Source organism: Mchenga conophoros, linkage group LG11 (genome assembly GCF_057382185.1).
Source record: "Mchenga conophoros isolate Kocher_MC1m ecotype Shallow Benthic linkage group LG11, M_conophoros_male_GT1.1, whole genome shotgun sequence".
NCBI classification, from domain to species: domain Eukaryota; kingdom Metazoa; phylum Chordata; class Actinopteri; order Cichliformes; family Cichlidae; genus Mchenga; species Mchenga conophoros.
This window is the reverse complement of record NC_140536.1, coordinates 12603346-12674498: the sequence shown is the minus strand read 5'-3', so window position 1 is coordinate 12674498 and position 71153 is coordinate 12603346. Positions and strand designations below refer to the sequence as shown.

The following is a 71153-nucleotide window of genomic DNA, read 5'->3' as shown; positions in this document are numbered from 1 at the left end:
ATGGGCAATTTGGATTTATCAATTAACAATTTGGATTTATCAATTAACTTGGACTGTGGGAGGAAGCCGGAGTACCCGGGGAGAACCCACGCAAACACGAGGAGAACATGCAAACTCCACACAGAAAGACCCTGCTGGCCTGATGGTGGGATTGAACTCAGGACCTTCTTGCTGTGCGGCAACAGTGCTAACCACTGTGCCACCGTGCTGCCACGTGCTAAACATTACCATCCACAATACACAGAAGAGATAAATCATTGAAACTTGAAATCTACCAGTATATATGTTTTATGTGTAACTTGCTGCATTTACCTTCCTGCTGATCTCCTGGTCTAGTCTTTGTAACTGTGAGGCTCTCAGGTCCTGCTGGTGTTTGAGAAAGCGTCTTCTGGTTGTGTCCAGCAGCTCTAACTCCTTCACCTTGAGCTCTCTCTTCATGGCGGCCAACCTGAACAACACAGCACAGTGTCACCAACCCATTCTCTGAACTCCCGTCATTCATTTAAGTCATACTTCATTTTCAAAGGTGCAACGTGTACTTTGCCCTCTGCTGTGTCAGTCTCTCCTCTTCCTGTGACAGAATGTTTCTGCGCTGTTCTTCTGCTTTCTGCAGCAGCTCCTAAAACAGATTCAATTAAAACAGTAAAAACTGATTCCCTTTATTTCCACTTTATTTTAAGTGTTTGTTTGTGTTGAACGCCGCACAGTCTGAGGATTACAGTAATATACTCCTTTCAGAATTCGGAAAAATTAATCTACCTGTTGTGCATAAAAGGCCTCCTCTTCAGCCTGGCGACGTAAAAAATCTGCACGCATTGCTGACACCTCCTGCCTGAACACACACTTACATGTTATGCCTTCTTCCTCCCTCCTTATATTAAGTTTTAATATTTACTATTACAAAAAACTTTTTTTTTTCTTTCTTTCTTTATTATTGTTTTGTTTTAATCTCACCTCTCTCTGAGATACTCCATCTCCTGCAGTCGTATCTTCTCCTTCTCCCTGCTTTGGTATTCCACTATGAATTCTGGGTAATGATTGAACACAGGGTACTGGCCTTTGGTCAGTGGTGTAAAGTCAGAGAGCATGGCCCTGGGATGGATGTCAGCTGGTGTGCTGCTCATGAGTCGGTAGGCCTCCTTTACCATTGCTCCAACATCCATGTTGTTACGATGGTGGAAGAAATACTACAGAAGAGGAGAGACAGAAAAGTTCATTATGTGTCAAAATTTGTGTTCTCCTGGATTAGATTAGATGAGAAAAAATGATGGGAAAAGTACCTCAAAGTCTTGCTTCTGTGAGCAGAGGAGGAGAGGCTCACGGCAACAGATGATGTAAGCCACACAGGCCATCAGCAGAAATGATGGATGGTTGGAGAAAATGTTGTCAAACAGTTTCAGCCACTCATCCCGAGTCAGAACCTCTGAGAAGAAGGTCTCCAGCAGGGGCCACACGAAGAGCTAGAGCAAGCGGGGAGAAGTGTCATAAAAGTGCAGAGAACGTGTGATCCCACTGAGCGCGTGCAATTTTATGGCACATTATCTGACAGCCTCTCTGTGGTTCTGCAGCTTCTGTTACCTGCGAAGTAACGCCACAGTCCACCAGGTGCTGCAGCAGCTCCTTGTCATGATGAGCCAGGACATTCTCTGCCATGTTCAGGATATTCAGTGGAGGGTTGGGGAAATACTCAAACCAGTGCTGGCACCAGTTCACTGCACAACCAAACAACTGAATCAGCAGAGATTCCTGTGAAAGGTTCAGGTTGACTAAAAGAAAAGAGGACTTTTGCATTTGGATCAAATTTATATAGCAATCAGAAGTGTCTGTACACTCTAAGCAGCAGTGTATTTTGACCTCATGCTTGTAGCAGTACCATTCTCAGACTGATCAAGTTTTCAAATGTTTGCCGATGTAATATTGCAAAAACACACAGCGATGATGGAGCTCTGTAAGAAAATACCTATGACAGTGGCCACCACTTCGAAGCAGAGCATCGGATTGTTCTGGAAGAGCTTGACAAAAGGAAAAGCTACCAGAGGAAGGTATTCCACCTCTCCAAAGATGGCTGCCCAGTGAGCTAAAGCAGACAACACCCTGTGAAGAAGACAAAACAAGCAGTCACAATGTTTTTGGGTCCAACTATGCTGTATGCTCATTAAACATACAAATCTGGCGGTGGTGGTTCTTGAGTTAACCCATTAGTGCCCTTTTACACACGGAGGAAAAGTTCCTGTTAAGGTTTCAACATCGAGTCTTCTATAGTTTTCTTGACAGTAAAACTGGGTCAAGATGGACTGAGAGACACCAACACTTGTGTAAGTTTTTGATTTGCCTTTTTGTCCTGTCTCGCACTCTCTTTTCTTTCCCCTCACCCCCAACAGGTTGCGGAGGATGGGAGTTTTTCCTTCCCATTGTCGCCAAGTGTTTGCGTGATTGTTAAGGTTTCTTTCAAATAGGTACTCTATCTTTACCCTCCAAAATAAAGCGCCTCGAGGTGACTGTTGTTGTGACCTGGTTCTAAATAATTAACACTGCATTGAATTGGATTATATGCGTGAGTGTGAGCACCTCTGCAGTCCTCTCAGCAGTTTGTGACTTTTGATGGGGTATTTCTCATGCAGAGTGAGGAAGGCTGAATGTAGGCCTTTGTCTGTCAGACTGCTGTATGCTGCATGATTCTCTGGCAGGCACAGCAAGGACCGCCACACAAACATTCTGCAATGCAAATATAGAAAATTACTTATTATTTTTCTACATGCATGCCTAAATCTTCCTGGTGAAAGTTGTGTTTACCTGTATTTAGCTGGGTATTCTCCAAATGCCTTTAGCAGAGCCACCAGTCTCTTCTTATTTAAACCAGCTGGAAGTTCATTCTGTTCACAAAGAAACTAAATTCAAAACAACCCTTTAGCTTACACAGTCATTACATCCACAAAATAATGTGTGTTCTAGCAGTTTACCTCTTTATCCTCAGCTGTAGTCCCAGCAGGAGGTCTAAGGGTCTTCACTTGTGTGCGTCTGCCTGAACTCTTGGTTGGTCTTTGAACAGCCTCTGACCTTACCTTGACCTTTAGGTTTGAAAAGTCCTGATCAGCTTCACCACCAGAGACTACTGCCACCTGAGAGGGAGGCGGCTGTGGAGAGTGCCAGGGTAAAACAAACAATCAAACACACACACGCGCACACACAAAATTTCCAATCAAGACATGTGGTAACTTTTGGTATGAACCCTATTCATCACATTCTTGCTTGTCACCTTGTTTAATTCCTGCGTGAGACTCTGGACGCTGTAGATATTGACGCTTCCATTATCCATGATCGCCACAATGTGTCGGCCGTTAGGGCTTACTGCCACTGTAGTGATGGATTCATCATGGGAACCCACGTGAAAGAGAAGCTTGCATGTGTGAATGTGGATGAACCGCATCACACCATCCTGGCTCAACACACCCAGTGTCTATAAGACATTAAAGTTATAACCAAAAAGGAAACTGAGAAATTCAGAGGAAATGTACAAATTAACAGCATATAGCCATATTAGTTACATGCCAGTTAATTTTCTCTTCAATGTACAAGATATGAGATTATCTTAAAAAAAAATCTACTTGAGGAATAATTTTTGAGAACGTTATTTTTAACATGAAAACAAGAAAACTGGAAAAAACCTAAACCCTTCTGGTAGTGCTGTTTGTACCTGGCTGGCTCCTCCGTCGAAGCTGTCGGGCAGGAATTCCAGCTGTCTGACAGTTCGAACCTGCGTGGGCATCTGAATCACCCTGAGCAGCTGTTTGGTGTCCAGACACCACAGGTGCAGCAGGTTGGAGCGCCCACCTGCTGCAAGGCTCTTACCGTCACTGCCAACACAGCACAAGTATGCATTAGTTAGAGACTTTTGTAAGGGGCTGTTAATGAGTGGCTGTGAGATGAGAGACCCACCGTGTGACAGCAAAGGCCTTGTAGAAGATTCTGGGTCCACAATCGGGAACAGGGAGCTGGTATTTGCAGAAAAGTGTGTCACTCTCCCACGCAAAGATGGAATCATCACTGAAACAGCTGAGGATGGTGTTGCTGAGAGGCAAGAAAAACACCTGCAATGCAAACAACACCTGACGTGGTCAGTCTACAGTGTGGATGTCCATTCATTTATATCAAATTAGTGCGTCTCGACCTATAGCACCTAGAACAAGCTCCAGCTCACCTGCAACCATTAATTGCCTAAGCAGAAGAAAATGGATGGATAGTTTGCAGAGCATGTCTGCATGCTCACCCTCTGTATGCCTACAGACTGCCTGATGTTGAGCTTTCTCTTCCTTTGGAACGTGTCCAGGTCCCAGAGCTGCGCTGTGTCCGAGGATGTGGTGATTGCATAGCGGCCTGAGCTGTGGACGGAGATGGATGAGACTGCTCCCTCGTGACCTCGCATCCAACTCACCAGCTGCTTAGTGTCTATGTAATTAACCAGAACAAGTTAATTTGTAGTTCAAAAGAAGAACCAAATTACATATTTTGGATTAAAATGACCAGCTGCTACTGGGAGAAATGAAAAAACCCGCAGAGTGCTGGCTGGCTGTGGTTACAATAAAGAAAATCCTTTAAAAAATTTTTGTTAAGAATAAAATTACAATTCAATTTTATTTATATAGCGCCAAATCACAACAACAGTCACCTCAAGGCGCTTTATATTGTACGGTAGACCCTACAATAATTCCGTACAATGAACTACAAATGAAAAACTAAGCAGCACTTTATGTGTGAGGACGTACCTTTGTCGAAGCATTTAATAGTGTAGTCAGCCAAAGCCACGAGGAACTCTGTAGTCCTGCGGAGGCTAAATGCCAAAGAAGTGCACGCCTGTCCTGTTTTCTGCACCAGCCGAAATCTATCAATAAAATAAAATCAAATAAATTTCAAAAGCATCAAAGGTTTTAAGACTCCATTCTGAATATATTTAATATTCTAATTCAAAGGAAGAACATTTATGAATCAAACAATCCTGGTTGATAAAAGTAAATCCTAAACAATACAGAATTCTGTACATTTATATACTAAATAACCAAGTGTCCCTCATAGCCACACACCTGTTTCTACTGATGTCAAAAACATAAATGTTGCCATGGTGATCCCCAGCCAGGAAGGAATCACCAGTGGTGTCGAAGGCCACGTGGAGGAAACGCACCGTCTTGGCCTGCTGAGCAGTGCGGACTACAGTCACTAACACACTGAAAAAGGCAAACAAGGCACCTCATCAGAGACAAAATAGTGTCTGAGTGAATCATCGCTGCTCCCTAGTGGTCACCTAGGAAAAGATCTACTACGATCTCTCTGCACCTGTCTGCATTAACCACCTGAGGTCTTACTTACACAGGTGTGGGATATGAGCTATGTTAACATTACCTTAGGAATAGAACAATTTCTCACTGGCACAGATTCTTTATAAAAGAACTGAAATCGAAATCAAATTTCATCTCTGGGCTCCTTGATGGTGGTGTGAGAGAATGTTAGAAAGAAAATGAGTGAATAGATCATTCTTGCATTATTTAATATTTTCTAAAAACAATAACCTAAAAATGAATGATTAGCAACAAGGATTCGACCTAAATGAAAAGAACAAAATTTGCTTGTTACTAAGTATTATACAAATTTTGCATAAATTTCGTTCACAGCAAAATATGATCAACTAGCACGAGACATTCAAAGCATGTTTTCTGTAAGAGAAAGAATTTAACTACATAATTTAACAACCCCAAGATGACATCTGACGACCTCCCATGAACCCTTAATGACGAGTTATGACACGTTAGTCAAAGATGTGGCGTGACGACCATGTGATGTTTCCAGTTTTTTTCAAGGGCAGCTGCAGAGGCAGAGACCACCCTCTTTAACTTCTGATGCACACTCACTCGTTCTGTTCTACAACCAAATATGACAGGAAGCAACAAAAGACCTCCAAGGTTTTACTCCTAGTAGGGTTTCAAGGAGTAAAGAGTTAAAGGTTTTTGCAACTTGAAAACAGTCACTGTGCGTACTACAAGAAAATATTTTTGTGTTTCTGTGTGTGGAGTGAAACTAGAACTGAAGCAATGTGCAAAGATAAAGCAGTTCAGAAACAGGTATAAAGATAAGGTTTTCGTTAGGTATAAGAAAGAGAGAGATGTTTGAATGTCAATAAATGTCTCTGGTTAATTAGTTAGAATTCCAGGTTTATTCAGATTTTGCAATCAACACACCAAAATTGGAGGTATTTGGATTTTGTATTTCACACAGTGTATGTAAATGCAAGTAAAAGTGAAATTATAAATATGTATATTGTTGTTATTGAGGTTAATATCAATAAAGAGGCAGGATAAACAATAATGGATTTACTGGCAAAGAGTCGGGTTAAATAAGTGTGCACTTCTCCCCACTCTTTTGGATATGTCAACTAAGTCAGCCAAAGTGAAGCAGTGTATTTTGCATGACTTTCTGTGTACTGCTTCCATGTTCAAAAGAAACTGAACTAAACAGCAAACAAATAAATGCCAGGTCTCTCTTGGAAATGAGATTTTTAATCTCAATGAGATTTTTTACCTGGATAAATAAAGGACTAATAATAAATAATTGCCATAGACAATTTCATCCATGTCTCATCCACGGATGTTTGATTGGGGTGAAATTTGGGGTGAGGTCACAGTGCACTAGTCGCAACATTTTTATATTCATGAAGCCAGTCAGAGACTTGTGAAGAAGATTTTCATTTATTTATTCAAAATTTCCTTTAATTTGATTCACATTCAAACATAAATCATTTGTAAATCTGCGATTTGCTAGAACTACAGTTAAAGTTTCATAGTTTTCTAGGATTACTGCTGCCTTAATGAACTAGTAAAACATAACTAATTCTTTGATTGCAATTAGTAAATAAAATAACTCATCACAACAGTAGTAACGAATCAGTATTCGTTATGTAAATACCAACAGACAGCAAAAATACTTAAAGTAAGAGTGCCAAAATACAGCAATCACGGGAATACAGACTGACAACTTAGAGCGCTATGTGTAATAAAGATGCCCCGCATGTAAATGAGTCCGTGCAGCATCAGCTGCTGACAGTCTGAGAAACTAAAGAAGACTTTTGTGAAAATTAAACCTACCTCTTCCCCGGTGTTGGTTTTCGATGCCAGATTTTACCCTCCTCTTTGTTCCCAATGTCCGTCACCTCCATTTTCAAAAAAGTCCACACAGTTCAGGAGGTAAATTTACAAAACACCGCTTGAGTTAACTTAATGTCACTATGATATAGCATGGCTTCCCCGCTAGCAGGTTAGCCGGCTAATCTTTTTACAGGCGGGGTAAACAGCGGCAAATTTAAAAGGGTAACATTGACGAAGTGCGGTAATGAGAGAAACCGTTAATGCCCTCGATTAAGGCTTAGCAATGTAATTCAGATTTAAGTAGTGCCCTAAAGGTTTAGCTGACCCCCTACGAACAGGTTGTATTCACTTGTTATTGTTTTGTTTATTTTATTGGTTGGGTTTAAGAACAGTTATTTTGTCGCCCAAAATTGACGAAATACGGCAGAAGGCGTGGCCAAGGAACATGAACGCGAGGTTTTTTTTTCCACCCCTGTAGATTTCTTTTTCCACAAGACCCAGAAAAAAGTGAATATTAAGTAAATTTTTATTTAAAAATAAAATTGAAAAAATAAATACGTGACGTTTATTTATGTATTAGTGTATATTTGTTTATTTTATATATTTATTCATACATTCATCTACATCCACACAATAAAGCTCCGAGTTTTTCAGTTATTCTTTTTATTATCATAAGTTTTCTTATCTCATATGTCAGACCTCCAAAAGCCATTCTAATACTTAAGTATGTAAGTAAAATATCCAAATCCTTCACCCACTTCTTTAAAGGCAGAGTGAAAGATAAAAGGTAAACTCCAGCAACTGAACCCTGAACTGAACTGATAATTAATTACGATTAACTGATCGCCACCACTTTTTTAAAAAGCATTATTTCGTGCCCAGTTCTCTTCTTGTGGTCTGTTTTTAGATCTCCACAGGGGGCTGCGAGAACGGCGTCGTTCGGCACGCCTCTTTGTGTTGCTGGCTGCCTCTGGATGGTCAAGTGAGCGTGTTTGCAAATTTCACAGGAAGTGCAATAAAATGTAAGGCAAACAAGATATTGTTAGATACTGAAAACACATCCGGTTTAAATGGTTAAATTAAGAGCTTTTTATAAACGAATTTGGTCAATATATGTGCAAGCACACACGGGTTGGCATGTATTTACACTTTATCGTCAACTGTGCACATCCTTAATATTATAAATGACCCCACGAACTGATCATACTGCCTAAGGACCTTTGTAACACTTTTACACAGCGCGAACAGGAATGGTTTCTCTAAAATTCTTCATTTTATGTGTGTATCCAATCACAAGTGCTGTTTTCTGCAACAAGCGTTTAACTTTAAAATGAAAGCATTCCAGTACGCTCAAAAATGCGTAATTTTCCATTATTTGCCTCGGATAAACGTAGTTTGTTAATTGGTAATAATAATTTAAATTATATTTTTGATTTTATTTGTCTCTGGTTCAGTAATAGTCATATAGTAAGTAAATTTTTTTGTTTTGTTTTATCCAGTCTGTGGTAACAGTTGTCGAATTGGGTTTTACTTTGGAAAGCTAAACCGGATGTTTCCTTTCTGATGTCAGTGGCTTCATCGTATTTTGAAGCTAGCTCACCGTGATTAGCCACGTCATGTAAACTTAACAGTGGAGCAGTTGTGATATAAAGACAGGAAGCAGTCGCTGATTTGGGAAGGACTTTAGGGAATTGTTAAAGAAGAAATTTTATTTCAGGTCTCAAAGTTGGCAGTAATCCTATGGAAAGATGTCAGATATCGGGGACTGGTTCAGAAGCATCCCTTTCATCACCCGGTACTGGTTTGCTGCCTCCATTGCTGTTCCCCTTATAGGCAAATTGGGATTGGTTGATATCAGGAATCTCTTGCTATTTCCGGAGATGGTCTTCAGCAGATTTCATGTGAGTGTTTCTTGGTTTTTGGTAACTTGTCTGTCTGTTGGATTAGATAGCGGATAAATGCTGAGTTACTGTCTTTTGGAAACTAGGAGTTAGTTAGCAGGTGGCTAGCACTGCTAACTCAGGAGGCCTGAGTGTGGGGCAACCAATGAGAGGGCGAGACGCAGGAGGGTGGGACTTCCGGATGTTGTCAAAATGCTTGGATATGTAGTGACGCTGAAATGTAAACCAAATATGAAAACAAATACATATTTTTTATAATTTAATTACCAGAGAAGTATAGACATGTTTTATTTTAAAGTATTTGTTGTGGAAATATAAGTTAGTTTTAGTGCGCTCTCGTCCACAAGGTGGAGACATGTATTGCAGGGGATGTTATGAAATTAGGCCCTCAGGCACTGTGAAGGCCTCTAAGTGGGTTCGTGCAAGCTTAGGGCATAGGTGTAAATCAGTAATCAAACACAGCTCAGGGCAAAGGGAATCGGTCAGTGTGATCACTTTAAGTGCTGAAAAGTAGCTACCAAGTAATTCACTTCATATCAGTTCTAGTACTTAACTTAGAAGGACATGTCATGATTTCCACCTTCAGTAATTCGAAATGTATCTCACATCTATAGTTAAGGGATAATCTGAAGAATATTAAATATAAATAATTACAGCATTAATACAGTACTTTGCTATGTACTTTGTTTGCAGTGGTATTACTGTGTTTTCTTAAGTGAAGGAATAAGGTTCTTTTCACTGAACAATCCATGCACCTTCTGGAATTATTGGACTTTCTTGCTGTGGATTATTAATCTTAGGACATGTTGATTAAAACCACAGTTAATTTCATTATGTAGGCAGCCTATTGTATGGCTAATGAAAGAAAGCAAAATAAACTGAAATAAAAGTGTAGTGCAGAGTCAGTATACTATATATAACCCCCTGATCTTTATGAGCCTATAAAATGTCAAGTTATAGTTAAGATGGTCACGCAAGCTGTGTGAAAGCATTGAATATGAGACTCTGTTGATTGAAAAGTTATTAACCTTTTGTCAAGTCCCAAACAACAAAATAAGATTTTTTTTTTTTTTGTTTGACGGCACAAAAACTGGATAATGGTATGATCAGACACTCCTTTAAATTGTAACTGCATCTTGTCTTTTGCCTCCGGATTAATGGGAATTTAACCATTAATTCCCATTAATTTTTTAAATGTGGTATTGATTCAACTTCTTTTACCAATTTTCAAATATTACTGTGAGGAAACACACACTCTGCAGAGGAATACCACACAGGAAGTAATAATTTGCAACCCACATGAGACTTAATGTGTTACAGACTTGGTGGTGAACATCTGGATGTGCAAACAGGCACAGCGACGCTGATGTCTTACTGGTTTTTCTGTTGGGTTAATAACTCTTCTGCTTATTTCAGATCTGGAGACCAGTGACAGCCACTCTTTATTTCCCAATAACCCCTAATACCGGCTTCCTGTACCTGGTCAACCTTTATTTCCTCTACCATTACTCCACTCGGCTAGAGACAGGTAAGCTCACCGGCCTAGGCGGTTTATAAACATACAGTGCTCTTTCTAGCATCTTGTTTTCATTTGTGTCATCATCATCATCTTCGTCCTGATTTTCTTTTTCTTATACCAGGGTCATTTGATGGCAGGCCTGCAGACTATATCTTCATGCTTCTCTTCAACTGGATTTGCATAGTTGTATCCTTTCAAACTGGCAATTCCTGTTTTAAAATCTCACATTTTAATCTACCTAACAGGAAATCATTCTTTCATCATCCAGCTACCTCCCTGTTAGCCTGTTTCCCACTCTACCATTCATTCTGACCCCTCCTGCATTTCTCTTTCATCTTCTCTCTGCCTCTCTCTCGTTCGCTGCAGCAGTGTGCCATGTCAGGGTGGCTCTGTGCCAGCGGCCCAGTGTCAGTCTGCCCCTGCAGAGCAGAGAAACCTAATCTAGGTCACATGCAGCACCAGCAGTACACTCAGGCCCACATCTCAGCTCTCTGTCTTCTTGTGAGAGTTCAGCTCAGATTGGGTGTTTGCTGCTCAGACATTTCTCCTTTTATATGGGAAAAGCAGCAAAACTCTACCTCATCCAAACAACATGTTCAGTCTTTGTCAGTTCAGCTAAATGGTGAGAACGGTTTAAAAAAAAAAGTGGGGGTCTCCCATGCCAAGGTCAGATGCCTTGCTCAAGTGGAAACGGCAGAGGTGACTGGCAGCTTCCAAAAACTGGTGTAGGGGATTTGAACTGGCAACCTCCCGGTCCCCAGCTGTTCTAATTGTACAGCTCCAGCTGTGATTCTATTGTTGTCGTCCTTGACTCAACCTGCAGATAACCGGGCTGCTGATAAACATGCAGGTGAGCATCTTCCTCGTCTGTCTCTCTCTCTGCATGTAGACTGCTGTAGCGTCTATATAAAGCATTTGTTTACAACTGTCCTTTGAAATCTTAGGAGTGTTTCATAACACAAGACACCCACTTTAAAAAGGAAAGGTTTACATTTTGGAGAAAAAAAATAAACACTGCAGAGACGCTGCCACCTGCTCCTCTAAAGCTTACTAATTTATGCGGCATTTCACAAAGCGTATCCAGACCATTTCTTTCTGCTCCTGGCCAAGAAGTTGCATTAGGAAAAAAATAAAATTGCACAGATTAAAGAGCAGCGCATTAACTATTAGGTGTGCTAGTACCGGTAAGTGGATTTGACTGTCTTTGGACAGAGCCAGGCTGTTGTGTTGTTTGATGGTATGTGACAATGAACCTGTGGTGGTCGTGGGATGACAATGTGCAGAAAAATGAATCAGACTTACATAAACTAGATGTTTTGCAAACGTACTGTAAAAATACTCCTGGCATGTTGATTGTGACTTGCTGGTTTTGTTCATCTTTTCAGCTGCTGATGATCCCGCTGATTATGTCTGTGTTGTACATCTGGGCTCAGTTCAACAAAGACACCGTGGTGTCCTTCTGGTTTGGAACGCAGTTTAAGGTACGCCCATCAAATGTTGAATGCTCTATCTTCTTGTCAGGTTCACGTTTCACAGAAATATCAGAAAGGATAAAATACACATACCAATGATGTAACTGTGACGGTTTATGCTAACTCAGCATAAATAATTCCAGGATTTTTATGAACACAATTTTCTGCTGCTTTGTTCTAGGCTCATTATCTACCTTGGGTCATTCTGGCGTTCAACTTTATCATCGGAGGATCGTAAGTAACAAATTTAGATCAAAGCCTTTAAATCTGTATTCCAGTCTGGGGAATAACTTGTACTAACTGTGTAATGGTGTTCCTGTGAGTAATCTTCCTCTCTTTGTTCTTGTGCAGATTTGTGAATGAACTGACAGGAAACCTGGTGGGCCATCTCTACTTCTTCCTCATGTTCAAATACCCCATGGACCTGGGAGGACGCGCCTTCCTCTCCACGCCAGAGTTCTTGTACGTTTGTGTGCACGCGCAGCATTTCAGAAGCGCCGTTTTAGTGTTTAAGTGTTATCACTGCATTTACTGAAGTGCACTCAGCTTTAAAACAACACTATGGAGCTTTTTATTAACACATCGCCTGTCACAATCCAGAGTTTAAACTCTCATTTATCTCAGTACACTTGGAGAATCTGCTGCTTTAGCCTTACTTTGTGAGAAGACTTAGTTATTGTGGCTCTTACAGAAAATGTGCATTCCTGCCTAATGAGTCAGTTTTACAGTTTACTTCTTTGCAACTCCAAGACTGTTTTATCAGTTAATGTCATGTTGTAATTGTCACTGGTGGCCACACTGATAACTAACAGGCAAAGTTATATAGTCTTTTCAAACCAGCAGCACAAGGGGTAACCACAACTGTAATGACATGGGGTTTGAAAGTGTTTGTTGCTCGTCCTTGCAAGGTGCAATCATGAAGTCATCTGTGGTTTTGGCTCTTTAGAAGAGCTGCACTGCTTCTAGCAAGGCTCCCATATTTAGATCACTCTCTGAAGGTCCTAATCGGACCATGTGCAAGTGAGCATGACTCAGAGACGTTGAAGGAGATTCAGTCATGCACACATGGAAATGGCCAGACTGTCACAGAATGATTCAAATGCAGCAGTGGTGTTGGAAACATTGCTGCACTGCCTGAGGAGATGACCACGAAGGGGAGAGTGGTCCTGTTTAAATTGGGTACTGTTTATTTTTAATGATAGGGTTGTATTTCCACAATTATGAAACCCTCTGTTGCTCGGTTAAAATTTCAAACACAAACTGATATCTAAAGTGTCTTTTAAAAGGGTTGATTTTACCTCTGATTTCCCGTCCAATCACTTATTTGAGTCAAATGTTTGAAAATTAATTTCCCAGTGGAGGGGCTGAGGGTCTGCCACAGAATCATGTAACAACAAAGTCAAGGCAGACAACAAATTATCAAAAAACCGATAACACAGATATGTTTGTGTGGTGTAGCTATGGGTGCTTTTGTCACACTTAAAATTTATAATGCTAATTCTTCTCACCAAAACCAAACAGATTTTGTTGCTTGATTGAGTTCAGAGATCACATTTTAACATCTCTCTGCAGGTACCGGTTCTTTCCTAACAGGAGGGGAGGGGTGTCCGGATTTGGAGTCCCTCCGACCAGGAGGCAAGCTCCCCAGGACAATGCAGGGGGACTCGGAGGACGTCACAACTGGGGGCAAGGTTTCCGACTTGGGGGCGAATGAGAGAGAACTGCACTCTCTCAGCTGCCAGAAGAGCTGGGCAGCTGTTCTCAGATTTAAACGCTTGTTTCATTGAATTTGTTCTTGTTGAATCTTGAGACTTTAAATTTAATTCATGGTTAACTTTAGAAGATGCAACAGGATCAAATTTGAGAAGGCACGCATTTCACTGCCCTGCACAGCAGGACCTGGACTCTGGCTGTAGGCTCTGTTCACTAAGTAAAGTCAGCTCTACTTTTACTACTGGAAATGTGTCCATGTTAGGAAGATAGAAAATTAAATTGTTCTCTTTTTTTTGTTTTGGTGATTATTCTTGACTGCCGCGTCTATTTTCTTCTTTCTTTCTCATCTTCTTCTTACCATCCCTCTTCCGCCTTTCTAACCCACCCTGCCATTGGACTGTCAAGATGAGAGATGTTGCAGCTGCACACCAGCACGCTGTGGATTTCAACTCTTGTGTTCCTCCCCCTCCTCCTCTCACTCTCTGTGATGCCATATCAGATTACATTGTAATTACCAATGCACTGGGAGCATGCTCCCAGCAGTCCCCTCAGCAGAACATGGGCAAAGCTATTTAGAGAGCACTGTCTCCAGGTCTGATTCTACATTGGTGTGAAATGTTTGTGAGCCTCTGTGGCACAGACCTGGATCTTTTACTGATTTCATCTGAAAAAAAAAAAATAGGTAAAGATAGGATCCTGCTCTTTTTTTTGTAAATATAGCAATTGTTTATTGAAAGGTTGAGTGAGTCAGTGTGTCATTGTCTTACTTATACAGGAGACAACCATTCAGCCAATCAGGTGCCAACAAGACATATTGGAAATCACCTTAATATAATAAAACACACATTTAGCACTCATTGTCAATATTTATCCATCTGGATATTAACTTGGAAATCATTTGTTCCCTAAATATCAGGAAATAGTCGGGGGAAGCAAAGTAACGTTTACAACAGCCACAAGTAGTAAAGTCAAAACTCTTTGTGCAAAAGTCTTGAATTCCTGATTTCTTTATATTTTGCTAGGAAAGTGGGTGCAGTGATTTATTACAATGTGCAAACATACATGGACATGCTGTATTTAATGCCAAAAAAAAAAAAGAGAGTAGTTGTACAGAACAGACTTCAGGGATGGTTCTCCAGACTTCTTGAAAGGATGTTGAGGTGCGGGCTCTGGCTCTGATGGTGTTCCATTGTGTGTTTTTTTTTAATCCAGGTATGATTTTACTGCATTTGTAAGTGTTTTTGTGATCATTATGCTGAAAATGGAGTGATTGCCAATCAGATGCTTTCCGTATTCTGTTACATGAGGATCAACGTACGTTTCTGTGTCCATCAATTCTGACAATATCTCCAAAACCACTGGCTGATGTGCAGCTGCACCCCGTGACAGAGCCTCCACCGTCCTTTACAGATGGCTGTACACACTCACTGTTTTACCTCTCTCCATCATGGCAATGAACAGTTTGAACCAGCAATTAATTTCAAATTTGGATTCATCTCTCCATAGGAACAGTTGCCAGATTTTCAGTTCATTTTTTGCGTAATTCTGCATGTCTCTACCTCGTTTGTTTCCCTTCCCTATAAATGGCTTTTTGACAGCCATCCTTCCACGGAGAACATTTCTGATGAGGTTTCAGTGAACAATAGATGGATCAACTGAAGCCTGGTGAATACGTGGTGCTAGGACCAGCACCAAAACCTCATCCCAACTCTGTAGCATGGTGGAGAGAGTACATTTTGTGGCTGCTGGCCTGGAACATTTGCGATCGCCAAGTGAAACAATTCAAAATTTTGCCAGGAAATGTTACAGAAGACTATCAGAGCAGCAGTCAATCAACTGAAGGTACAACAGAATGGTTAAAGAGGGGGAAAAAAACCTGATCTTGATTTAAATTCTGTGGTATGACTTGATGAGGGTTCTTCAGTCAAAACGCTCCAGAAATATTGAAGTGAAACAGGTGTGGGTGGGGTGGGGTTCTTCTAAATTCCTTCGCATCTTTGTACACAAGCTACAGCTACAGACATCCTTTTCCCCCAGCCCACACAGTGATAGCCCAGTTCATTTCAATGCAAACCCCCTACAGTCAGGCTGTGTTTGCAATTGTGACTTAGATGAAGATTAGACCACATTTTATGAGCACTGAATGCAGAAATTCTGTTAATGCCAAACCTTCACAAAAGGCTTTAAATTTGGTGTGTGTCATTTACACCGGAAGACCAAGGGAAGGCTTTACAGTTGGTTGTGTTTTTATTGAGTTACAGCAGACTGTAAGTAGAAAATGAAAATACAAGCTGTATTTCATACTAGCAAAAAAGAAAAACAAAACAAAATTACAGTATCCCAGATACATAACTGAAAGTGAAACTAAAGCAGTAGCAGCAGCAACAGACATTCAGCCAGCACACAGCCATACACCTGCTGTTAAACCGAGGGTTAACTGAACTTTCTTTGACTGCACAAATATTTAATATTTATTATTAAATATTTATTTCTTTTAATCATTCTTGAAAATGAGTACGAAAAAAAAAAAGTTGAAGTACATGCAAGTATTTCATGACAGCTTTGGGTGCTGTGACATTCCAAATGTCTGTCTGTACAGAAATCAGCTGAACCCGATCTGGCTTTGATCAGAAGAACCTACGTAATCACCAGCGGTGTGCTCACAGGTCGCAGCTGAGCAAAGTGGATACCTGACACGGCTCAAGTAAAGGAGCTTTGATTATTGTGTGCCATGCATTAAAAGGTTTTTCAAAAATATGCTTTTGGCGTTTTCAGGCAAGTTTTTAAAAACACTGGACCGCTAAGCTGAAATCCTCAGCCCGGCTGTGCTCTGCCCACTTCTGAGGCCGACGGGAAACGTCTGATAAGAGAGCTGAAAAGGCAGCACGGTGCGATCGAACAGACACTCCGCCCTCCGCTCGGTGGAGTTAATCAGGAACGTGAACATTCTGTACTGTTTCAGTGTCTTGGACATGCCCCGGGTTCTGACGCAGGAGCGAGCCGATGAGGAAAGATAACAGAGTTTAGGATGTACGGAGCGTTCATGAATCCACCCTAATGCGGTTAGTCTTGGTCTGTGGCTGTTTGTGTTCATTCTCTGGTCTCTCAGCGGTGAAGCTGTAGCTGTGTTCAGTTTGCCCAAAAGAAAAAAACAAAAAGATACCATCACTCCTTCTACTTCCTTTGCTCTGACACTTCTGAGTGATTTCCATCTTCTCTACTGTAATTCTACAGAGGGCGAGTTAAGGTGCAGAAGACAAGCAAAAAGTTACAAAAAAAGTTCCTAACAGTTTTCATTCAGGCGGTCATGACAATATCTATCACTACCACAGGGAAATATGCAAGTGCCATCAAAGTCTACTCATAATGAGTAGTGATTTTCAAAAAATACGTCTGATCTTCAGCAAATGACAGACTATATCATACAGTTTGATCTCAAAGAACAAAACCAAACCGAACATTCCAGGTTTTTGGGACAACAGTCAGCCTTTTTCTTTAAAAAACAAAAAAAACAAAAAACGTTTTCTCAGGAAAACTGTACAAACTCTAGTAATACAGAAAATATTTACAGGGCTCTTTTTTTTCTTAAAAAACAAAAAACAAAGAGAGCAAGCACTGTAGTAAGAGCAATGCATCAAGTCCAGCTTTGGCACTCCTCTAAATGTCAGGGTCTACGCTTCCATCAAGTGCTTTAATGGTGCAACTCCACAGTCCCCCAGGATGTTGGGATGACATCACAGGCAGACAATGACATCACTGCTTCCATGTTTGGCCATCTCAGGTCGTCGGTGACTCAGCAGTCAGTGATGTACTGTACAGAACCAGAGACAAAGCCTGAATCAATACTTGTGTTACAGTTCTTCCTTTCGTGTTCAAATTAAATGTGTTTCATCTGCTTCCCCAGATTAGAATTCAATATTTTTATGACAGTTTGCTGTTGTGGACATACAGTAGAAACAGAAATCTATTGTCATCTGCTCCCTTTGCTCTGCCTTCTTGTGACTGTAATGATTTGTGTGTGAACATGTAGTCCATCTCCATGCTAATTGATGGTGTCTGCTATCTTTGTGAAGGACCAATCAGAGGTAATTGCACACTAATAACTTCCTGGATAGCCGGAGGCTGCAGCTGTGGCATCTTAAAAAAGGAGCAGTTCACCATTTATTTAAGCCAAGCTTCACTTGGCATGAATAAATCTCTTAGCACGATCCATGTTTCCTATAGGATGGTTGCAGAGGACTGGAACATATCCCAGCATGAGTGAGAGGCAGCGAGACACCATGAAACCTTTGTGGCAGACTTTGAAGGTGCAATGCTTTCACACATCAGTCTTCTGTTTTTACTGCAACAGATTTAAGCTCACACTGCTAACAAATAAAAAGGGCTGTTTCACCCAGTTCAACTCACCATCAACCAGTGACCCTCCCCGGTTGCTCCAAGGTCAGAATGTCCGTGTCAGTTGCCAACCTTTGTCTTTCCGCTCCTCCTTCACCATCCTCCCCCACAGCCAAGGTCACCTTTACCCACCTGGCAAGAAACCAGACTGAAAGTTTGAACACAAACAGACTGCTTCTGGGAACTGGAAATAAAGAAAAGACTTTCTCTTTAAGCTTTGCACTGATGTTTCTAAGAAATGCAGCATAAACCCTTCATGAAAATCAGTAGCTCGGCACCCACAGCTTAGAGTGTCCATATGATGCGGTACTTCTGGACTGCTCTTGGAAAGGTATCTTAAAATAACTCCTCAGATAGGAGTTTAAAATAAATACATAAATAAAAATCAAATATTGGCAGCAAGTTTCTTCTTTTTTTTTTGTTCTGCCTAACATGACTCTGACAATAGAAGATAAAAGACTTTCTTTGCCTCTTCTTCACTCACCTTCCTTTTTCAGTGGCATTTGAGCTGTTCTGGTCCGGCCTGGTCCGGCTCAGGTCGGTCACACCATCTGCCAGTCTGTCTGTCAACCGCTGGACTTTGTCCTGCTCTGGCTGTTTGGACTGTTCTGGAGTAGATACTTTCTCAACAGCCTTGTCCACTGAACACAGAGATGTAGAATTTGGAAAATGAGCAAAAGAAGCACCAAAACAAGCCAAAGAGTTTCAGACTCTACAAAAAAGTAAAGAAAAGAAAAAAAATGACACTACTCTATGTTCTCCTCCAAAACTTACCTTTTACAGCCTTGATTTCCAAGGAAATGCACTTGTTCTTCTCAGAACTCTGACCGTTCTGTTCCTGGCTTGCTTTCTGCTTCTCTGCAACGCCTTGGAAACCTTCCATCCAGTCGAGAGTTTCGCCGTTCTTCAGTGCAGAGCGGTGGTCCTTGAACCAGCGTACAATGTCAGTGCGTCCAAGACTTGTTTGCACCTCCAGCTGACTGTACTCCTCAGGAGATGGCCACTGGGTCCGGCAAAACGTCTGTCATGGCAAGCAACAAAGATATACGTGGAATTCAAAAATTACAAAGCAAAAACAACATGTTTTATTGGGCCTCTGTGCTCTTGCTTCAAGTTAAACAATTAGCAACTAAATAACTTGTCATACAAATATTAACAATTGGCTTATGGATTATTAAAATCTGGAATGCAGTGTTATACATTAAATGACATGTAAAAATTTGTAAAGAGCACCAATAACCAACCAAAACTAACTACAAAAGCCAACTTAAAAATGCTCACCTGAAAGGAACATGTAAATATATTTTATGTACTTTATAACATTATCCAAAATAAAGCGTTCAAAATGACAATGTATTTGTTCCACCCTGGATAACACATGCAGTGCTGGCACACAGGAAATGATGTCAATATCAATCACAGTATGTCCTTTGCCGATTAGTCACATGACCTTTTCCAGCAGAAAAAGGCAGCAGCCTTGACAAGCAGCGGTGAAATCAGCGGGTTACATGTGCAAGGAGCTCTTTTGTAGACGCAGTATTACTTCTTACACTCCTCACCTCCTCTACAGGACATCACCACTTGGATGACAGTCAATCAGCTCAGTATCAGTGGCAATAAAAGTAAAGTTATTCTTATCAAAAGATCAAAAAGCCTCACTTTCCAGAATAAAACCTTTTGTAATCTCTAGTGGATGATTGTCACTCTAATCCCACATGAGTAACGTCTCGTGCTCAGCTTGCTTCCACCTTTGTAACATTTCTAGCCTTCGCCCTTTTCTTTCTTTCTCAACACAGCATACAAGCCTTGGTTCATAGTCCAGTCACCTCATTTGGATTATTCTAACTGCATTCTTTCTGAGGAGTTCTTTTCTGGGACACCAATTGGCTCCAGATGGTAGAGATCTCTGCAACAAGTCTACGGACCATATTACGTCCACCCAGCTCACTCGCTCCCCATTTCTTGGAACTTGTTACGATAGCACCTTCGTCAGCTTGACTCCTTGACAGAGTTCAAATATCAGCTGAAATCCCATTTGGTTCATTTACATATGATCCTGTTTTAGATGTTCTATGTTTAATATTTTTGTTATCCTGACCTTTCAATACTGTTCTTGTTGCTTTGTGTTGAAAGGTGCCCACAAATAAAATTTATTATCATTTATTTTTATTATTGCAACTGCCAGCATTTACAGCAGGCATGTGCAGTGTGTGTTAATGGTTATGCAACATGTTATTAGGTGTTTTCATGTGGAAGATAATATGTGAACAAAGTGCTAAAAATATACGCATGTTATGTGTGAAAATTTTTCTGTTCCAAATTTGCAGAGTACCGTACGTGAAACTCATCTACGGTATTATCTTGCTGTGTGTTACAGAGTCAATCATGTAGATTTTTTCTATATGATAACCGTCCACAATGTTTCACTTCTTTAACATCTCACCAACTAACTTAAAATACCTTTTCCTAAAATTAGGTTTACATTAGTTCATGTTTATACTCTGTTGCATATTCTAACACTCTGCTATGTAATCAGCATAAATGGAAATGTGTCTTTATCAACTCTTACCTCCCTGAGGAGGGCGAGGGAGCGGCTGCTGATGGGAGCTGGGCTCGTGGAGGCTGACAGGATGGGAGGATGTGGAGAAGAGGAGCAGGATGACGTGAGGATGGGAGGCGATGCAGATGAGGGTTGGGTCGGAGGCCGAGGGGAGGAAGCGGCAAGCACAGGGGGGGAGGAAGACGAGGAGGAGGAAAGGACAGGCGGATGCGGAGAGGAGCGGAGAGGCTTCCCGTCCTGCTCTCGATGAGAAGCCCCATTAAGCAGCGCACCCGGCCGCTCTATTCTGTCCTCCGTGTTCTTAGCAGCCATTGTGAGTAAAGTCTTCTCCATGTTGTCCCTCAGTGCCCTGCGCTCCGAAAACCAGCAGTCAACCTCTGTCTTGGACAGCCTGGTCTCCTGGGCCAGCTGATCTGCAGGAGAACAATAGGAGTTCAATAGCTCACAGTTTTATTTATTTAAGTTCTTTTTTTTTTTTTTTAAACCTTGGAATTTGGTCTGTCTCTGGGGGTCTTAAAAAAATGGCCTCATTAAAAATATTCCTGCTATTCCTGCCAACCAGGCACCCACCAGGGACGAGCCCGTAGCTCCTCTGGGGCGGAAGGGAATTAAGTCGCATGCTGTGAACTAGTAAAGACTGAAGAAAATATTACTTTTTTCTTAAAGAAATTTTAACATTTACATCCTAAATTTAGGACCATGATATAGAACATAACTAACTAGTTGGCTAATACCACTTCACTTTTTAACGAGTACATTAAAAGTTCTGTAATTCACAACATTTTTTGACTGACACAGAGCGCTCTGTGCATAATTAACTCCTGATCTCCAAGGCGACTGTCCTATGTCTCTGATCTGCACACATCAAAAAATGTGGAGTCAGATGGTTTAACCACCAAGAAATAAAAGAAAAATTACATTCATTACATGACATCAGTTTCTCAGCAAATTTAGAAAGTTTGCAGATAACTTCTTTGGCTGAAGCCTTCAGTGCTCAAATGTTTCTGTCTACTGCAAGATCTGTGATGTGCGGGGGCTGGCCTGGTGTCTTGCTGTGGTGGGAAGGTTGAAGGTCATTTCCTGGCACTGGCCAGAGCGGGTTCGGTGCTGGATGGGGGATGGATCCACCCCAAGGATGGCATCCAATGGGTTCTGCCAGGTTGGCTTTGGACTAGGTGACCTGCAGCTGGTAGACGTATGGAAAAGCATTTTTCTTTTCAGGCCCTATCTAAGAGCTGCGGCTCTCTACCTTGGGTGGTATGGGTTGTTGTGGGACGTGGATCTATAGGGGCCTCTTTTTCTTTCCCGTGGTCTGCCCCCCTCAGTCACGGTGGAGATCAGGTGGGTACCTTGTGGGGCTGGGTCATATTGTGCCACCGCGGTTATGTCCCAGCACCCTGGTTGTGCTGGCTGGTGTCCTTCCTTTACTGGGCTCTGTGTCTGTTCACTTTCCCTCGGCTCATTTTTCTCACTTTTCCTGGGTGGAAATGGGACATGTTATCTGGCCTTTGCTGCGCTCAACAGGGGCACCAAACCGTGGTGGAGAGCTTCCTGCATGTTTCTAGCTCACCACACCAACATGCCAATATCAACTATGGACTAATTTTCACTGTTGATTTTGACCACTTGGTCAGGTCCTCATCACCACTTTCAGTTGAAATATTTAAACTCTGGTGACCTTGATCTTCATAACATAAATCCCTACTCCACCCATTAATGTTTCTTCTTGTTTCTTCATCTCTGCTTGAAAGTTTTGTTCCTGGGTTTCACTGATTTGTCATGAAAGATGCTAGCTAACTAAAATGTAGGTTAATCTTTCAACAAAGCCTGGTGAAGCTCAAAAAGGCCTAATGAGGTATCAGAAGAACACAAGTTGACAGGACAGATGTCTCCACCTGTAGCTGGTGTTACATATAACATGACAGTTTTATATTCATGAGCAGGACACTTGCCAACACTTTCCTGAAGAAACGCGTTTGTATCATTTTGCTACATCCAGCTTTTCTGTGCAACCACTGGAGTTCATCATTACAAACTAGGGGTGTTGCAAGGCAGTGGGCTTTCTGGGCTTGGGCTTATTGTGATATACGTCACTGATGTTTGTGCAGTACTGCCCGGCAAAATTTAAACGACAAGGCTAATGTAAAACACTCCAACTTGACCAACAGCCTTGTTTTTTATTTTTTAAATACTTTTCCCTATCATGCACACAGCTATTCCCCCCTGTGAGAGAGACTTTGCTGCAGGCTTTACCTAGCTCTGCCTCTGTTGGAGAGCTACTTTTCTGGAAACTCTCCTCCAGCGCCTTCAGCTGCTCCGACGACTTCCCCTTCACCCTCTCTAACAGTGGAAACTGGCTGGGGACCGCTTTCTTTATTGGGGCATCTTTAGGAAGTGGTGTTACCTCTGCTTTGACCAGCACAGGTGGAGGAGGAACACCTTCAAGTACGACAGAAAGAAATATTTACGGACCAAAACATGCTAGGATATTCTTCTAACACAACACATGTGAGTATTATTTCTGGATGATACAGCACAATGCCTAGAAACGATCCTTAAAGGCCAGCTTTAGAGTATAATTTTCTAATTATGGTGATGTAGCCATTGAAATCCACCTTTTAGTACTAAATGTACTTGTTGCACATAGAGAAAAATGTAGTTCTCTTGCCAAAAAGAGGCAGTTTGTAATGACTTGTCCGTTAGCAGATTAGTATCCAGTCTTCAAAGATATCATTTTCAAATTCTGTAGAATATTAGATAATAACAGAAACTCAAACTAATTTAATTTAGGTGAAAATCAGGTCACAGTCACACCAAATGCGAAAAATGAAATCAGACACTGCAAAATAAAGATATAATCTTGTAATTTTTTATTGCTTATAAAGATAATAAAATACACTATTTTAGTAGGCAATGCTTCAAGCTCATGACGGGTCATATGAATTAGGAAAAAGAATTAGTTTCCACTGGATCATCTCCAAACTTTAAAGCAATGTATTAGTCACTGGAGGACATAAGCACTCTGTTTGAGCTCTTTAAAACATCCCCCCTGTACAATATTCTGACTTCACAATGAATGAAAAAGATTAAAATACTACACTAAATTTAAATGTTGACATGAGCACAAATAATCTATGAAAACAATACAGAGGTCAATATTAGGGATTCCCAAAAAACAGACTGACGTCAGTATGTTGTAATAAAAACATCATAAAACACAAGTTTTAGTATAGCACTTGCCCTTCAGTGCTCTTGTTTTTCACATGTTTCCTTATTGCAGCACTAAATACGTCACATACCTTTGAGATTGAGGAGTCTTTGCTCACTGAACCACTTCTTTATCTCTCCTCTGGATAACCCGGTGGTCTCTATCAGCCTGTAAATCTACCACATGACAAGATACATCAAAGTAATAACTACAGTAATTTTCCCCTCAACTGCATGTTTGGAAATGGACATGTACACAGCAGGGATATGGGATATGGAAAGACCAAAGAGGACTACCTCTTCCCCACATCCATGAATCTTCCCAGAAAAGATTCATGGTTGTAGTGAAGGAGGACATGGAGGGTTAGTGTGACTGATCAGGATGCTATGGATAAGTCAGATAGATCCACTGTGGCAACAACTAAAAGGAGCAGCCAAAAGAAGAAGAAAAAAACAAAAAACAAAAGAACCACCTGGGTGTTTGGGGAAAAAACAACAACTAGAAAATACAAGCAGTGATACCTATCACGGTAGCACAAAAAACTTTTCTCACTCGCTTATTCTTACCTCATCTTCCTCAGGGAAAGGGCACTGTGTGTAGCTGGACCTCAGCACAGACAGCTGCTCTGATGTTTTATTGGGGTCAACGGTGAAACTCAGCACTTTAGATGATGCCAGCTTGGATGTGGCCATCGGGGCAAAGATGGTCTGAATGATGGAGGGCCGTTTACTCTCTGTAGCAACCGAAGGAGAGGCTAAGGGTCGTTTGAGCGACTGCGCCACCTGCAGTAATCATGAAAGAACATTTTCCATGCTCAAAGCTAAGGCAAGTTAAAACAGTTTGGTAAAAGGCAAACTTTACCCCTCCCCTGCTTCTGCTGCCTTAAAGACTGCCATTTTCCACCTAGAGTTTTGTACCTGGTTAGCCACTGTGAGTGCCAGTGGTGCACAAGTAACAGTAGAGCCATTGGCTACAGGAGTCAGCACAAGGCTGGTCTGTCCCAGGAGCTGACAGGGCAGGGACTGCAGGACAGAGGCTGCTGGCTGCATGGGTTTGGAGGGCGTGCTTGAGGTGGACTGGTTGGTAGATGATTGGGAGTTGAGCTGAGGAGTAACCACGGTGAAAGTCTGAGGCACGGAGGATATTGTACCATTGAACATTTTCTTCCTCGCTTCTTCCACCTGTCATTGAAAAACAGACATGTTATACATGTCCCACAACCTGATTGGTACATTTAGTGACTGTAAATTAAATACAGTTATTATTTATATTACTATGTTTTGTTTTTATGTTTATTGTGAAAAACCGGGACAAAAATAAACACAATTCTCCTACCTCCTCAGGTGACCAGCTGATACCCTGTTTGAGCCGCTGTGTGGTGAACCAGACTTTGATCTGCTCCTCTGGATGTTTTGATGCTGCGGTGAGCCACGAGAGCTCAGCCTGTGTTGGGTAGGGGAACTTGTTGAAGGACGAGATCAGCGTCAGGTTGTCGTCCAATGTGGGGTTGTATTTGGTTGTGTTGAGGGGCACTGCAATCTTCGGCACCTAAAAAAAAGAAAGAAAAAAAAAAGTGCAATGCAACAATGAGATGCCCTCCTAAGAGTAAGCACTTGGTGACAATGGGAAGGAAAAAAAACTCTATTTTAACAGGAAGAAACCTGCAGAAAACTTAATTCGCCATGTAAGCTATTCTGCTTTTATAGACTGCAGATGAAGATCGTGTTTTTTTGCATGCAATGATAAACTGCACAAAATAAACACTTATCCAAATATCACAAAACTAACTGGGTTATTGAGTGCATGGTTGTAACAAAGCATTAACAGCAAAATCTTCCAACTTTTGTATGGTTCTAGCGATATCGCTCTAACTACTATCTACTAAATATGGAGCTAAGCCCAAGAATTAGAGTTAGCATAGTTAGCATAAATTCTTCAGGAGAAAAAGCTAGCCAGGCTACTAAGCTAACTAATAATTATGTTACATCTTGTATAATTTAAAACAATGACTTTATTTTTAAAAAATTGCTTCAAAATAAAGGTTTTAAATGTGAACAGAATGAAGTTAGTTGTTTCCACTCATGTCCAGGTAAGCTAAGCTAATTCCTGCTTACTGTTCCTCCACTTTTTCCTACCTGGGTATAGTTTAGAGGCCGCTGCAGGGAAGGCATGATGTGAGAAAGGCCGTCTGCTTTAAGGAGAGTCGACTCCGGGATGATGACCGTACCATTCACATTGACAGCTGTGATTGGTTTCTTGGTGAGATCCGCAGTTATTTTTCCCAACTGGGAGTCTGTCCGTTTGTTATCCGATGTCATTATTTTTGGTTTACCGATTTTGACTGTGGTGGGTTTGCTCAGTGGCACAGTGCCGAGTTCGTCCCCTTTGCCGGAAATGGCACCAGAAGTGTTGTAAATGACAGCGTTGTTGCTGCACCCCTCTATCGTCTGTTCTAAGATTGTCTGGTTGTTCATTTTTATACGTTTAAATTTAAAGTTGCTCTCCCCTGGGTGGCACCTCTCGTTGTGTTCCGTCAGGGTGTCAAACTTTTTTGTGTTGAAGTTACAGACAGCACACAGGTACAGGGGGTTAAGGATGACATTTGGGTGGTTTGTGTCTACGTGTTCTTTGAAAGTATTCAAATTCTGGGTAGAAAAGGGGCAGTATTTGCACTCATATCCCCCCTGCTGTCTGCGCTGAGGCTTAGAAACGTCTGGTGGCTCAGCTGCTGGTTTGTCAGGAGCCAAAGGAGGGTCAGAGGCCTTTTCCATTACATCCAAGTCCATGGATTGCTCGGGTTGTGTTGAACTGCTATCCATAGGCACCCCTTGGGTATGGTTCTCTGTTGTTGTCTGGCAGGAGAAGGTACAACAGAATTACATTTTTAAATCTGGATATATCAATTTATCATCTGAATCATGCCCACTGAACTCCAAACAAATCTAATTCTTCCTCCCAACAATTATTCAAATATGGATTACTAAAAGTAATTCAACTAAGTACACCATTAAAAAAGAAATAAATAAATAAAACAATACTGAAAACCCACATGCTGTTGGCAGAGCCTACCTCCATGTTCTGAGAGTCCTCCACTTCATCATCCAGCTCCACCATTGTCTGCTCTGGTCGGATCATACAGGGAGTGGAGGCCTTACGTCGACTGGACATGTTGGTGGATGGGTTTGTCCCGGTGCTCGTGTTTGGCCAGGGATGCTATAAAGGAGGCTATGGCTGAAGTTCCAGGATGCAGGACTTGTATGCAAAGACCTTCTTAAGGTGCTGAAGTGCAGTCAGGAGGACTGCCTACTAGAAGAATACAGATATAGATCCCGAGGTAGCAAGCACCGGACAACTTGTGAGACTGGGATCAGAGTCCGAGGAACACTCACCCCCCCCAGAGTAAAATTATTGGCTGGAGAAAGGAGGAGGACAGTAGGCGGTGAAAGTCTGGCAGAGATGGGACTCCTGTAGTGTCATGTAGGCTGGGCTCACTGACAGTGTCAGCTCCAGTGCTGGCTGATCTCCTCGGACTGCATGATAGGACGCTACCTAGATGGCAGAAAGTAGAGAAAAAGCAGTGTATTTTTTATATATGTTTAAAAACATATATTTCCCTTTTCTTTGCATGTACTCTACTTCCTAAAACACATCTATGACACTATGATAACTTTAAAGACAAGGAAATCAAAGCTGAGCTAGAATGACATATTTGTATGCAGACAGCAGCATGTTACAGTTATATCAGCAAGGCATGTGTGGCCTAATGTGTCTACATAAGACGCAGGAATATATGAATAACATGAGTCATACCAGCTTTTCACAGGAATGATTTTAAAGAATTACACCAATAAATAAAATGTGTTGGGCTCTAAAATAAAATAAAATAAAATGTTTTTTCTATAATGTACAATATATGCAATGCACCACAAAGTAAGAACCATAAACATTCCCACAACATCAGTTCCCTTTAAACAGACACACACACAAAAAACCAACATGGGAAAGAATTTTTGAGTTGGCACCAAACTGACCCATGTAGGGGTGCAGCACACCACTGTCCAAAGGAGGTAAAGCCAACTGCTGGGCAGTGAGCAAAAATGGCTCAAAGTAAAAAAGGTGGCTGATACATAAGCACAGCAGAAAGCTTACAGGTGGTCAGAGCAGTACAAAGCTGGCCCTCGAAAGACTGGGAAACAGAAAAAGTCCAACAGTGCTTTGGACTTTTCTGGCCAACTACCTTTTAGAAGCTAGGTGAAGTAAACTAGAAGAGCAAACAACACTATACACTGGAAGACTGATGCATAACTCTGTACTTCTTCATTTTAATTCATATACTGCCAAGTTCAACAACCGCTGGGAACTCAACATGCATGCTACATATTAAAAAAAAAAAACAAAACTCAAACAAAGAATCAGATGATCACCTATGAGCAAACATGGCAATGGTGGAGAGAAAGAGGACGTCTATTTATCAGGAAGATACCATTCAGAGGGGTGAAGCTGCAACTGGTATGGGGGTTAAGGGATCAAGGGATATTTAAATCCCACATTAAGTCTTGATGAATGAAATATTCAAGTTGAAATCCTTTACTTATAATTTTTTGAGCAGCATAATCATTTTTTCTTCTTTCAACTGCTTCCTTTTAAAGTTGCCACAGAGGATGAAAATCTTATTATTTCTGATCTGCATATTTGATTTGGCAAATATTTTGTACCTCATGCAACCCTCTAATTTACCAGCAGTACACTGGCTCGTGACCTCCTGTGGGTGGGTTGTCTATACTGCAATTTGGATTAATTATTCACTGATCAGACACATCTTCCTGTGCGTGGCTAATGAAAAATGAATATTGGATCAAACAGCAATTCTCTGAAATGGCAACTGAATAAATACAAATATGTGACAAATTAAAAGAAAATCCGAGATACTATACATCAGCGGTCCCCAACCCCCGGGCCTCGGACCGGTACCGGTCCGTGAGAGTTGAGGCTCAGGTGTGAAATGTATGGTTTTCAGGGTTTTTAAAATCGGTTTTCAGCGTTATTTTGTTATCGTTTTTATCGTTAACTCGGTTTTCCTGGGTCTTTTCACGTGTGTTATGAATAAATCTTCTTTTTTTTTGGTACCGGTACTAGTTTTATTTTGTTGCACTTAAAGGCCGGTCCGTGAAAATAATGTCGGGCGCAAAAAAGGTTGGAGACCGCTGTTATACATTACACCTGTGTTTTATTCCCTGCAACAGTCTCATTCGGTTCAAGGGCTCTCTGTCCATGGGGTTTGTAGCTCCCTGTGTTTAGTCTACAACAGAGCACAAACCTGGTCTTGTCAGGTGTTGTCCCAGCATCGATTCTGCCTCAAGACTCTGGACAGTTTGAGACCAGTGGACCCAAACAACGCCAGTATAATGCCATCCATAACAGCATGACTGGATCCCCTGACTAAAGGAGCTCACGAGTCCAGTTCTCCAATCTGTCACTCAAGCAACATTTATTTAAATCACACAAACCTGCTATTGTTACAGTCTGTCAGTTTCACTTGGCCTTCATAAGTGGCAGATATATTCAACTAGATGAGATGATTTTTATTTTAAGTTCCACAACAGTGCTCCAGTGTTGTCTATTTATGTAGAGAAACTTTTAATCATCACACTTTCATCACTGTGACTCGGCAACACGGCCGGTATGCAAATATATGCAGCTGACAGGTCTGCTGCTGTAAGACAAGTTGTCCTGAGAAATATTGACTAATCATTCATAAATCAGATTGTGCTGCCAAGCGTGAACAGAGTGAGAAACCAGAGATAAAGCAGCTTCTGATCCAAATCTTTTAAAGCTGCGAGCTTCTATATTTGAGTTTTAGTGGAAATGAGAACTTCATAAAGTAGCAGCAGTTACAAAAAGCTGAAGGACTGAGAGAATAGGAAACTTTTCTTGGGTAATATTGTACTGAGTGGGAAGAGAGAGGAAAAAGAAAAGCTTATCTGACTGAAAAAGTCTATTGATATTCTGGAGGCCTCACGCTGAAGCTTCATACTCATATCCACATGAGTAAAAATCAAATGAGTCGATGCAGCAGCGGTGCTCTTCTATCAACCCGCATAAGCACAGAGGACGAGAAAACCTCTTCCAAATATGAATCCCACGTATACAACACCATTTAAATATTTCATACTTCTATTTACCCAGAAGCATCACATGGCAATTTAATCTGGACAGAAGAACGATAAGTAGTATGATTGTACGATGCAGGGCAGAGCAAGAGCAACAATGTGACTTCAGGGTAATCCATCAGCTGCAAATATTAGGCCTGAACTTCGATCATGCGAGAGTCTCACATACTTTTCCTGGATCTCTCCATCAGCTACACATTAATCAAAAGGCGCGATTCCCCTTCAACACGCCATCATTCGCAAGTCCACTCATTGTCCCGAGATATCTCATCCCCTCAAACGACCCACTGAGGCATCATTAAAATGCAGACTCATTACCATGGTGTCGCTATAGCAACTGTGGAGCTGTAGTCAAGTGGCTGCTACATCCTGACGGAGGCTGTATATACACACACACACCACCCAACTGTGTTTGGTGCTTTTAGAGACAAAAACTAAAATCAATTTCAGGCTCAGTGTTTTGACAGTCTGGGAATTTGCAATCCTGCTGGATCCATACACTGGCACATTTCTTGTATTTTTCTGAGCCATTGTGGAAGGTCAAGTACAGTCAGTGGGAAGGAAAAAAAAAAAGAAAAAAGAAAACCCACTTTCCAGAATATTGACTTCAAGGCATGAGCAGCACTTTGAAGAGAGTTCTCAGTCTTTTCACCATCCAAAAGCAAAGTAAGCAAACTTACAGTATGGCAGACAGTCTTTACACTACTATGTAAATATGGAGCTATTGTATGCCATGTTATTTCTGGCCATTTAACAAAGAGAAATACTATGGCTGAGCTCATTTAACAAAACAGATATAAAAATACTGCAGTTCTGTTTTTGGCTCAGTTTAAAACCTCCTTGGGATGCTTTTTATGTGGGGGAAAAAAAAAAAAAAACCATTTGAGCCCTCAAGAGCACCACTTACCATCAGTGTCTCTCACTGGCCTTGCCCAAAATCCAGCACTGTAGCACACATCTGGTAGGGCAGAATGGGAGATGCATCTGTCAGCTGCATCTGAAGAGCCACTTCATATGACCCACTGAACCAGTGCCGCCTCACCGGCCTTGAATGCATTTTTTGGATTTCTGCAGTTACAGTGGGGCAAAAAAGTATTTAGTCAGCCACCGATTGTGCAAGTTCCCCACTTAAAATGATGACAGAGGTCAGTAATTTGCACCAGAGGTACACTTCAACTGTGAGAGACAGAATGTGAAAACAAAATCCATGAATTCACATGGTAGGATTTGTAAAGAATTTATTCGTAAATCAGGGTGGAAAATAAGTATTTGGTCACCTCAAACAAGGAAAATCTCTGGCTCTCACAGACCTGTAACGTCTTCTGTAAGAAGCTTTTCTGTCCCCCACTCATTACCTGTATGAATGGCACCTGTTTGAACTCATCATCTGTATAAAAGACACCTGTCCACAGCCTCAAACAGTCAGACTCCAAACTCCGCCATGGCCAAGACCAAAGAGCTTTCGAAGGACACCAGGAAAAGTATTGTAGACCTGCACCAGACTGGGAAGAGTGAATCTACAATAGGCAAGCAGCTTGGTGTGAAAAAATCAACTGTGGGAGCAATCATCAGAAAATGGAAGACATGCAAGACCACTGATAATCTCCCTCGATCTGGGGCTCCACGCAAGATCTCATCCCGTGGGGTCAAAATGATCATGAGAACGGTGAGCAAAGATCCCAGAACCACACGGGGGGACCTGGTGAATGACCTGCAGAGAGCTGGGACCAAAGTAACAAAGGTCACCATCAGTAACACACTACAACGGCAGGGAATCAAATCCCGCAGTGCCAGACGTGTTCCGCTGCTGAAGCCAGTGCATGTCCAGGCCCGTCTGAAGTTTGCCAGAGAGCACATGGATGATACAGCAGAGGATTGGGAGAATGTCATGTGGTCAGATGAAACCAAAGTAGAACTTTTTGGTATAAACTCAACTCGTCGTGTTTGGAGGAAGCAGAATACTGAGTTGCATCCCAAGAACACCATACCTACTGTGAAGCATGGGGGTGGAAACATCATGCTATGGGGCTGTTTTTCTGCCAAGGGGACAGGACGACTGATCCGTGTTAAGGACAGAATGAATGGGGCCATGTATCGTGAGATTTTGAGCCAAAACCTCCTTCCATCAGTGAGAACTTTGAAGATGAAACGAGGCTGGGTCTTCCAACATGACAATGATCCAAAACACACCGCCCGGGCAATAAAGGAGTGGCTCCGTAAGAAGCATTTGAAAGTCCTGGAGTGGCCTAGCCAGTCTCCAGACCTCAACCCCATAGAAAATCTGTGGCGGGAGTTGAAAGTCCGTGTTGCTCGGCGACAGCCCCAAAACATCACTGCTCTCGAGAAGATCTGCATGGAGGAATGGGCCAAAATACCAGCTACTGTGTGTGCAAACCTGGTAAAGACCTATAGTAAACGTTTGACCTCTGTTATTGCCAACAAAGGTTATGTTACAAAGTATTGAGTTGTATTTTTGTTATTGACCAAATACTTATTTTCCACCCTAATTTACGAATAAATTCTTTACAAATCCTACCATGTGGATTCATGGATTTTTTTTTTTTCACATTCTGTCTCTCACAGTTGAAGTGTACCTCTGGTGCAAATTACTGACCTCTGTCATCATTTTAAGTGGGGGAACTTGCACAATCGGTGGCTGACTAAATACTTTTTTGCCCCACTGTAGGTGATTGAGGCACAACAGGGCAGAGGGAGCACTGAGCTTAACCCACACAAGCAGGGTGGATGCAAGTTAAACGCTTTCCTTTACGCAACATCTGTATTTGTATGCTATAGCAATTTCTACGCGCCTCAACAATGACTCAGTGCTTTCAACTCGCTGCTCCAAGCTTCTCAAAAATGTTCACCAAGTCACTGAATGACATCAGGAGGAGTTTGCTTCATAAGTCAGTACTACTGAGTCACCGGTTTTATTTAAAAAAAACAAACAAAAACAAAAAACACGCCGAGAACAAGTTTGACTCAGACACTGCTCAGAATCTGATAGAAGTCCATCATATTACACAACATAAACACAGACCGCACTGCAGTCTGATTTGTTGCAGTCAAGTTAAACATGTGCGTGGACTGTCTCAAACAAAGAGAAAAGCCTGTGTAAATACTGGTGAACACTGAGGAAACACTGGCACAGACAGCCTCTTCCTCTCTCTACTCTGTCATTTTCAGCAGAGGAGGGAGGGGTTGCACTCCCGCTGGCTACTTGGGAGCCCCAAATCCAATGATGGAAAAGACAAGTACGATTAACAGCCACAGTGCTGAAAAACTGTCTAGGTTTATCTAGATACCTTAATAAACTTTTTAATGGATACTCTAAAGTCTCACGCATTAAAAAAAAAAAAAAGTATATGTATATATTATCAGGTGTCCTTGAAAAGAATATGAGGCCTTTCCAGAATGATTACTTGGCTCTAAACACCTCAGCTGCAGAGCTGAACGAAATGTGAACTAGTTGGCTGTCTGAGCTTTCGCCATGGCAACTTTCACTTCATACCAAATACCAAAAATGTTAATCACTCCGTACTCAAACTTGGCTACGGCCACAACCCAGGTGAAACCTTCAGTCTCCCACCTGTTTGTTAGTGTGTCTAACCTCATCAGCCAGTCAGCGTCTGTGTGCAGAGTGAGCTCCGAGCTGGAGTCACAAACTCCCGACTGTCTGGATGCTCATTAAACTTGTATGAATACTCAGCCTGGCAGCCCCCTTGCCTGCCTGCCTGGCTGCCGTCTGTCTGTCTGTACTTTCCCGTTGTCTAGCTGTCTGTCTGCTTGGTGCATTATATTAGTGGAGCAGTCTTTCTGAAGAAGCAACATTTTAATGCTGCCAGGCAGCGAATACATTTATCATCCCAGGCAGTAATCAGCGTAAGATACACACTGGCATACATACTGAGGAGGACACAGGGGAAATCAATACAAACCCTGCATACCACTGAGCCTGTCTAATGTATGAAGACAGACATCATGATTTAATATGACAGAAACATAACAGTGGTATAAGGCGGGACATCTATCCAAGCGGTAGCGAGAAGGAAACGACAGTGAGCAGATGAGTCACAGCAGCTCTCTCAACTCAACTCCTATTTCTGGACGTCATTAACATAATCTCAAAGTGGGGTAAAGGATAAAAGTGTCTCAAAGGCCGGACTTTTGGTCAAGCAGGGCAGCCTTCTGTCGCACAAAAACACCTATCAGGAGTATAAAGCCCACGTGCCAGCTTGTCACTACCTATTAAACTGCTAATAATTCATAGCAATGCTTTATTTTTCTAGAAGTTAGCATTTTTTAATGGATAACTTAAAAAACTGCAATGAATCAAAGTTATAAAGCAAAAACTGATCAGGAGTCTTTTGCAAGACCACACTGGGTCTGAAATGTGAAATGGTTAGCGTTGACTCATTGCTCTATACAACCTGAACTAAGATTGAGCTAAACAGCTGGTGGATTTCATTGTTAGCAGAGGAGCAAATACGACTGAGGAAATTGATGTTGTAACACATACATAGTACCAGAGTTTTCAGGCATCCAGTCACAAAGGCACATGAATGGCAACCTCTGCGGTTACCGCACTTGAAGCCATGCATGAAGTACAATCCAACCGGGCACACTGAAGCTCTAAAATAACAAGCAGAGGACAAGAAGGCGGCAGAGAAACCAAAAAACTGCAACTGCACCGACTATAAGAGTGACACGACTTTGCTGATACTTTAACACAGGGAAGAAAGAAAAAAAAAAAAAAAAAAAAAAGACTCCATGGCTCAGTCACACATCTATCACTAAAACGTATTGCACGCACTGCTCTTTTGGCTTTGCTGTATGGGGCGTGCTCCTCTCTCCCCGTCTTGTTTTGAGAGTTTTCCCTCCTGACTGCTTGTTCCAAGAGTCAGCCACTGCAGTGAGGAGGACAATGCGTACGTCTCACTTGTGTGGTTGAGGAGAAGCACCGTCGCCATTAATACAACGTGTCCCAGTTGGGGCGTGTGTGTGTGTGTGTGTGCGTGTACATGTGGGGAGGGGAGAAGAGCAGAATTTCGGACCGTCGCAGAATTAATTTAAATCTCATCACGCGGCTCCTCTAGAGCAAAGCGAAGTACTGCACTGTGTTTGAGGGCTTGGTATGTTCTGCATAGCAACAGAGCAGTGCTACTTTTGCTGGGCTGGTATGAAGACTAATGATGAAAATGGTGATTCTGCCAAAAGGGAATGTGGCCCGTCCTATGCTTCTTAAATGGCATTTTATTGTTACATGTGCCATCTTGGAGTCGTGATTAAAATAGTGGTACAAGGACTACTTTTTTCAAATCTACCTGCCCTACTGTACTCTCTAAGCTACTAAAGTTGATGGGACTGAGCAGGAGTTTTCTTTACTAGAATAGATCAATTCACCAAATCCTGATATGACATCTCCAGGAAACTAGGCTCATCATCCCTGTGGTGACCTCATTACAAGTTCCCCATGCAGTACACAGGAAACGCCGTCCAGCAGGCTACACTGCATTTGATCATGAATCCAGTCCTCCATTTAATCTTGTTCACACATTAAAACTGCGCGAGCACACACACCTGTCTCTTCATTGAACACACACAAGAGCACCGTCTCTCACACACACACAAAAGGGCAGGCTATAAAAATATCCAAGTGTCACCCACTCTGCACCCGATGGTTGTGTTACTATGGTAACACTGTAACCAACAGAAAATGTGCGTGAGTGTGTGCTTGCATCCAAGAGCAGAGATGCTGCAGAGGTCAATCAGTGTCACGACAGCTGCGATGTGAATAATCCAACTCAATGTTGATATTTTTTTTTTTTTTTTTTTAAAGAGTCTTTGGGAAAAAAAAAAAAAAAAAGGGGGGGGGGGGGGGGGGGGCGCTAGATCCTAAAAAATAAATATATTTGTATGGCATTGGATCCCACATTACTGGACTCTTATGGGATGCATCTTAAACATATGAGTCACACTATGGTGGGCTATCTTAGATTTTGTGTTGCCTGAAGTGTGACAGAAACTGACTTGTAGCCAACACTATTGTGCAACACGTACACAGTCACAACTTACATGTGGGCAGCTATTGCCACTAGGATTTACTTGGGCAGCTATTGCCACTAGGATTTACTTGGGCAGCTATTGCCACTAGGATTTACTTGGGACCCTAGTCCAGGGGACAGTATCTGAGGCCTGCTAAGCTAGTGTAATGTGTGGCAAGGAGACACTTGAATAATGTAAATTCCACTATCATCATATTTGCCATTAGCTAACTTTACTAGCAGAGCAGCCTGGTGCTTAAGCTTTGCTGACATGACCGAGACGTATGCGTACAGCTGCGAGTCAGACTTGGGATACCAGCAGTTAACTGCAGGCTGAAAGAGTGTAGAAGCTAGTTACAGTATTTATATTTACTTCATAACCATCAGCTCAGTCTTAGGCATTGTTACACAAACAAACTTGGTCTCTGCCATTTCTAGAGTAACGTTTTACCTGTCATTTTATAGGACTGTTGTCATAACAATTGTGATGAACACTCGTTGATGAGGTTCCCCTGGCGACCCAAATGATGAGGGCCAAAATGTCATTGAGCACTCATTTGATACAGCAACTACAAGAAGTAAGGAATTGATAGCACATGTGGTGTTGGGTAACCACAAATGGGAAAAAAAAAAAAAGTTTAAAAATATATCTCTCATTAACATTTTTTTTGTTTAGGCGAATTGGTTCTGTGTTCCTCTTTGCACACTACTCATCCACTGCAACCACACCCACCCCAGCTGTGCACTCTTTTTTCACTCTCCCGTCAGATAAAACTCTTGTACTCCACACACTTTTAAAAGCTTAAACGACTTGCCAAACCTTACTATATTAGGCTTTTCCGATCCCTCCGGGAAGGGCAAAAATGTGATTATTCGGTTATATTTAGGGAACAAATTAAGTAGGGCAAAGGTCAAATCAGGTCAACAACAGAACATGAGAGGGATTTTTAAAGCTTTAGTCCAAAGTTTGCCCCAAGTGAAATTGCACTGTAGCGTAATGCGGTGTGATGTTTGCATATAGTATGTCCTCAATATGCAGAGGACACTCTGCCTCCACATTTCTCTAAACTACCTTGCAATGGAGTGTTTCGTGTTTGCCACGAGCCTCGGTGAGCAGTCAATGCTCTGTGCGGATGGATTTCCCACCTGTCAATCTCTGCCTTCCCTGCAGTGGGTGTGGCTTATGTTGTGAACGATCTCCAGCCTTTCCCCATTGGGCTCGGCTGTGCAGAAGGGGTGTGTCTGAGCGTTTCCACTGGTTGACGTGGTGCAGTGCAGAAAGCCTTTTAGCAAGCTCCCTCTTCTCCAAGCACCCTCTCCCTTTCCCTTAAACTTGAAATTCTTGAGGACACAGCCTAATGGTAGCAGGGAAGCCAGTGTGTACACATCCTCAGGCACAAATGGTCTACATGACTGTGTGCAGGAAGATAAAACCCAACTTTTTTTTTTGTTTAACTTCCATGTGGTGGTTGTTAAGTTCAGATTTCACCAGTGGATTTGTTCAGCACAACTTATTTTAAGTTTGACCCTGCGGCAGAAGCTGTGAGAAACAAGACCACTGGCTGATGGATGATGTACACAGGAGGGTAAAATCCTTACACAAGGGAAAAAAAGAATTATTTAAGCCTATTGGTGAATAGCAATGTGACAATTAAGCAGTGAACACTTTAATAAAATACAATGATCCACTGCTTATAAAATGACTGACTGCAGATATTAATGGTGGGTTCCAGTGTACACAGTTTTCTCCCACACACACCCACCTATCTTGCAGTCTCAATGCTAGACTGTCTCTTGTTTCTCTCTCTCTCACACTGCTTAGACATTCTGGCTCTAGTGTCTCCTTTCTTTTCTTTGTCACCCCTTCTTTCTCTCCGTGTCACCAGTTTTCTCCTCGACACCCTTCATTCAGTTTGAATTTCCAGCATTGTAAACGTACATTCAGTTCCTTATCCGTGACCCGCCCCCTATTCGGCGATAAGATTTTCAAGAGAACGAGCGGGCGACACCATATCAAGTGATCCATTAAGAGATGGGGATTGCCTTAGTGGAAACGTAAAACTGTCAGCGGTTAAGAACGCTGCGACCTTTTGTGTGCTTTACCTGGAAATGTTTCTGCTGTGGGGGAATATTTCAAGGAATTCAACTAGGTCCTGAGCTGACGAATGGCAGCTCTTTTAAGCTGAAATATCGACCTGATGCTAACATGGAGAATTACTTTTACAGGTTAAAATGCGTGTGAGGCTCAAGTCTCCATTGGCTCCAGTTGTCCATCTGCATCACTTTCAGTACGGTAAGTGCTAACCAACGTCTTCTTGTGTACCAAGCTCAGACATCACAAGTCGTCTCTAATACAAGTGTTGATTTCTTGTTTTCCCTAAGTTGTCTCCTCACATCCTCCCTCTCAGCCCCACCTACAGGTGATGAGCTCATCTCTGTGGTTGCCTTAGTCACCTAACAACACGTCTGAGAAGCCGGCGGAAGCACAGCGGAGAGGAGGACCTGAACTGAGAAAACACTGGAACAAAGCACAGCGTAGATGCTGGTGATGTCAGTACTGTGCCAAGCTGAGCACGACAGGCCGTGATGACAGCAACAACCTCCATCCTCCAACCCGTGATGACTCATTCCAGTGTTTCACCAAGAGAATGGACAGCCATTATAGGACTCACAGTTTGATGTGGAAATGTGATGTGTGGTCAGGAAATGCATTCCCAATTAGTGTAAAAGAAAAAAAAAAAAAAGTCTGTGTTAAAAACCCACGACAGGTCTGCTAGTCTCTAAAAAACAGCAGCCGTAGATTGTGGAATACAAGCGTGAGCTAAAGACAAACATAAAAATGTGTGACCATAAATTGATGCTTGTGCACTCACATGCAGTTTATATTATTTCTATCCGGATGCATAAACCTGGAGGGAAAAAAACAAAAAAAAAAAAAAAAAAACAAACAAGCAACGTGGGTTGATGGTTCACTGTTAACATACGGCTGTAAAAAAATAAAAATAAAAAAATCAAGCAGACGCCCATCGAGCTACTAAGCGTACATTATGGCAATGACCCCTTTTAACACAAATTTCCCATCATTACACCCTCCAAACTGTCACTGTAAATTGAACAGGCTCTGATGTTATCGTGCTTCAGATTATTGTTTGAGTTAAACAAACTACAACAATCTGCCCGGGGTTAATGTGGAAACCTGTTGCTTACTTCAAATGCTGACAACAGCAGAAAAGAAAGTATATTTTAAAAGTACACATTATATATAGTACTGTGTAAAAGTCTTGATTCACCACATTTGCTTCAGAGGATTTTTGTTTGTTAAGAGATTTAACACTGATCTATGAATTCCAGTAGGCATCCAACTCAAGATATATGAACTTTTGTGTGCAAACATAACAGACGACTTATCAAATAACCAATTTTAATAGGTTTCTTTTGTTACTAGCAGCCTGTCACAAAAACATCATTCTGTCCTTTCTTTAGTTGAATTTACTTTTTTTTTTAAAATATGCCAAAGATAGAAGTCTGAGAGGTGCAAAATAACATTTTTGCACCAACAAGATGATTCCCAAAGAGCTATTAGCCAAAAACCTGCATGTCTCTCCATGGCATGTAGTGTTCTGTTGGAGGATAAAAGAAGTGGCAGGCCTAACATCCAGGGCAGCAAATGTAATACGTAATGAAATGCACAGATGCATCTGACGCTTCAGTTGAGCCATCTACTGTTTACTAAAGTCTCATCAGGAATGGTCTTAGTGAAAGGGTGGCTGTCAAGCAACCATACTTAAGGAAGGGAAGGTATGACAAATTACACAAGAGCTGGACTGGGAAGAGAAAAGCAATCCAAAAACCAAGAACAGTTCAATCTGATCAAATATGTTATCTAATCCTAATGTCATTCTCTGCCTTCAAGGAAGCTTAGACCCCTAAGGAAAAAAAAAAAAAAAAAAAAAAAAAAAAAAAAAAAAAAAACCCTCAAGCTGCCTGTCCACTTTCATTTATCGAAAAAAAAAAAAAAAAAAAAAAAAACATACAGAATTTCTCTATTACAAAAACAGCAAAAAAAAAAAAAAAACACACCAAAACCCTGAACTGATAGCTTTCTGCTCCATATTAGCTTATTTGCACTCTGACAATCTCACAAGATTGCTAGCATGATTGGCACATACAACATCTGTGCCAATCCTGATGACTGTCAACAATGAGATATCACACGTCCTCTCTAAAAGTCACATTTGACGAGACTGCGCTCAATTCATTGTCAGAATACAAAAACAATGTTGAAAGATTAAAAGCTAGTTTGGTTGCAGCGTGTGTGTAATTTTTTTTATTTTTATTTTAAATAAACAAAACATCAGCCTTGACTTTTCCCGCTGTTAACGCACCTTTTGGCTTTGCTTTGATTTGGAACAGCTTGTGTACAGGCTGTCGGGAGTGAATCAAACAAAGATCTTTTTGTTTTCATTCAGTTCCTCGGTTATAATTTGACACCAATTCTTGATGCTCTGATTTTTTTTTCCCCTCGTTATTTGAATAACTGTGACAGACTGAGTCTTGTTCATTTTCCACCATCTGACTAGAGCAAACGAATAAAACGCCTCTAGGAACAAATAGAGCGGCTCACTTCCCAGCTGGATGTTTTGGCTGTGACATTCGAAGGGGTCACAGTACATTGAGAAAGACTGTTGAGGAAGCTAGGAAGGAGAGAATAAATAAAATCAGCTTTTAAACAAGAGCAGATTTGTTTTTATGCCAGTTCTTTAAAAACTATAGCAGCATAACGCTTTAATAAATAAACCCAATGATTGTCTGTTTGCTAAAATTCTCCACAGTGTTGTGATGGTGGACCGATAGCTGATGCATCGGACAAGGTAGGACACCGACATCTGTGCATTTCGCTAATCCCTAGAGCTATACCGAGAACACATCCCTTAAAAATAAATAAATTAATTAAACTGTTTCTCACGGGATTAAACACATCTGCCAAACTGTAAAAACAAATCAGTAATGTTGTCCCATATACCTGACTTCAGATGGCAATAGGGATTTTACTGGCTTGTAACAGACTGTTTGTTGAGCAAATTTTCTGGTTTCTTATTAATTTTGGCAGCAACGCTCCCTACACCATTCTGCAATAAAGCAAATTACGATTAAAAAAAGAAAAGAGAAAAAACGAAATGTGATTGTGTACTTCTAATCCAGAAAAGAAGGTATCCGCTCTGATTATTCAGCTACCAATGAAAACGATCCGGCTGTCATTCCAAATTACATAACATCTTCTCTGATTTTGGCAGATCACAAGTGGAAAACCACGCGAAGAACAAAAACACGAGCCAAATGTCTCTTCACACAGAAAGAGCAAGGGTGCGTGGCTTAGTGAGCGGAGCCCAAGTTTATACCCAGAGGAATTGCTGGTAACGCGGCTGACAGGAGGGTTAACTGCACTCTGATCAAAATCACTTACATCTTTAACACAAGAGGGTGGGAGGGGAGGAATCGCTGTTGATCAGAGAAAGCCTAGAAACACAAAACATCAGGTCATCGTAGAGCTGAGGGAACAGCGTGAAATGAACAACACATTTTAAAAATTTACACCAGACAGACAACTGCGGGAATGTTTTCTTTTTTAACCAACTAGTTTTTTCACTTGTAGGGAGTGACCATGCCGACTATACGTGCACTTTTAATTATTATAGACAGTATTTGCAGTGTGGCTTTATATTTAATCTGCGCACTGATAATCAAACCACAAGTGCCACTGGCAGTTGCTGCAGACTGCTGTAACTGAATGTCACCATTAATTTTCCTTATTACAAACACCTCGGTCTGTTATTTGGTAAATAAGAACATTTAACAGTCACCCACATTAATGATTTTTCCCATGTGCTGCATGGAAAATAATAATGATGACTGCCCACATGAATGAAGCGCTAACAGAGCCAACGGCACTGCATTTTACTGCATAGCTGGTAAAGAAATTTAGTGCCAGACTGAGGTATCACCCAACTCTCCTAAAGCACCTCAAATGTTCATAATGAGTATTTATCCAGTAATAAAGATGACAGAGCCAGATCTGTATGCACTGTTATGTGTAAAAATAAATAAACAACGATTAATATAGGAAACATCCTAAATGTATAACTGGGCAATGTGTTAACATTTGTGTTTGGGCATTGTGTCACCTCAGTGTGTACACGCAGGTTACTTCCAAAAACGTACTGGTGGACAGAGAGCACTGACCCCAGCTGAGTGCTACAGAGGCTGCTCACAGTTTGGGCCACGGGCCTCATGACCAAACTTCATATTATTAATAAAAGAGAACCACGCCTGGCTTTTACAGCAGTTTCAGACCCACTGCAACAGCACTGCCTGCCTGCAGTAAGAACCGCGGTCTCGGGAGGGGAGGAGGCATCACCAGGGGTAACGTTACGCCTACATCGCAGAGACGCACGAATCAAAGTCTATAAACAACGTCGGACTCCAAAAGTTACACTCAAACCTCAGCACGCCTGAATGCGAGCTGGTGCACGCCGCTGGTAAGGAGTCCCAACGGTTGTTTCCTCTGGCCAGCCCGAAAACGTGACAGAGGGGCGCAGGGAGGAAAAAAAAATACTCTCCCCAAATGTTCCCCCTCTCGCCATCGACGTAACAACATGTCGGCAAAGGACGGCCATGTTTTGCTGGTTATGTCGACACGGGGAGGAGGAAAAGTAGGCACGATGTTCCTCCCGTCTGCCTTCCCCCGCCACGGTCACACAACACACCGAACACACAACTTGAAACGCGGAGGAGGCGAAAACGTCCAATTAAGAAGTTGTCGGGAAACGTTGCGAGAGCACGCAGGTGGAAACGGCAGGGGCAGGCAAAGTTCACGCGGCCAGACAAGTTAAAATATTTATCCAGAGGCGCGTGGGTGTTTTGGGAACCACGCTAAGCCCGAACGAGCCGCGAGAGGGGCGCAAACAAACAACTACACGCAGTTTTAACTTGAGAGACTTTTCGAGGGGGGAGCCGTGGGGAGAAGGAGGGAGATGAGGGAGAGAAAAAAAACACGAAGAAGAGTTTCTCCATTTCTTACCTGCCCACCGTTTTGGCGCGACGCTCAGGTAGTGCGGTACAATCCCAGAGCCGCTGGAGAGCCGACAAACACGCCGAATCTGTTTCAAACACTCTCTCGGCGGCTCGATAACCGAGCAGACAACAGGCGACAGGAAAGAAAAAATTGGCGATCACAAGGAGGATCTACGCCAAAAGCCACATGATCGCCGACGTCAGAGTACGTATTTGCATGCCGTACCGAAGCGCCGGTGCCCGTCCACAGCGGGTCCATGGTGTTACGGCCGTGAAAAGTTTAACGGCAGGCCGGAGAAAGTGAAACAACTCTCCGGGAACACAACAGGAGTGCTAGTGTCTCCATGAAGCAGTCCCGCTGCTCCAAAAATGAATGAACCGAGTCTTCTTGCCGTCAAGTTTCCCCCCGTGCTGATGCCTGCCTCTCTGCTCGGAGCTAATTGAATATTTAAGAAGCTCAGGGGGTGGGCTTTTGCGGCCCTTAAAGTCCCGCCCCCCGCCTGTTACCACGCCCACTCCAGTATCTCCCTGTATGCAACGTGCATGTGATGTGAGGTGTGGGGCTGCTGCTGCAGTGCCTTCTCAGCTGGAGGCTGTCCTGCATTATGCAGACGGGAATCCTGTATTCACCTCTGCCTCTGCAACACGCTTACATCTGGATCCAAGAAGGTTACTCTGAGGTCAGCTCATACTCAGGAGTTTGTGTTGGTAAAATTCTGCCCTGAGGTGACACATGAGGACCAGCTCCCACGCAACAGTGACCTCCACTGGATTCACTTTAGAACTGATATTGACCTTGGATTATCCATGCATGTGTCATTCATGTTTTCTAACTGCATACTGATGGATTCAGGAGAAATATTAAGAAGCTCTGATTCTCTCTGGTATTCACAAAAGTCAGTGTCAAGAAATGTTCGACAATCAGAGATCAGTGGAGGTTAGATAGGCCAGGGTTGGTTGTTACAGAGCAATGACCCTGGAGTTTTCATTGTTTGGCTTAGACACATGAGCAGGATTAAGCCACTGCGAAGCTTGTTGTTGATGTGGAGACACTGAAGAGGTTGATGAAGAATAGAATAGAATAGGCCTTTATTGTCATTGTACATGTACAACAAAATTGTGGGTGCTTCACACCAACTGTGCCGGAATAAAATATAAATAGTAGTAGACAGCAGGAATTAATAGCAAACAATACAAATATATACAAAACAAGAGAAATATATACAAAAACAATAGAAATGCACACATTAGAGAACAAGTTGCAAAGTGCTTGGAAGTAGTGCAAAGATAAAGACTTGGTCTGAATAGGAAAGTATCTGGGATTTTAAAAAAGTAACAAAAATATTTATAGATTTGGGATCTGTAAATGCAGGAGGACACTGAATTCATCCCATCCATCAGTCATCAATTCATTAATCCCAGCTGCCATAAGACGAGAGGCAGAGTACACCCAGGACAGGTCGCCAGTCTGTAGCAGAGCTAACACATAGAGACAGACAACCATTCATAATTAAATTCATACCTATGGCCCAATTTAGAATCACCAGTTAACGTAACCCCACTGAATGCATGTGTTTGGACTGTGGGAGGAACCCGGAGCACCTAGAGAGAACCCATGCAGACACTGGGAGAACGTCCAGACTCTACACTTAAAGACCCCGACCCCAGGGTGGATTTGAACCAACCCAGGACATTTTTGTTGTGCCACCATGCTGCCCCACACTAAATACAGATATTAAAAAATAATAATAATAACAGTGTAGAGAAACAGTTAGCAATTTAGAAGACAACTGCAAAAGGTCACTAAAAGTATCAGTGTGTTGCATACAATGCTACCACTGTTTTGTTGTCTTGGTTAATCCAGTGATGTTTGATCTGGTTTTCTTAGCTCTGTGCACATTGGGCATATTACAGTTTTTGCCCGTTGCTTGAACACTATAAACCCATGCTTAGACTAAAGTAACACAACGTGAAGCTGTTGTTACCATACCTCAAACACATGTACCCCTACCTTAAACAAAAGCGCTGCTTTGCACCCCAGTACCAATCATGCAACACACCTACTCCCTCATGCAACACACATGGTCCTGCATGCTACACTCTATTTCATACATAAGACACTTCGCTCACAAAATGAAATCTCAGGGTGCCATTCGGAAAACACATGTATCCAAAATACAAAACACATCGGGTAATTGCAACCACTCAAATACACACCTGAAGGCACCTACTTGCAAAACCGAACACCAATTAGCCAACTACAAAAAGCCCTCAGCGTAGCCATTCCAAGAACTTTGCAAGCATGGATGGAGGGAGAGCAAGAGGATATTTACCCCGGTGCCTAGCGGGAGAGGACATTGCTTGCGATGTTGATGAGGTCCTGTGGCCAGACCCTAACAGACGGCGGGATCCATGAGCCCACTTATGCACAATTGTCATGGTTTTTTGTGTTCACAGTATAGTGTTTTTTCTATTGCAGTACTATTGTGTTGTTGTTGTTTTATTTGCTTTACCTGTATTCATGGTACTGCAATGTGCAGTATTGAGTAGGTCTATTTGCGTTTATGGTTGTTTGGAAATGTGTCCCCTGTAAATGTGCCTTCTGAATAAACAATGGGAATCAAGGACTGCAGTGTTTTATGTACAGCAGACTAGTGTGTTCCCCCTGATCTGTGAGTGTTTGCATATGGTGCAGGTATGTGTCATTATGTCAACAGAGTTACATTTTGACAAAGGAATGTTAGGTTTTGACAGCAGAGTTTAGGTTTTGGGAGTAGAGTTCCAATTTGGCACAGATGTGAATGGTATATTTCCCAGTGTTGTGTCATGTTTACTTGTGTGTACAGTTTTGGCACAGCGAGCGGGGTTTTGCAAAATGTGTTCAAGCAGTGGGCAAAAACTGTAATTAACTTGTTGCAGGAGAGCTACTTGTCTGTGGCTACTTATTTGATTGATGGTGTGGTATGCTGATAAGCTAATGGCTTCTATTCAGATTTCAGCCACAAATCATCTTAAATATTAAGGTCAGAAATACCAGCTAAATATAAAAATAGATAAATTGTTATTTATGCAGAAATGGCATGCATTGGATTATATAATTTAGGGCAGTATATGTCCGATATAATTTTTTTCAGTCCCTGATTTCCTGATTAGTCAAGTCATAAAGAGGAAAAACTTGATCAGCAGCTTGTTATTTGCATTTAGAGCAGATAATCTACAAACTCATCTGGCTAAATGAACGCAAATATTTAATCTGAAGGGCTGTCGTGTTTGGCCATTGATTCAAGATTACAGCGCTGGTACTGACACCTCCAGAGGAAGTTCACAATCGTTAATATCAAGGTTTCAGATATGACTAAAAAACTTTAAAAAATAAGGACTTGAGTTTAATGATCAAACTGTCCGCACAGATCCTTTGCCACAAAACAGCCCCACTGTTTGAATGATGCTGGGATCACGCTAGTTCTTAAAGCTAAGTGCCTCTTCACCGGTGTCTTTCCTGCCTAATCTGTACCTACAGTGGTTTAGTTGAGCCTTGATATCGTTAAGGATTTTCTGCTGAAGTAGATGAAATTAATTGACCTGTCACAATATGTCTTGATCTCATGTGGCCCTTGGGGAAATACTGTAAAGCACCATGTTATCAAAATATAACAGGGAGAGGTTTTCTTGCCTACCTGTCAGCATTTTTTTAGAACAGGTCAGTGCAGTCAGATCTTCAACCAGTTGCATTTCTGTTGGGGGCATTTCACACACTCTTTGAATATTTAAAAATGTTTCATTTAGCAAACAAGTGTTTTGGGGTCAAATATATGCAGTGCAGTCTTAAGGTTTTAGTTTTAGTTCATCACGGACATTTTTCTTTATAAAATTAAACAAGAACAGAACAGACATTGACTAGGACAAGCCCACAAGTTCATTAAAGCTTCAGTTGTACACAACTATCTAGGGTCATTGTTAAGAAATACAGAGGTAAGAGCTGCTTACTTTGAGGAGGTTGAAGTCTTGTGCGTTTTTATTGTAGATAATGTCTGCTGAAACACTCGCCAAGGCTTGAGTGGGCCTTAAACTCTTTTTGATAAATGACTTAGCACAAAGGATAAGTAATTGAATTAGAAGACATCTGTTTCTTTGCTAAGAAGAAAGCTCATGCACATAAAATGAGAGTTAACTCACAAGATGTGTTGTGTAACAAAAAAAACAAAAACAAAAAAACGCAATTACATGAAGTTCTCCTGCATGCTGAGCCAGTGGCAAAGTTTTCATAGAAACCTTTGTGTATTCAACACTTTAGATAAGTTCCCTTTAAAAGTGTGGGTAAAATGTGCGTCTCTAACTGTGGTACCGTACTACACTGAGTTTGCTGCTCTTTCATTTGAAGATCTCACTTCCTTCTTTGCTGTAAAATGCTAGCTGAGATGCATATTTATGGTTACATTTTAAGCCTTCCAGCATGATATCTGTCAAGCAGAACAGTTATAATTCTGTGCAAGTTAAATGCATTTTAAATATATAAAATAGAGGTTTATTTATTAAAATAATTGATCATTAAGCAAAATATGCTTGGCACTGTATACCAGCTGAGTAAATTTCATTTGACCAGATTTGATGAGATTTAATGTTTTACATTGTGCTTAGGGAACAAATTTACATGGAAATATTTCAAGTGATCAGACTGCTTAAAATCAAAATTTTAGGCATATATATTATTTTTTTAATTATTTCATCCAAAAGATCTTTTTTTATGCTAATGCACACTGGCAGCTGTATGAAAGGGAATCAGGTATGACAAACTTTATTACGAGAAACTTGATAGAAATATTTTCATCTTCATTTTTTCTGTGTTTTTAATGGTAGAAACAGATGTGCATCAGGACTTGTGTGCAGATCAGAAAATCATTACTCTTCCCAAGATAATCGTGATAGATAAAAATGGTCACTAGATGGTGCCAAATAACTGTAGCATCACGCCTGACTGGCATCAAGCTGTTGTGTTTGGATGTGCACACTGTGAAGACTGGAGGTGCTGCCAGCTAAACAGTGACGTTAACTGTCATTTATATTTTTAAATAAAGATGTCTTTAACATGTTAGTCAGCCAGTATATTTGCGGCCTCAAAGACAACTCCAAATATGATGAACATTTTTAACTTATTACTTATTCCTTTACTTATTCCTGATTCTGACAAGATTAATATCACTGCAGGAACTATAGAGTTGAAAAGAGCTGGGAGAGGTTCAAAGACTGAGAAAGAAAGAGGGAGATGCATTCAAGGAAAGCTGATTTAATAATGATATAGTATTCTGACAGGGTGGTTTGTTGAAATGAAAGTGTCAGCATGTGGCATGTGCACGGAAGCTTGCTCATAGTGATTATGTAACATGGAAAAATCTCTCTTGTGTAGATTCATATATGTAGAGTGATGCTTAAGTTTCAAACAGTGTTTATCTGCTGGATTTTAATTTGTTAGACATTTGATTTTTGACTAATACAAATAATAATAAAGCTAGCCTGTGTGAGTTTTCCAAGTTAATTTTTCCTTTGTAACCAACAGGCTTATTAAAAAGAACACATCATCAGAACAGAAACATTTGTCAGTCTTCAGGCTTTGCTAAAAAAAAAACCACACAAATGTTTCCTGACCAGCTATTGGTAGCTTCCTCTTACACAGCCTAGGGCTAGTGCATGGAGTGACAAGATGATGTGTTCAGACCCAGACGCCTAAGCATTAAAAATCTATATCACAAAGGTCTTAAGACCTTAAAATTGACACAGATTGAACTTGCTTTGGTGGATTCTCCAGCTTAGCATGTTGAAAAAACTGTGCTGAAACAACAATTAAGTTTAAAAATGGTTATTTTCTCTGAGTTTGCCTCCGGTCCAAGTGAAACGTAATATAGAAGGCTGCAGATTGTCATATGGCATACCATTTTACCATCCTCATGCCAGGACACATACAATTTTGACCACTTCTAACACACGTGGTAAGTCTCAGTTTTCCCACTCTGTCATCCCCTCAAATATGCGATCCATTCACAACAGCACCACCAGTGCCACCTCACTAATGTTTTTATCTTTATTATTATTAATTTGTTAGTACCAATAAGTGCTTGGGTTCTTTTGGCTTCCAGAAATAATATAAGCTTGGCCTTTTGGACCTGTTATGCTAAGTTCTTTCTCAACTTTTTTTATTCTTGACTACAAGAGAAGCTTTACATGATCCACAGCTCAAAATAACCCGCATTTATCTTATCTTAGACTGCAGTGCTGCCCCAGAGTTCATCAGCTGTCCTAAACAACTCTGCTCCTCCCTTTAAGCAAACCTTCTTCTGATTGGCTGTCTCTTATAAACACAAGGTATAAACAGCAGCTGGGTGGCTGTTCTATGATCACAGCTTGAGCTGTGTGCTCGGGATACTGGCTCACAGTGACATCATACAGAGCCAAGAAAAGAGAAAAAGAAAATCTTAAAATGTTTAGAGGAGCTTTTGGCTCTCAGGGACTTGCACAGACACTGACCCCATTATTTCAAATTTAGGCCTGGAGTATGAGCATGACCATAACAGTGTGCATAAATATGAGAGAAAACATTCAAAAGCATGCTGACTTGTTTAAAAGTCTCAAAAGGTGAGACTGGAGAGTCTTCATTTGTAATGAGCTCTGTGGAGGATGTAGTTAGTGAATGATGTGAATGTGTTTAGATGTTGTCTCCAAGTTGTGCATGTTCTTCCCCTGCGAGAAGTTTTGGCCCATTCACACATTAGACAGCTGTAATATTATCAAGAAGCTGCTTTGGTAACAATACATTCACAGACAGCTGATCCATTGGGAGTTTATAAATCCTGTCAAGGCTCTTCCCACATTACACACACACATCCCGATACAACCATGATACAGGAAATGAAGAGTGGGGATACTATGAAGAGGGAGAGGGAGATGAGAAGGAATGGCAGAAAGATACAAGGAAGAGGAAGGGATGGCTGGGTGGCTAAAGAGAACATGTTCTTACAGCTGCGCTCCCACAGCGTGTTCTGGCAAAGCAGCTTGGTAAAATATCTCAAGAGCTAGACAAGAAGAAATGAGAAACAGGATGCAGAGTTGAGCAGCTAAAAAGTGGAACAGGTAACATTTTTGGAATAAGAGCTATGCATAAATCCTCTGTCGGTGTGTTTTAGGTAGGAATGCATCCTGGATTGTAGTATCAGATGGTCCTGTCTCAGTCTCCGGAGAATCTTAGGATCCCCTTGTTTAGCCTACTGCCAAGATCTAGTTCTTTCTTGTAAAGAGCTTCACTTTCTGTCATCTTAATGATGCAACATATTCAACAGAAAGCATTTTCATAAACTAGAATCCACTGCATCCACGCCAAGTGCTTGTTCACATGCTGATCATGGTCCAGAATTACCAGCTCGTGCACATCTGCTCACCACCTTAGCATCTGTGTGTCTGCATTTTTAAGAGTGGCTGCATAGTTCTTAACTGGAGAACACTAAACGCTTATAAACTGGTGAGCGGACCAAACTGGCAGTAGCAGAGGGCTCACTGCCTGGCAGGAGAGCGACTAATATTTCCTGTCTTTCACGTTTTTTACACCAATCTTCACTAACAAGCTGAAAGAATTTAGACTCCTTATTGGAGAAAATTGTACATACTGCATTCACTTTTAGTCATAGCTTATAAGCAGAACCATTAATATACTCTTAGCTACAGGTCTTTTGAAAGTTGTCTTCCTCCACAAATGTTTTCCTTACTCCTTTCACATGTTCTTAGTTATTATTCATCTGTAGCTCTTTTCCACAGCGTGTCTTTGTCCTGTCTTCCTCCCCTCACCTCTTAATGGTCCCAGCAGATGGCTGCCCCTCCCTGAGCCGGGGTCTACCATGGGTTTCTTCCTTTTAAAAGGGAGTTTTTCCTTACCACTGTCGCAAAAGTGATTCCTCATACAGAGTCATATGATTGTCAGGTTTTTTATTATTGTACGGGCTTTATCTTACAATATAAAGTGCCTTGAGGTGACTGTTGTTATGATTTGGCGCTATATAAATAAAATTGAATTGAATTGAATTCTTATTGACAGCAAAACCGTAACGACTACTTGCTCATTTCGCTCGACTTGAGAGCACAATCCAAAGTAGCACAGCGCTGTAAGAAAATCCAGCTTTCTAATGGTCGTGCTGGAGTGCCACTGGAGTGGCCCAGAACGGACTGCACATACAACCTATAACTTGGCCTTCGTAGGTCAAAATATTTATCAAGCATTTTAAAAATTTTTAAAGGAACTACTTAATGTGTTTATAACAATGTGCTTTGGAGGACAGGGCATTTATACCAGAGTAATAAACTTAAGTGGATTTACTTTTAAATGGCAGCAGAAAGAAAATGCGAGAAACCTGGATCCTTCTTTCTACTACATCCTTCAGAGGAACAGAGAGTCTCAGATTTCTTTGGGTTTCAATAGGTGATTATAAGTGAGAATATACAACGGCATTTTCTCAAATGTGTTTTTGAGATTCCCATCTGCTTCTACTAACTTGATGAGGAAAAAAGCCCAAACCCTTACTCTTCTCCTCTTAACAAGCAGGAAACCAGATCGCCGCTCTTCCTCTTCTCTCATGCCCTCTGCTCCTGCCTCTCTTCCCTCTTTGCCCCAGCTTTCTTTAATTTCAAATCCATGTAATTCTTTTGTTTTGGAGGACAAAAACAGCATTCTTTCTAATTGAGAAAATCAGCAGCACAATGCACAAAGCCTGGCACTATTATATTTTCCCAGGGCATACAGAAAAGAGGAAGAGGACCATTTATCCAACGATTTGTCACCCCCATTTCCATTTCTGTGAAATCCTTATCCTTGCGGTTTGGACCACTGTCACTTCACAAAACCATGATATGAAAATATTTACCACAGTGACATGAATTGGGAGGAGACACTTTGAAATTGCTTCCTATGCGTTTTTTTTCCCTTCTTCTCTGGAGTCATCAATGGCACAGATGTGTGTGTGTCTGTATGTGTGTGTTTATCTGCACACACGTGCATGTGTAGGTGCCGCCTCTCTGTGCTATACTTGCGTTTCTCAGAGTCTGACAGAGCTACCACTGTAATCATCAAACACACAGATGGTTACAATTAGATATGGCTTTGAGTATCCGAAGGGGAGGGGTTGGGGTTGGGGGTGGGAGCAGAGGGAGAGATAGCAGAGGCAAAGCCGATTAGCTGAAATCACAGGGATAGGTAAGCAGAAAGCGTGATGCAGGGAAACAAGAGAAGATGATGGGCAAAAGATGAAGACAGTGGAGACAATAATGAGAAAAATGATTTTTTTTAGAAAGCAAAAAACAAAGCAAGGGTGCAGACAATGAAAGAGTGGCTCCAAGAAACTTACAGCCACTTATTTATTTTAAGGTGTGAGCAACAAACTGTCTCTTTACTTGTCATCATTTGGCTAAGTGGCACTTCGGGCCCAGATCAGCACAATGAAACCAGTCAGTCTAAACTCTCTTGCTGAACTCTATTGTTGCTCCCTCTCCTTTTCTTTCCTATTCCTGCTCCGGCATACCCATATGTCATCTGCTTCCAGCAAGGTATAGTTATGGCTAATTTATAGTTCCGCAAATTTGTCCGTCTGCATACACGTTTTTGTTAGGACAGGGGGTTCACCCACCTCAGACATGCTCTCGTGCAGGCCAGAAAGAGCCTGACTGACTGTGCATCACTGATGACATAAGCATTTCACGAATGTTGATTGGTTGAGAAACGCGTGGGAATACGGAAGGGATTGACTGAGGAGCTAACTGGGAACAGGAGAACTGTGGAAAAAAAAGCCATAAAAGATCAAACAATACAATATGAACAGCACTAACCATGCTAGATACTTGTCATTGTTTTTAACATTTGGTTACATTCAGCTTTGTGTGTTATAACTTCGTTCTTCTACGCGGCTAGCTGATGGACCAATAACAGCAGAAGCAAGAGTGGCCCGCAGACTGGTTGTTGCACATACTTTGTACACTGCCTCCATGTGGCAGGTAGATGGGCAGTCCCTGGACAGGTGAAGAATGTGAACACGCTACACTGAACCATAAATTTACAAATTTGGAAGATTTCATGAGTACATGTCGAGGCTGTGTAATTCTGCTGGAAAGTGGTCATATTCACTATTTTTGTTGTACAAGTGACAGTGAGGGTCATGTTAAGGTAAAGTATTGCAGTTAACTACACATGAAAGGCAACTTTTCTCACCATCACACACTTGACAAATTGATGCGTTCAGTGAGTGACTGTCAATGACTGTTTGTTGGCTTGGGAAGTGCACGAGAGCAGAATGTACTGCAATCTGCTGCCACAGCAAATATAAGAAGAGTGGTGGAAAACCCGAAGAATACAAGAATGGTTTGTTCAGTGTGTAGTATGGGACACAGCAAAGGACCGGAATAAGGAAGCATAGACATGATAACACGTTACTAAATATAACATCTTTAGCAGGACATATGCTTAAATGTATTTTACATGCAGATAGTTCCAGAAACCTCAGTGGGATTCAGCGCAACGCAAACTAACTGTGTTTCCTAGCTGGAGTAGGAAATCAGGCTCCACACAGAAACAATGCTCTCTTTGTGGCATAGTCAGTGCAGCCATATGGATAGGCCTGACAAAACACAGTTGCATGTCAAAGCATAGAAACCGATCTCATCTACTCTGTAACCATCCACCTTGTTGCTGATTCTTTGTTTCCTCCCTTCAGTGGACGCATTTGTGTGTGCATATATGTGAAACTTATGTCAGTTTCACTGTGTATCTACCTCGTTTATATATGCATGATGCACTTGGCCTCATGGTCTGTAATCAAAGTATACAAGACCAACATTATGTAATCTGTTGCAATGTGCTTCCCATTTCCCCTTTCATTTGGCTGTATACAGCGTGTCAGAGAACCTCTCTCTTGCTTGTCTGGTAGGAACTTAACATGTACCTTGTAGCAGAATTCAGACAGGGCTCTAAACAGCACTGTGGTTGTATTTGGTAAATACACAGCTTATATATTTATATGAAGTTTTTATTGCAGGGCTGGGGACTAAGGCTATAATCACCTAAAGAGCACTACATCTTCTCAGCATTTTTCTCTGTTTTTGCTTGTTTTTGAATAAATATTTTTCACTGAGTCATTTAAGGGTTTCCCTTTTTCACTCTCTCTCTCTTCCTCTCTTCTCTGTTATTTGGAAACCGCAACATTTTTTAGCTTTTTTCCCCTCGTCTGTCTCTGTCATCATTTCATTTTGCTGATTACAGATGTTACAGTATATTGTAGCAAGTGCTTTTCTGTTTCCCTTTTATGTCTTGTAGTTATTGAATGAGCAATGTGTTCGTGTAGTCATTAAAGCATTTCAGGATGCTCAAAAATCCTCTAGTAAGACTAAAAATACTGTAAATTACCGTGGGATACAGATTGAAATCAACACCAAGTTCTGATTCACTGCCTCACATCCTTTCCTTTTCGGTCTCTCCTTACCTGACCTTTCTACCTCTCCGCTCCTTCTCATTTCCTTCCTTTCACTCCCTCTTTGAAAAGCGTCAGTCTTTAATTTGCAGCCAGCATAACACAATAATGGATGTTTTGTTATTAAGCATTAAATAAAAAACAGCTTTCGTGCTCCTCACAGTCTCCCACTTCTTTTGTCTTTGTTAAAACCTAAACACGAGCTTTCCAGCTGAGTGTGTTGCGTGTCAAGGAACATTAATTGGCTTAAAGTGGCTTAACGACCCTACTGGCTAATGGTGTCCGTTTACAGCCAAGTGAAAAAAACCCAGCAAACGAGTGAATGGGTGCACTGCTGTGACCACAGCCTGAGCCGGTCAACTTGAATCGGGTTCATCTTGGAAGCAGGATATATTCCAGCTTGATTCACTCAGATTTACTAGTTTAATTGAACGTCTGACCCATGGTCATGGGCGCGGGTTAAACAGCTTGCTTGAATAATGGGCTGGAACAGAAGTGAATAGATATGTGATCGCTGAAGAGGAAAATTGTTTGAACCCTGAGAACACTGTTTGATGTCCAGTATGGGTTCTGGAGGGCTCCCTGATTTCATGCTGTTTCTTCTTTGTGTTTTGTAACAAATTCAGTTTTGGCTGGTTATTTAAGAGACGGCAAAAGAACCAAAAGTGATGGATACTGCGTACGCTGTTATTCTGGGCCTAAAGTTGTACACGTTTAAATTGTTTCTAACTTGCTGGATGTAATACTTCAGGTTGTTCTTGGTTAATGGTAATTTGCTTCCATCTAAATCACAGTTAAACATGATTATCTCTTAATCTTATCGTGTATTCATGTAGCAAAGACTGAAGAAAACCACTAATGTGGGCATGCAAGGGGAGGGTAGCAAGCTGCTACATGTTTGCTTATTGTCACGAGACAAAATGAGATTTTATTCGGTGCCAGTTAACCATGTCACACAGTCATCTACTGCGATATGGTCAAAAGCCACAGAACATGCAAGTACTGTACATAGATCTTAATTACTAATAGTTACTATTGATTTTCTCTAATTGGTTGCAGATTTTGCACTAGCCGTGGCTGGCATAGTGCTTCATTGTGCAGTTTCAATCAAGTTTAAAAGTGACTAGTGCTGATGTTTACCAATGTAATGCAGTTCTCAGCACTAGTCACTTTAATCTTTGTGTTCTTTACAAGTTCATTGAGGCATACCCGGAAATGTGATGGAACAAGTGGCAGTACTCATCCATCCCTCAAGAACTTACTGCACATCAACTGAAATTATGCATGGATTGAGAAGTTTCTTCACATTCTTGCTACACTTTGACACTTAGATAATTAGAGAGGAATCATCTTATATCTAGCTATCCATGCACGCTTTAGCAAACCAATTAGACAATTGGTAAACTTCAGCATGGAATTGACTATGTGCACGTTAGCATGCTACTTCCGGTGCGGAAACTCCTGTGGGGAGCTTTGTTTCCGGTGTCCTATTCACGCCCTGTTTATGGTCCAAAACAAGTTAAGCAAATGAATGAATCAAGCAGTGATTTACATTTCTATAGATGTCTTGGGCATTTACCCAATATATCTGTAAATGATGTTCATCGACTTGTCGATATTTTTTCCCCGTGCCTCAGAGCAAAAGAGAAAAGGGATTCAAATGTTATATTTCTCAGCTGTCCCTCGTTTATCGCGGGTGTTATGTTCTAAAAATAACCAGCGATAGGTGAAATCAAGTAGCCAATTTTATTTTTTGACGATGCAAAGCGTTTCGTGGACATCGTGGACATACAGTACTGCACTTCAGAGTCACACTGCTAGCGATCGATGCAGCGATTCTGTACTGTACAGGAGAGACGTCACGGAGGAGATCGTCTGCAGCAATCAGGACGCAGGACACAATGTGACGTAAAAAAACCCGTGCAAACTTGCACTAAAAAAATCTGTGAAACAGCGAGGTGAAAAGTGAACCGTGTTATTAGCAAGGGACCACTGTAATTTTGAAGGTAAGTCACAACATACCCTTCGTAAATACTAATGTATAGAAACCGTTACCAGCAATCATTCCATTTTTTGTGTGGCTTTTTTTACGGTTTGTTAACATGCTGTGTAGGTGTGTACTTGACTAGCTGATATCGACATAACGGGGAAACATCTGGTTTGACTATTCTTCACCTGTAGTTTGAATGCTGAACATTTGCCTGTTTAGATCATGAGACCAGTCACTATACAGAGATGTGCTTCTGAATGTGGATGATGTGTCTTCTGCTGCAGTGATGCAGTTCTGCTTGTGTTGAGTGATGTAAACAACTGATCGATCTAAACTCTTTAAACGTCAAAATTGATCATTAGATTTTTTATGACACAACAGCGGTGAGTGTTCCCACCTTCTGCTCTTTGTAACTTAACGCGATCTTTCCGTTTTCGAGTTTTGGACATGATTTTGGAGTATATCTTCGCAGTAGCGATTGACGGCAAAGTAAAGCTACCGGAAATGTACAACCCCACATTCAGTCTCAAACCAGGAAGTTAGCATTTTCTCGTGCACAGGGTCTATAAGATGCAGACCCTAAAATGACAACCACAGTATCATCTACTGTTAGAAGATGACCTGTCTCTGTGTTTGGGATTATTTAATGAAGTTGCTATGCATAAATAAATAAACTTTCTCGCTTTGGAAATGTTCATAAATGATTTTACTCCTGTTTTTCTTTTTCTTTACTGCTGAGACTGTGCCTCCATTTGAGTGAGACAAACCTCAACATGAAGAAAAAAAAGGTGTTTGGTGATTTTGGAGAGATGTCTAGTGTTGAAATGAAAACACATATTCAGATTTAGTCTAGTATGCAAAAAAAGAAAAGAAAAAAAAGCTGGTTTTAACAAATATTTGATATTTGTTGACGCCACAAAGGCGGCTTCTGTGACATTAGTTTCAGAAGCATATAACTGTGAGAGACAGAGTCTGACAGATGGGTGAGTCACAAAAGTCTGTTTTTTTTCTGATGTTGTTGCTTTTGAAGGCGTTTCCAATACATGTCTTTTAGTAAGCTGAGCAATGCAGGATGCAGACACTGACAAACAGTCCTTTATTGTTTGTGCCTATTCATTAAGGCCAGGCTATGCACGCAGACTTGAGCAGTGATAAAAGTGAGAGGTAAATGTTAATAGCAAAACTGACAAAAGCGGGCAGACATGAAACTGATGCCTTCAGATGCTGTCAGATTAAACGAAAAGAGTGCATCTCAAAGGGGACTAAAAGAGGCTTTGGGAGCCTCTACAAAATAGTCGTATAATAATCTCAGCAACAAACATATTCAGAATTCGTTCATGCACAAAGCCCCATCCAAGTATTTTTTAAATTAATGTCTACTGCAGTGGCCAATTTGGTGCTGATCTGGTTCCAGATGGACATTTTCTAACATTAAGATAATGAATTGAGAGAATGAAGTGGCCGTGTGGAGATACGTGCTGTTTGGGTGGTTTCTAGTTAGGCTTACTGGTAACCATGCTTTGGTTGCTTGCCAAACTCATGGATGGGCATCTCATCAAAGCAGCAAAACATAAATTATTTTTTTATTTTAGTTTATTTTGTTTTACCACTCACCCTTTGGGGGAAATGAATTCTTAAAGATCCATTCCACCAGTAGCCCTGCCCAAAAATGGTCATTGTCTATCATTAATGTTTGATTCGATAACACCAATCATTTGTTTGTGTCAGGAGGTAAAAAAAAGAGCATGCACTCCTAAAGGAAACCCTCTTCGCTTTAGGCTGCTTGTTGAAGTTTTCTTGTAAATGTGGCCACAGTTAGTCCCCTCCTCTTCACTTTTTAGTGGCATGTGTGTGTGTGTGTGTGTGTGTGTGTGTGTGTGTGTGTGTGTGTGTGTGTGTGTGTGTTCTGGTTTCCTTTCCTCAGATCTATAAAAGCTGGGAGACCATTTGTTAACTGTCAGTCGGTTAACCTCTGTCCCCACTCTAACCTGAAATAAAAACCACTGCATCCATACCAGCTTATACTCTGCTGTACCTTCACCACCTGGAGGCTGGGGCACTTAATGTCAATGGGCAGTGTCTTTGATCTTTAGTGTTTTCTCAACACTGGGTTAGCCTTGTCCACAGGCCATTTTGCAGTTTCTGAATGCTGAAGCACTGAACATTACAATAAAAAGTGATTCACATCCGTGCCTAGTAAAATAAGGATGTCTTGAAGACCTTGTACTCATTACCAAACACATGGAATTCAGATGCATTTCTGGACCAAACCAAATGATGTCACTAGATAGCTAAATAGCTATAACACTAATTGCAAGAGTCTTACCAGTTTCCTCCTTTTGCACGAGCCATTCACAGCTTTCACTTTGATCTCACTTTTCAAACTTTTTAATAATGGCAGCTGCTCTGGAAATGTAAAAATTCGCCTATGTAAAATAACTTTCATATTGTCATTTTGGCTGCTTGAAGTGTGGACAAATAGTACATCACAGAATAGTAAGTGTACCATTAAGGATTTGTTATGTTTTCCGATAAACTAAACAAATCCACCATTATGGTTTTCACGGTACTTAAACAGGAAACATTAAATATAAATCACATCTATCAGCTGGACTTTAGCCTGGTGCGGTCATCAACAATGGGAGTATTGCTTCAGCACTCATGACTCACTCAAACACAACATGATAAGTCTCATGTCTTTGACCAATAAAAGATGGTTGGATAATGCATCCGTCTTAAACTTCCTTCGCAGCTGTTCTGTCCCAAACGAAGAGAAAAGTGGAGCTATGCATAAATCTCCAAATCAGACTAGCCAAACAGCTCATAGCGCCAAACTGTAATGTGCAGGAACTCAACACGGAGCTTCTAGAAACTGTACAGTTTCATAAGGACTTTCATGAGATGCATCCATATTATATTATCACATAGAGAGTCTGATGTAATGTAAATAGATACCAGAAATTTTTAAGAGCCCTGATGGTAGGCTGCGCTATGTGCAACAGTATAGTTGCAGTTTAGATTGTAGTGTACATCAACATCCTGCCAGCTTTATAACACAAACAGAAATCTAAGTTTTATAAGCCTGGTGCTCATTTAGAAAGCTGTAATCAGAGCTCAATAAGATCAGTAGCTAACAAAAAGATCGATTTTAAGTATATTTTACTTATTGCAAATATAGACTGTATAAATGATGGATTTCACTACCACAATTTAACTTACTGGTTTGTGAAATTCTGGGTTGAAATCTCCAGGTGAGTGTTTTCACCAACATCACCTTGATGTTTTGAAACTAGATGTGACAATAAAGGGGTGGGTCTGAGTCTGAAACTAGTTGTTAGTTGATGAACACACATAAGCCCTTCTTTAATTCAGTATAACCTGAAATGAGCTGTTAGCCTATAACCTCATCAGGAAAGTGTTTACAAAGGTCAAATCAGAGAGTCGCTTTCCCACACAGTTCTGTTGGACTGGAAGTCTTTAGCAACCACACCTGCTGCCCCTGGTAGCACACTAAGACTGCAGGTTTAAAGCACTTCATTGCTTTCACTTTTTAGACCTGGAAGCCACATACATCTTTTACATTGTCTACAAATAAGGCAATGTCCAAAAAACTGACAGCGTCTTTAAAATTTTTAGTTAAACATTAATAGCCCTGCTACCACTTGGGCTCCGGATAGGCAAAGACAGTATCCCATCTGGTTCACCACTTTGGTTTAGACCTAAAAAAAAATGTCATTAAAGGGATTACCAGAAACCTTTGCACAGACATTTGTGATCCCCAGGGTGTTAAGCGCCATTTAATGCAAGAGTGGGCAATCATTTTCCCAAGGGGCCACGTGACAAACTGGGACTGTTGTGGAGGGCCCCACCAGTGTGTGTAAAGAGATTAAAAAAAATTAATACTGAGCATGTTATTGGTGGGGGCCAACAACAACAACAGTCGCAGTTTCTTATGTGGCCCCCGGGGGAAACTAATTGCCCACCCTTGATTTGAGCGATCCCTTAGTCTTTCTTTTTTTACTACACAACAGACATTTTGGTCTTTTAGCAGAAATTTGTGAGCAAATATTGGATGAAGTGTCAATCGGTAATCTAATTACTATCCTACTGACCTCAGCTTTATTTGTTGTTTAGCTCTAATGAGCTATTAGTAATTTAGTGCTAATGCTAACATTTTTAGAATGCTAAGTTTAGCACGCAGGTCAAAGCACAGATGCAGAACAAAACTGCTAACATTATCAATTTTTGACAGAAAGAAAGAAATCCCAGAATTTAAAGATTGCAGTGGACTACAGAACAGATTATGACTTTGTATAAATAATAATAATAATAAAATAAAAAGTCCAAATACAGCATGTGTAATTACTGAATGAGGAAGAGATACAACAGAGAGAAATAAAGGGTGTGATGTCCAACACAGAGGCACAGTGTCAAAGGTCATTCGCAGTAATTAACCCTGGGTGGTCTACTGGTATAGGGACTCCAAATGACTCAATAAGTGCTCATCCTGAGGGGACCCCAGGCCAATTAGAGAAAGTACAAACACCAAGAGTGAGCTTGAGTTAATAACTGGACCATGAGAATATACGTGTATGTGCTCAGGCTGATGTAATCTTGATACCAAAGGTCACGGCAGTTAAAACAACCCATTGGTCCGGCACTTACAGAGTTCATTAACAGAAACACGTGCCTATACACGCATGTGGACAAAGCTGGTTGATATTTTCAGTGTAAGCATGATGACATAGGAAGTGACCATTGACCATCACTGAATTGTACAAAAGCATAATGTATCATTCAAACGTTGTTTTTTTTAAAGGAAATGACATTTTCCCCATTGCATGTGAAAATGGATCACAGTGGAATCTTCTGATCTAATGTGTTGAAATCCCCATAAGTGCTCATTATACCAATGCAGTGACTCGCAGTCCAACCCCTGTGCAGCTCAGTGGGCTTACTGTGGGGGCTTTGTTCAGTCTGTGAGCCTATATTTTAAAACAGACGGTGGGGACTGCCCTGGTGGTGGCCTGTTATGGAAAAAGGCAGCAGGAGGCTAGGTACACACACACACATATGGTGCCTCAAAACGGACATAGATACATGTGCATCCGCGCACGTAGCTGCCGCCCCCTCCCCCCTTGCACACACAGAGCCTCATCAGAAAGGTTACTGGAGGTAATTGTGTCAGAGATGTTTGGTGTAGGAAGCTGAGCAAAGGGGGTAGCTGTAAAGAGAGAACAGAGGGGGCTGAGTAAAAGGGAGGTAGAGAAAGAGGAAGCTGGAGCTAGAGGGGGCTGCAAGCTAATTGGAGCCAAATGGGCAGCAGATGAAGTGGTCTACTATGTAGCCTCAACATTCACACACCCAGATACACATGCACTCTGTCTTCATTGTTCTTTATCTGTCTTTTTCAATATAGTTTTGCATAATTACTTTGTGTTTTATCCCCTTTTCATCTTCCTCTCTTGCTCAGCCCCTCTCCACAACATACAGTGTTGGACTATAAATCACACGGGATAAATATATACGATCACAGGGAGACCATTAACCGTAATGACAAACTTAAATTAACTTATATGGCTGTTGATGCGTTAACAAACAGGCAGGTATATTAAGAATACCAAATACCAAATGCTCCAATGTATTCAACAGAAACTAGCTTTGTATATTTTCGGGTGATGGTGGAAGCCACGGCCAGTATTCACAGACATTCAAAATATCCTCCAACAAAAAGTTGGAGGATATAATGTAAACTTTTGTGTTACATTGCTGCATACAGAATATTAAAGCATGGGGGAAAATAAAATGACTGCAAATGTTCAAATAAGTCTTTTAGCCATAGTGGATCCACACAGACTTTGTGGATTATCTTCGGATGGCTCGTGTGGATTTCTGACTCCTCTTGGTCTTTGACTGGGCTCATTCACACAATAGGCAAATGTGTTAACAACTACACTTCTGGAACACAAATAAAGAGAAAGAAAAAGCTATTCAAATCTTTAGATACAACAGGAAGAGACAACCAAATGCCCTTTCCAGGGACTTTTTTGATTTCCACTTTTGATTTTAAAACATTACATTGCAGACTAAACAATCAAAAGGAGTCAGGCAAAAAAGCAACATATCTTATTAAAGACAAGTTAGAAAAACATGACAATATAGAGGAAAACCCTAAGAAGAAACCTAAGAGATTGCTAAATTGAAGACATAAGTAAATACAATAGAGAGATGCTGAAAAATTTGACATGTTTGATTTCCAGTTATGAAACTGTTGTCGAAATAGGGTTTCCTATGAGCTTCAGCTTTCAATAAAGCACTTAGCTTAGTCTTTATCTTAATTCCCAAGTCTTTACTTACATAGTAAATAGCATTACAACAACAGCAAACTGCTCACAGAACCTTATCATCAAATAGATGAGATTACAAAATCCGTTTTACATACATATGTAAGATAACATCGATGTGTTTGACTGTGCATGACTGTGCATGCGAATATAATGTTCAGTTTATACATCCTTATATCTATAAGTGTTTCAAATAAAATTTTGGAAGAAAGAAAACCTCAGCATAGATAATAATGTGAATAACTGTGTTGATCCAATTAGGTGCTGGCCTGCCGTGTCAAAGCCACTCAGGACACAGAGCACCAGGGGGTGGTTAGAGAAGAAGCAGAGGCCAAACACTAATTAGCCGGCTAGCTTTTAATTCTAGCAGGCTCTGTGTGAAGAGGAAGAACAGATAGGAATAAAGGCACACAATCAGGCACCAGACATACTTCCTCTAACAGAGGCACAGGCACACTGGATGTAGTGAGTGTGTCCGCACAGTATTCACCTGCTGGGATATTTTTGAGAAGCACGCTGTAATCCACCTGTTAATGCTTGACTTAACGATGAAGGTTAACACTGGAGTGCAGCCACCAAATCAAAGAGAACATCTATACAAAATATCCAACTGTGACTAAATGAAAAATGTCACAATTGTATGTAAGAGACCAAATTTAGTTATGTTTGCCTTGTGTGCGCATATGTGTGTGTAAAGGTGTAAGAAGATTAACAAAAGTTTGCTGTGCTGAATGTGCTGACCGCTAACTGCAACTGCAGAGTCCAGAGCAAACCGCTGACTCCGTGCTTATAGTGATGTTATCTATGTGTTAATAGTAAACAGTATAATATATTATCTAAACTCCCCATAAAACATAAATTACCCAAAAGTGCAAAAGCAAGATAAGAATAGAATACACTTAGAAACTGCATTCACGCTAATGATATGTAATTGACCCACTGGTTTAAAGTGTCAGTGTCTCACACTCTCTCGGACAGTCCGAGAGAGTGTGTGGTGCTTTTCCACGCTGGCTTGAGCCACACCTGCCTCCTTCACCTGTTCCTCATCGCTGGCAATCAGCATGAGGGATATTTCAGAACACTCAGAACATTAACCGACTTCTCCTTCTTTTTCAGTGTCACCCCTTCAAAACCATCCACACTTTGTACCGGCCAGATTTCAGATAACATTGTTGTCCCTTCATTTAAAGAGGGTTATTTGTCCACAAGATTGGGGCATTTTACCAATGACTGAGAGAAAGAGTTGCTCCTGTGGTAACTGGAGTATTTGGGTAGGTGCCCTCAAACTGGGCAAGTGGCTAAAGGAGATCCCAGAAACAACATCTGAAATGTCAGTCCAGAACAGTGCAGTCCTAGGGACAGCAAAGATGCTCTACCACAGGTGCAGGACGTCTGGTAGAGTATCTTTGCTCTGGTAGGGGGCCCAAGCTTTAAGGATAAAGAGAGCCCACAGGGGTGACTTAATTAGCTACCAAAACAATTAGACCAAATGTGATAGGAGCATACATTCCATGGAAACATGAGCTTTAATAATTGGGGTTTGTTGGAGTTTATGAATTTTTGCTGTTGGATCCTTAGTCTTTACATTTTGCCACTTCTTAAATATAGTTTCCTTTTAGAGTCTATTAATTATTTGCATCGGATTCTTTCTCCCCTCCGCTCCCCTCCCCAAGTATTCCTCTGAGTGTCAGTGTCTTACTTCTGTGTGTAGTTTGTTACTTTGTGTTTGATGTCGTTAGTTTCTGGCTTGACTTTAGTTTTATGTCTTGTGTGTGATTATCCTGATTATGTTCAGCCATGTCTTTTTTTCCACCTGCCCCAGATTACCTTTATGTGCATGTATAATCCGGTCTTTCCTTTCATTCTTACTGTCTGTTTTTCCTCTGCATGCACATGTTTCCGAGGTTGCTGTAATTTGGGACTCTGATGTCAACCTCAATGAAAGGTTCTGTTTTTTTTTGTTTACTACAACCTGTTTCTGAGTCCTGCATTTAAATCCTTTAACCTTCAAATCATGACAGGAATTTCTCATGTTGGACTGAGGGAGCTCAGTGGATACAATGTCATAGCTTTATTTTTTAATACACTAAATCTTTTAAAATCAGACTGCAACACGTCCCGCATAAATTTCAATGTATGACAAGCTGTGCGTGAGATCAGTCTGATTATTGCATCAAGTCACAGTCAAAGAGCTGCCTGGGCCCACGTCTAATGAGACTGCATTAAAATGCTTCTTTCTGTATGAACATTTCAGTATAGATAAGTAGTAAAAAAAAGCATTGATCTTACAGGGTTCAGGATGATTTAAACTATGGTTTTTAGGGCCATTTCTTTTATATTACCATTTGAAAGGAAATGTACAGTGTACAGTTGACATTTGGTGTATAGTACAAGTTTAATTTAATTTATCTCATTATCCTTACAATGGGAATAGATTTCTTATCTGAACGCATATAATTTATGCAAAAAACAGTAAACTTTCTATTGATATTGGCTATATAAGAAGGAAATCTAATAATCTTTAAGAATTTCTGGGCTTCGTTTTATGGAGTTTCTGTTGTTTTCCAGCTGCTAACCGTCTGAAGATGAAGCAATGGCAGATGCCAGCATATAAATCAGAAATACAATGTCCTATCATCTCCACAGCGATGCCAATAAGTGAGTTTCTGGCAAGATTAAACTCTTGTGGGAAAACCTCTTGAAAGTATCATTATTTAGTGTATGAAAAAAAGAAAACAGATGCACTAAATGTGTGGGGCTATGCAGTATCTTTGTCTGTATGTACAGCACTGTGCACAAGTCTTGAGCCACTTCCTTACATTTCGAAATGGGAAGTAGGAGCAGCAGCTTTGTTGAAATGTGTAAACAGACATGGAAATTAGGTTAATATGGTTTGTACATTTCTAACAAGCTTAAAAGTGAACGGCCACCTTTAACTCTACAACGCAGCCTGAACTATCTTAGGAAAGCTTGTAATTTCTTTGTTTTCAGGTATGGTTCTCCAGACTTTTTGAAATATACTCAGAGCTCATCTTTGGATGCTGACTGCCTTTTGTTCTGTTGTCAAGCTGATTCACCGCTGCATTGGGGAGGCCAATCCATGACTGACAGTGTTTAACCCCCCCCCCCCCCCTCCCTCCCCCCAAAACCTGAAAAATAAAGCTGTTGCCAATTACTTTCCAGATGGTACATGGTGGATCGCAATCTGAAAGTACTTTTCTGTACTTTTTTTTTCTCTTGTAATTTTCATCAATTTCAACAAAATCGGCAACACCAAACCATGACAGACCCTCCATGTTTAAAGATTGGTGCAGAGACTCACTGTTGTGCACCTCTTCTGATCTGCTCTGTACGTACTGATAGTGATTTTAACCAAAAGCCTCAAATTTAGATGAATCTTTCCATAAGATCTTTTGGCAGGCCTTGTGTAATTAGGCATAACTCGGATACTGAAAAGTTTTAGCCCTGACATTTCATTTGTCCTTCACTTGTCCAGTTTCCTATTTTTTATTTTGTAAGGAGCTCTCCACACCATGCAGAAATAGAAATATATCTTAGCTAATAGCTATTTGGGAATCAAGATGTTGGTGAAAATATATTTGTTCATTCCTGTCAAACTCTGTTATTGGTGGCATTTTTTAAATAGATTTGACTAAAGAAATGGGTTCAAATGTTCAATTTGCCAAATGTTCCAAAACATTTTCCAAATTGGTCAAAGTATTCAGACCCTCTTCAGCACAGATTTTAACTGACACATGAATTTTATGTTTACAGCATAAATGTGTGTGAAAGAGAGGGAGGCGGGTGGAAGGGGGAAGATGCAAGGAAGAGTTTGGAGACAGTAGCACTTACAAAAAGAAAGGAGGCAGAGCTGGAAGTGGCTGAAGGATGGAGATGCAAACCAGAATGAACAGAAGTAGAAACAAGTGTATCATTGAAGATGAAACACTAAAGATGTGAGACAAATTAGCACCCTTATCCCAGGAAACAATGCCCCACTTCATCTAGTTCATTAAAGGTTTTACTAGCAAAATATTTTCTTGGCCATTCTATGCGATAAAGAGAAACTCCCAGTGGTCACAATGGTCCACATGAACCAAATTGTCCAAGCTAGTTGGAAAATATGGCTTAGTATGTTTTTGTTAAGTGACCCTTAACACATTGCCAAATAGTTCTGTCCAACATTTAAGGCTGCATTTATGTGCGTCACTTGGCTGAAACCTCTGTTTGAGTTCATTGAGGTCACCTCTGCAGGGAGATCTTTAGTGACAGTACCAGTATTAGTGGCTACAAATTTTATTTTATGAAACATGATATATCTCTTCATATTGTGCTTAACGTTAAACAGATATCACTGGTTTTCACATGAGTTGTAAAAAGCTCAGTGTGGGCAAGAGGAATATTGAAAACCTTTTCATTCTTCCGCCTCTTAATTTTCTGTATTTTCTGGATTGAAGATCTCTATGTTAACCACTTTCCCTCAAACACTTTTACATAATCGTTTGAGATGATAAAACCACAACTGTAGCTAATCAGTAAGTCTACAGCTGTGGTTGTTCCATGTTATCAACCCGATGCTTCACACGCAAGATCAATTATGGCTCAGCTCCACCAAGACATTTTCCAATTTTAATTATAACAATGATTATTTCACTGGCTACTTTTCTTGTCTGTCTCATTTTATGTCTTTCATTTTGTTTCTCCATCGTGGTGTCTTTTCATGTGAAAGCATGCGTGACTGGCTTTTTTTCCCCCTCCAGTGTCTCTAAGAAAACATCCAGGACACTTAAGCCAATTACATGCTTCCTGACTCTGAAACAGGGATGTAGCACATTGAGGAAGTGTAATAAATCAAGTTAAATGCTCAAAATGATCAGAAATTGGCCACAAAATACTCAAAGTCAAAGTGAATAGAAGTGACATGCATCAACAATAATGGGAATGCCTGTGCTTAGGCGATATCAATCCCACCACCTTTCTTCAGGATTTTTGACCCGTTTGAGGCTATTTTTCCCCACAGATATATCATTGATCTCTATTAAGGATATATGTCATACATTTGACCAGAAAATAATTTACAGTCTATTTTATTTCGTTAATAAAGAGTAGAAAAAGATGGACATAGGTACAACAATATAAACCAATGGTTAGTATCAGGGTTATGGGTCAGACATACTAGATTAAAACTAGGACATTATGACATCATGACTAGAAAAATCAGTGACTGCTCCGTGATTTTTGCATTCAGTGACCAATTGCAAGACGTTGCGGTGACCACCATGTTCACCTAGGGATTGAACATGCAAACATGACATAAATCACTGGAAGTCCCAGAGAGTAGCTATTTGGCTTTTCTACCTTTAAAACCCGCCTTCCAGCCAAATGGCTGGTAGGCTTTTAGCTAATATCCTTAATCACCTGTGAACAGCTGCTTTTGTTATGTAAATAAGGTGGGGCCATGCTGAGCCACTTGGAGTGGTTAGTTTCCTGAGCCACAAGGAAACTTGTGTTTCAGTTTGCCATCTTAGGGAGAAATCAACACACATGGGTGTATTTCCTTGTTGCTGAGATTTATTGATAAAAACAGTACAAAAAACCAACCATTTGTACACATATTTACAAATAATAATAAAAAGTGAGTGAGTACATTTCAACATTTTCAGCAATCACTCACAATCCTGGCACTGCCATGGTATCTGTAGTCTGCATTTACCACATGTGTATCTGTAGCAGTGAACACATCGCACAGTGGCATGATTGTTCTTGCATTTGTGTTTGACCTGACACATGGCTCTTTTTCCAGGGGTCGTGTGGAGGGTTGTGTCCGAAGCAACTGTTCTTTTCTTGCCTTCTTCCCAGCCATATGAGAGTTAGCCAACTCTCTTGCAAGCTCCACCAGGAAGTCCACCCGTCTTTCCTGCATCCCGGTGCATGCTTGATACAGCATCCTCTGTGGACAGTGTACTCCCGCACCATCTGGTCCATCACACCCACGCCACACTTTGTGGTGTTGTAAAGGGTGACAGTGTTTGGCTTCCTTTTGGTGGTGTTATCAGTCTGAACCACGCTGTGCATGCTGCTAAGAATATAGACTGTCTTCTTCCGTTTGGCCGCATACGCCATCAGCGTGGCAGCAGAGGTTGAAAACACCTAAGAAATAAGATAAATTGTTATTTCCATAGCACTTTTACACACAATGAAACACATAAACATAGAACCACAAAAGACCTGCAACATACCTGAGTGGTGAATTCATTGCGATCTGTGTGTCTAGCGGATTGAGGAATTTCCCGGCGAATCTTGTTGACTGTGTCGAGGATGGTGGTTTTCTGTCTAAGAAGTTTTTGCGCAAGTGACAGCGATGAGAAGAAATTGTCCGTGGTAACATTTCTGCCCTTGTCTAGGAATGGTTCCATCAGCCTCATCACTACATTTTCAGAAAGTCTCTCCCTAGTGGGACGATTGGGGTCCTTGCCAAGATATGGGAAGACATTGCAAATGTATTTGGATTTTAGGTCACAAGCCACCCAAAACTTGATCCCAAACTTGTCAGGTTTACTTGCAATATACTGCAGGAAACAGCACCGAGTCGTTGATGGAAAAAGCTGTTCATCAACGGTGATATGTAGACCAGGGTTGTAGCACGTGATGCAGTTGGTGACAAATGATCCCCACACACTGGAAATTGCAGCGAACTTATCAGTCTTTGCTCGATCACTGCGGGTGGACCTGTCATCAAAGTGTAGGTGTTGCATGATGTCTTGGAAGCACTTTCGCGGCATAGTTCCAATGATCTGTGGGTTTCCCAGGTTTGCTGACCAGCAGTCACGTAGTGATGGAACCCTAGTAACCCCCCGCAAGATGACAATTGCAATAAATGCCATTAGTTCAGGGAGGTCCATGAACCAATGAACATGCTCCGTTTGTTGTGCATGTTGAATAGTCCATTCTTGAATGCTATGAAGCATGTCAAGAGTGATGAAACACAGGAAGGTCTGAAGGCGACTCGAGATACTTTTCCTGGCCTTAGCCGTTGGCTCTCCATCTGCAGCGTACGCTTCTATTGGGGTGAAAGGGAGACAGGTCCCCACCTGTTCTTCACGCCACACTGTGCCATCTTTCGCTGTCTCAGTCCCCAAACAAGCTCTCTTTTTAGGTTGAGAAGTAGTCTCCTCATCTGCAGTGTGAACAAATTCAAATTGTGAGCAATGGGAAGGTCAAACGAAATCACAAATGCATGCATAGATACTAATTATAATTCCAGTATCTCCTCCTCTGTATCGGAATAATGTCTGAAATATCTTACTTACTACATCCACTTACTTGTTTGAAATGAAATAGGAAATGATATGAAATGAAACCTAACCGGAAGACTGATCAGACAGCTCTGAGTCCGAATCCGGCTGAAGTTCTAGGTCTTCTCCATCCGAGTCACAAGGGTTGACTTCACTCAGGATCATTTCCAAGGCCTGCTGAGTGGTGAGTCTTCTCTGCATTTTCTTTCCTTGGAGAGGAGGTTCGTACACCACAGAATTCTTCAGGGCAATGAAGGATTAGGCTAAATGCAGTGAGATTGTATCCACCTCAACACAAAAGGAAGTTCACAGCTTTTAGCAGCTCCCCCCCACACACAAACAAAGAGGCAGTTGGCAGTTAGAAATCAGCAATCATTCACACACCCCCACTCCCCTCCAGAATTCTCAGGTAACGACCTAATTTACATATGAATTGATGCTAAAAGACTAGCCAAGATAGCTTCCACTTGGCTGACAGAGGGTTAGAAAAGTCTGGGACTTCTAATAATGGCCATCTAATTTAGAAATACTCACAGACTACCGTTTACCAGAGGTGAAAATGTGATGCACAGTTTCAGACAGATGTCCCTGAGTAAAAGGACTTTATAAAGCATACCGACTGCACTTAACCAGAGCATGAAAATAACCTGTGTAATTTCTGAGGAATCAGATTGAGTCCTTTTAAGCTTAAAAAGATTTTTCAGTGACTCTTCACAAACAAAATTAAAAGTTTGTGAGGTAAAAAAAAGCAGAAAATTTCCTCACACCCCTATTCATACTGCTTAGACTCATGAAAAACGTATAATATGACCAGCTTGCTGTACCTAAATTACAGGTTGCGCCATCCTA

At 41.2% G+C, this 71153-nt stretch overlaps 3 protein-coding genes and 1 long non-coding RNA gene across 7 annotated transcripts in view; 2 read left to right on the top strand and 2 right to left on the bottom strand.

Moving 5' to 3' along the window:
• tbc1d31 (TBC1 domain family, member 31) overlaps positions 1 to 7528 on the bottom strand; it is a 10678-nt gene extending 3150 nt beyond the window's left edge. The window contains exons 1-17 of one of the 2 annotated variants that reach the window (XM_085290935.1): positions 7131 to 7528; positions 5079 to 5219; positions 4764 to 4879; positions 4268 to 4446; positions 3937 to 4088; positions 3695 to 3854; positions 3257 to 3457; positions 2961 to 3134; positions 2794 to 2888; positions 2569 to 2715; positions 1961 to 2094; positions 1579 to 1712; positions 1281 to 1460; positions 955 to 1187; positions 760 to 832; positions 540 to 619; positions 313 to 448 (exon numbers count right to left, since the gene is read on the bottom strand). In XM_085290935.1, coding sequence (XP_085147061.1) covers positions 313 to 448; positions 540 to 619; positions 760 to 832; positions 955 to 1187; positions 1281 to 1460; positions 1579 to 1712; positions 1961 to 2094; positions 2569 to 2715; positions 2794 to 2888; positions 2961 to 3134; positions 3257 to 3457; positions 3695 to 3854; positions 3937 to 4088; positions 4268 to 4446; positions 4764 to 4879; positions 5079 to 5219; positions 7131 to 7201 — 2406 coding nt within the window. In that variant the 5' untranslated portion in view covers positions 7202 to 7528. The remainder of the gene's footprint in view (positions 1 to 312; positions 449 to 539; positions 620 to 759; positions 833 to 954; positions 1188 to 1280; positions 1461 to 1578; positions 1713 to 1960; positions 2095 to 2568; positions 2716 to 2793; positions 2889 to 2960; positions 3135 to 3256; positions 3458 to 3694; positions 3855 to 3936; positions 4089 to 4267; positions 4447 to 4763; positions 4880 to 5078; positions 5220 to 7130) is intronic. The other variant, XM_085290936.1, reaches the window with a different exon arrangement.
• A 1166-nt stretch (positions 7529 to 8694) lies between these two features.
• Positions 8695 to 14588, top strand: derl1 (derlin 1). The gene is made up of 8 exons (XM_085290933.1): positions 8695 to 9031; positions 10448 to 10559; positions 10672 to 10736; positions 11374 to 11400; positions 11936 to 12031; positions 12204 to 12256; positions 12374 to 12484; positions 13595 to 14588. The coding sequence occupies exons 1-8, from the start codon at positions 8879 to 8881 to the stop codon at positions 13734 to 13736; spliced, it is 759 nt and encodes a 252-aa protein (XP_085147059.1). The 5' UTR covers positions 8695 to 8878; the 3' UTR covers positions 13737 to 14588.
• Positions 14589 to 15963: 1375 nt separating this feature from the next.
• Positions 15964 to 43611, bottom strand: zhx2a (zinc fingers and homeoboxes 2a). Of its 3 annotated transcripts, XM_085290931.1 has the most exons (14): positions 43191 to 43611; positions 41577 to 41629; positions 26968 to 27447; positions 26034 to 26750; positions 25234 to 25446; positions 24816 to 25079; positions 24465 to 24680; positions 23990 to 24074; positions 22944 to 23129; positions 20700 to 21103; positions 18905 to 19151; positions 18615 to 18771; positions 18143 to 18262; positions 15964 to 17546 (listed from the first exon to the last, which is right to left on the bottom strand). In XM_085290931.1, exons 3-13 carry the CDS (start codon positions 27064 to 27066, stop codon positions 18145 to 18147), a joined length of 2706 nt encoding a protein of 901 aa, XP_085147057.1. In that variant the 5' UTR covers positions 27067 to 27447; positions 41577 to 41629; positions 43191 to 43611; the 3' UTR covers positions 15964 to 17546; positions 18143 to 18144. The 3 variants fall into 3 exon arrangements, with proteins under 3 accessions (XP_085147057.1, XP_085147056.1, XP_085147058.1); XM_085290930.1 differs by lacking the exon at positions 41577 to 41629; XM_085290932.1 differs by lacking the exons at positions 41577 to 41629; positions 43191 to 43611 and adding an exon at positions 30976 to 31101.
• On the top strand, positions 38179 to 39063 carry LOC146563685 (uncharacterized). Its single transcript, XR_014894265.1, has 2 exons — positions 38179 to 38405; positions 38521 to 39063. It is a non-coding gene; the product is annotated as an uncharacterized LOC146563685 (long non-coding RNA).
• Positions 43612 to 71153: the final 27542 nt, after the last annotated feature.

What these genes read in the sequence shown, in the direction of transcription:
- derl1 (XM_085290933.1), top strand. Translation starts at nt 8,879, where the DNA reads ATGTCAGATATCGGGGACTGGTTCAGAAGCATCCCTTTCATCACCCGG. An exon ending in GGCTGCTGATAAACATGCAG is followed by an intron (nt 11,401 to 11,935) that starts GTGAGCATCTTC and finishes TCATCTTTTCAG; the next exon opens with CTGCTGATGATCCCGCTGAT. An exon ending in CTCTCCACGCCAGAGTTCTT is followed by an intron (nt 12,485 to 13,594) that starts GTACGTTTGTGT and finishes ATCTCTCTGCAG; the next exon opens with GTACCGGTTCTTTCCTAACA.
- zhx2a (XM_085290931.1), bottom strand. Translation starts at nt 27,066, where the DNA reads ATGTCCAGTCGACGTAAGGCCTCCACTCCCTGTATGATCCGACCAGAG. An exon ending in TCAGCTGGTCACCTGAGGAG is followed by an intron (nt 25,080 to 25,233) that starts GTAGGAGAATTG and finishes TTTCAATGACAG; the next exon opens with GTGGAAGAAGCGAGGAAGAA. An exon ending in AATGCCACTGAAAAAGGAAG is followed by an intron (nt 18,263 to 18,614) that starts GTGAGTGAAGAA and finishes GTTTCTTGCCAG; the next exon opens with GTGGGTAAAGGTGACCTTGG.